This window comes from Protopterus annectens, chromosome 1.part1 (genome assembly GCF_019279795.1).
Source record: "Protopterus annectens isolate FY-2018-M chromosome 1.part1, PAN1.0, whole genome shotgun sequence".
NCBI classification, from domain to species: Eukaryota; Metazoa; Chordata; order Ceratodontiformes; family Protopteridae; genus Protopterus; species Protopterus annectens.
This window is the reverse complement of record NC_056726.1, coordinates 91,534,422-91,606,510: the sequence shown is the minus strand read 5'-3', so window position 1 is coordinate 91,606,510 and position 72,089 is coordinate 91,534,422.

Here is a 72,089-nt window from a genome sequence, read left to right as displayed (position 1 = left end):
ACTTTAAGCAAGTATGCACATGAGTGCGCTTAGCTAAGTATTGCTAAGTGTCGTGCAAACCCGCTTACAACTGCTTAAAAGTGCCTTAGTCACTCTGCATATGAGGGGCCTTGTACTGCTCAACAGCAAAATAAAACACCACTGTCAGTCTCGAACCCCGGACCTTGGACACACTAGACTGCAAGAAGTAACACTTGGCCACAGTAGATATACAGCAGGATGTTGCTGAAATATATATATCATGCATCAGAATGTGTGAATGTAAAGGAAAGATAGGAATGCCATAACACAAAACCTGTTCTGTGGAACTTTACCAGCAGCTGTAGTGGAATTGCATTACATGACTGTGATAACAGAACCAGACATTCTAGCAGTAAATAATGTTACAGCAGCACTTCACAACCCCCACACAGTATCATAGCAGGACAATCCCCATCCAAATGTACAAAATACCAGTGTGTTCAAGGTACAGCAAGGATGTAGGTAGGCATACTCAGTACTGGAATTGTCCAGTTTCATGAGCATCCTGTGATAATGTAAACAAAATAAAAAGCACAAACAGTGCAGAAGTGAGTACATTAATATCCACAGTATAGCTGTTCCCAAACAGTTCATGTGCCAAATGAAAACATCTCAATAACTACATATGTATGGCAGCTAATTGTAGAAGTTGTAAAGAAACTCCATACTCCCACGTAACTTGTGTTAGAATTTCTAGGGGTGAGTACAATTCTACACTGTCAACTGTGTACTGGAAGTGGCAACATTCAGGTCTGAGTACAACATACAAATAACTGGCTACACCCTTAGCAACAGTTAGAAGAAGTATACCAACCTTCTGACTTACACAACGGTGTCCACAGCAAGAAGAATGGTCCCCACTTTGGAATTCTGAAAGGGTTACGCCTACCTGACCTAGCAATTTATAGCACTGGGTTGCTATGACAGTGAGTACTGCAAGTACCACACAGCAGGCTGCATGTAATTGTCAAATAGTGGCCACCAATTGGTACAGAGGCCATCACATGCACTGTCCACACATGCAATCATTCCATTGCAGGTAAAGAGAGAGAGAGAGAGGGAGGGAGGGAGAAATAGAAGAAGTGATGTAATGTAAAGAAATATAACAAAAATAATATACTGAAAACAAATTAATATACTGACAAAAGAAATTATATTGAAAAAAATATTGAAAAAAAAGTTATATTGAAAAAAAATATATTGAAAAGAAATTTATTGTGAAATAAAAATCTATTGAAAAAGAAATATCTTGAACAGCAAAAGATATATTGCAAGGAAAACGTATATCACAAAACTAATATACCAGGATATATGACAACAAATACAAACACATACAAATGAAAGGTATGTAACAGCTATGTATTTACTGGAATGTAGTAGATGTTTATGAAGAGTACTGTACAGAGTTTAAATCATCCATATGTGGCAGCAGTACATATCGATGCACAGATGCCCTGCATAACTACTGGCATGGGGAAATGAGTGTGTAACTGTGTGCAGTGGGATGTGATGGTGAAATATGTAGTTCAGCATTAAATGTCAAACATCTGATCCATGTTATCTGTGTTCTGTACAGTAGTGTGTACAATGTCTGTTTGGGGTAGTAGCCCATACGGTTATGCAAACATGGATGTGACAGAGTAACAAATGCATGATAGTCATATTAACGTGTAGCTTACCATTGGCAACAGCTGTACCAGGCTAGTATGCAAATTCAGCATTAGCAGCTATGTATACACCCTCTAATATAACTCACATGTGACACCTGTTCATGTTGCAGCAAGGCCGAACAGGTCAGCCTTGAGGTACATGTACTTACAACAGAGTGGTCCTTGTGTGTGTATGGCACACACATACGGAGAGATCTGTCCGTGTCAGATATATTAGCATCTGTACATGTGCATTGAGCAAGGGGCATACTGCAACTGCTTGTGAAAGGTGGATATATATATATATATATATATATATATATATATATATATATATATATATATATATACTGTTGAAGGGTGTTATGTGCATATTTCTATGTAGGTTGTAGTGTGTAGTAGACCAGGCAGCATACAGTGCTGGTATATGACGTGGTGGTTAAACGCTGTAGATATGATTCTTCAGGTTTGCAGTGTTGCAGCCAGTGAGGCCTGCTAAAGCTACATGGGCTGAGAACACCTTCAGTGCATTCCGCACTACACCGTGCAATGTTATGACATAACTGTATACCTCACAACCTTCCCATACTTTATATTCCCACCATGACAGGTGGACTGTACATGTGCCTATATGTATATCTATATGTACACCAATGGATGTTCATATGTATGTGTGTGTGTGTGTGTGTGTGTGTGTGTATATATATATATATATATATATATATATATATATAGAGAGAGAGAGAGAGAGAGAGGGTCATAATTACTGCAAGGGATGCCTGGTGACAAAGCCATGGACTCAAGCTCACTGTTGACACTGCATTGGCATCCCTCCTTGCAAAGACTCAGTACCCATGAACTACAACATGGGTGGTAGTCTACTTAACACCGAAGGTGTGATAAGAGACCATGGGACACAGGTGGACAGTAGTCTCCCCTTCGATAGTCACAGTGCCACAATAGTCATGTAATCCATCTACGTGGCACATGTCATCAGAAAAGGTGTGTCATCCAGGGAAAAATAGGTCAGTGTTCCCCTCTACTCCAAACACATAAAACCCAGTATAGAGTACAATGCCCCATGTGGTATGTACCTCACAAGACATCTACAGCAAGTGGAAAGGACACAGACATACCTCACAAAGAGTAATAACGGCATCAAACAGATGCCCTATGCAGACCGTCCCACAAAACCACAACTAGACTGTGTCGCATACCGCCTACCCAGAATGACCTCTGACTGACATACTAAGCTATGTCAAACCCAGATCTGTTGGACATGCTCCACGTAAACAGATCACAATCTATACGAGCTACACGCTCTAGGGACCCAAACACTTTGACCACAATAAACAACACATGCTGGAGGGATAGATTCCTATCTCAGAGACATCCCATACTCTGGAACAAACCAACTCTCCATAGCAAACAAAGCTCCTAATTATCAGTCATCATAAATAATCCTGGAGATTGTATGGGAGATAGTGAATACACCCAGGCAATCACCTTAGTGTCTCTGCTTGAAAGGGCCACGTAAAATGTAATTACCTGTGTGTCAGAGGCCAGGGTAGCGTATGGCTAGCGTCCTATAGGCCCTAGGGCCAATAGCCTCTTACCTACCTATGAAGTGATCCACACCCACATGTACTTGTTGCAATAATCGATATGTGCGGTTGACCGAGTGCGATGGTGAATGTGTTGGTGAATGTGTCAGAGTTCGGTATATGTGTGATAGCTTAGTGGGAAACTGTTTCTGTCATGGTATTATGTGTCCTAGTTGTGATCCCAGCAAAAGATGTGTATGCAATTGCTAGGCAGAAAAAGCAGTATGCCATATGGTCTGACGTAGTCCCTTGTTGCCGACTGGGGTGTCCCATTGTAGGCTAAAAGCAGTACATGTATGCTTACTGGGTGTTACTGCTGGTGAATCCAACTCCTGTATGAACTGTAGTACTACCTGAAGCTGTATGCCTAAACAGCACAGTATGGTGTACATGCACATTTATTGGGACCACTGTTATGTGTGTTCCCTGTAGTCCTCACAGATTACATACCTCAGGCATAAGGTCTCGTAACTACTGACACACAGTACTATACGGTACACAGGTAAAGGTCACCTGGGTTGCCATACCTTTGTGTCTGTTATGTATGTCTGCTGTGTGTGTGGGTATGCCTGTACCATAGCTTCAGTCATGTGTGTGTTACAGGATATAACTGCATATCTAGCAACATGTATAGTCTAGTACAGCAGTATGCCACCTATATTAACGAATCTGCACATATGTTAGGCAGGGGTCTGCCATCAACGACTAGTGTGGTATACTGGTAATACTGTCAGTGGACTTTACAATCATTGCAATGGATTACATATTTCATGATGCATTAGCATGATATATACCTCCTGTGGCTAGGTGATGCATTGTGTCACATACAGTGTGCCATGTACCGTTGTATAGTCTTACATACTGTTTTGTTGCTGTGCAAAACATGGTTTGATATATAGAGAGTGCCAGGCACTGTCAGGCATTTGTGGGTTGAGAACTGATATGTGGTATTGAAAGTGTGTATCTTCTGACAGCCAGTAGGTTGCTATATATGGCAGTTACTTGATATCTGTACTTTAGAATGTTACGTGTGCCACATGACTTGCTCACACATTTTGTTTCATTGTCTTCCAGGGTAATGTCCCACCATCATAACCCTGCATATAGCATGGCTGAGGAGGAAGCCATCACAGCGAGCCTGGTGCAGCACTATGTGCTGCTGTTCTCCAGAACCAGCCAGGACCAGCATGAGAGGTCTGCACTGTGGCAAGATTTTGTCCGTAGGGTAAATGACATAGGCATGTATAACTGGACATATGAGCAGGTACACCATCACTGCAGTGATTTAATTAGACATGTCCAGCAGCGTGCATCTGATATCCACAGACAACAGCTTGCCACAGGTGGGGGGGTAGCCATCCATCTCCCCCTCACCAGAGTGGAGGAGCTGGTCCTGAGCCAGGTGGCTCCTGGCCAACAACAACCACAACAAGAAACATGTATCGTTATGGAGACCGGAGCCACCCAGCAAGTTGACATGGAGCGTGCAGGTAACATGGCATAGCTGTAGAATACTGTTACCTCTATTGGTAGAGCATGCTTATGTGAGATGTGTACTGTGTAGTTAGATGATGTGGTGCCTAGTGCTGTGCAATACTAATAATTAGGAATATAATCTGTAGGCCTGTGACTGTCAACCATTGTACTACTGTAAGATTGCAAACACACAGTAGCAATGCCACAGTTGTTGCCATTGACAAAGTGTCTGATATCCTTGTAGGTCCCTCTGGTGTGACAGCAAGGCAGCAGAGCCATGCTGGTGAGTGTGTTATACCTTTAATATTGCTAACTAAATGTGCATGTCATAGGTGAGGTGTAGGCCATGTACACATAACACACCTACTCATAATGCATGCTGTGCATGTTTGCTGTGAGACTATGCACATCCTAGTAATGTGGGTAGCTGCCTAAAGCACATACAATATACAGAGCATTCCACACAATTGTGGCAACACTGCAGTGGACATTGGATAGGCAGAGTCGATATACATGCACACAACATACACACCTTTGTCATACGCAGTACCCATTAACATGCTACACATGGTGTATTCAGACACCTGCTGTAAGGTCACACTACAGTATCCCAAACCTCATCCACACAGCATACATAATATACCTGAGGGGGTAGATGCCTCACATGTGGCTGTGCAACACTCTTCAACACATAACACATTTATGTTAGGCAATGCCCCCTATTGGGCACCTCACAAACCCATGTAACAACTGGCCGTGAAATGGTGAATGTAGCCATGGTACTGTAGTTAAGGTACAGCATGCTATGTGCCAGTCTGGCAAACATTAGTCACCTTGAGTGACCACATGATGCTGCATGATGATGGCTCATGGTACTACACCCCATCCAGTTACAGTGGCCACAGTACTACACATATCATGAATTACTATGCACCTCAATGTTGTGTGTGCAGATATATGCACCTATACACAATATGCATAGCGATCACCATTTGTAGAATGTGACACACATATGTCTTGTAATGCTATGGGGTGTATAGGTCACATGGCACACATTGTGTATGTGTGATGTTTCATGTTGCAGTTGTGTGGTAGCATGCCATGTCATAGCTGGCACTGGCATGTCCACAATATGTCCTACACTCACCATGACCACTGTACAATGGCTATGTTGAGCAATGGTATTCCATCAGGTATACATGCACCACTCATCTTGTGTATAAATAGCATGCATGTGCTACACCTGTGTCCACAATTATCTGCTAAAGACACAGATGCTCTAATCAGACATGGATATCTATGTGACACACTGATACACATGCAGCCATGGTATGTATACCTGTGACTGATGGTACACAGGACATTGCAGGGCTTTTAATACCTGCACAGCAATGTTGTGTCCATGTACACATTGCGTTCCAGGATGAGGACATTCTCTGAACAAAACACACATGCATCAAGGCCATGTATACTCTTATTAGGAAGGGCTGTCTACACTCACACTGCATGCTGTTGAGCAACACATGTCCTGCATGCTGTCATGTTTAATATAAATGTTTTCTTGTGATACTGTACCCCGACATCACACACTATTGAGTATGTTCGTGATTGCTGGTGGTGTGTGTGTGTGTGTGTGTGTGTGTGTGTGTGTGTGTGTGTGTGTGTGTGTGTGTGTGTGTGTGTGTGTGTGTGTGTGTGTGTGTGTGTGTGTCTGTTCTAGTAAGGAGTGTATTTGTGTGCATGTGTGCATGTGTGCTGACATCATGTACAGGTCGTAAAGTGGGTTTCCTGTCTCCCTCTCACAGGTGCTGATACTGGGCTGGTTCAATGCAGCAGGGAAACTGATGTCACTGAGCATGATAGTGACAATGATGATAGGTGTGTTGAGGCACAGGCATATTTGCCAGGGTCTATTGTTAGGCCACCAATCAACACTACACAAGTGTCCACCTCATCCATGCACACGGTCATACTGCCAATACATCCGTCACCAATGCCCTTACCAGAGGGACAGCGTACAGGCGGCATTGGTCAGGACAGTGTGGTATCCATGGCACATGCATCCCGACACAGCAGCCATACCCAGATGGGGAGAGACATTAGATGTCATCTGCAATGTCATGTCCATGGGTTAGGACAGTGTGTATTGGTTGAGTCATCGACGTGGATGTATGCCAGCAACATCAACAGCTGGAAGTTGCCGTGGACGTCCCTCAAGCAACAGCCTTTCTCGTAGTGCCAGTACCAGCCCCAGCAATGTTGGGGCTGGGCTGTCCATAGAACGTCCTAGAAGACCACATGCATGTGGCTTTGGACAGTCCCAGCAGGGACCTGGGTCCAGTGTACATCCATCTACCTCTGGGGATAGTACCCAGTCTGGCTTGGTACCTGATAGTGTCAGTAGCACCCCTGCCAGGCACAGGTACCGTATCCGTGGCCAGAGACGGTGATCTGTAAAGCCTCGCAGGTACAGCCTGTGGCTGTCCCACAAGTACCCATATGTGGCAGCCACATGGTGGAACTGTGTGCATGCAGACACACACACACACACACACACACACATAATCCAGACACCTAGGGCTAACAGATACCCACACATATTACATCAACATTGGCCCAATACCATTATTCTTACCCCTCACACACACACACACACACACACACACACACACACACACACACACATACACACACACGCATGTCAATTGGATGGCTCACTGTAGGCCTCTGGCAGACCAACAACACACCCTGTGCATATGATGAAACCTGTGCCACCTCCTGTCATCTGTAACATCGATGCAGGAAAAGGCTACCATGGTGCTGATGCACAGGGTGTCTTTATAGCAGTATAGCAATGTTAGCATAGCTGAACAGGCATGATGCATTAAAGCTATGATTGTCATTGTAGTGTTGTTTACACCAGTGTTAGTTCCAGTTGTATATTGTCCGCCCATGTGCCACTTGGCTGATGTGTGCAGTATTGGCAGCATGTGTTAGAGAGTGGATAGTATGTGTGGGATGTGTGTAGCACATATTTGCAGATGTACAGTTGTGGAAATGGTGGAGGTGCACTGTCTGCATGTACGTGCATAGTGGACACATGGGCAGGGTGACATGCTCTGTATTACACAGTAACACTCCATAGTTTCTATTGGTGGCCAGTATGCATTGTATTACACACATTTTGGAACCTGACTACACGTGTGTATGACATGGTTTGACACTGTGCTGTGGGTGATACTGTTACTATTTGTCATTGTTTTGCATTCTGGTAGTATACATGACTTCAACAGCCTGACCATAACCAGTCATTAGCTGATGTCCTGACAACTGACACACAGATGTTGGACACACAGCAACATGTGGATCCTTCAGGTACTATACTATGCCAGTAACCAGTGGTATTCAACTGCACCCATTACTGAGACCACTCCTGTTCGGCATATGGCTCTCTTAGGTACAAGCAATCACAGTAGGGATATGTCTGTACATGTGTGCTAATGCATACTGTGGCCTATACTGCATTCTCCAGGTGACACACACATCCTCCACAAGGGTATCATACAGACAGATACCTGTTGTCAAACCCATGCTGTAAAGGTATAGGCGAAACTAAGTGTAGTCATCCACCTTTACGGAACATAGTATCCCCACAGTACCACATAGGTAGTAGCCACCAACATCATGAACAGGTACTGATGTGTACATGCAACCTTGTGTTATGTCATCTCTCCTTTGATAATCATTCCCTAAGGTATTTTGGAATCCCTCGGTGGATCACATAAGCAATAAGGGGTCTGCATGCATGTCCACAAAGGTTGTTGTACATCTATAATGCACAGTCATCATTGACAGACTCTGCTGCATTTGAGCAGGTCTGACAAATACCTCGGCCATAAACCCTCACACACACAATTCAATAGAAACCGTAATGAGTGTGTGTGACACAGATGACCTAGGCCAGGCATCACTGCAGTGGCTGGCCTTGTCACAAGCATACAGATGTGACCTAAGGTCTGTGAAGCAGCAGCACAGTTTGGCAAAGATGCCAACTGTGTACCTGGATAAAGCAGGGTTCCCACACATGCAATACTTGAGGTAACATGTACGTATATGTATTTGCCTCATAGCTACCTCACATGTGCAATGCCTACTGATATGTCATACGGTAGTAAAAGCAAAACCCCCAACACAGTCACACACATAGAGCATACACACTCACTAAGTGCAGGATTCAAACCCCTACTTAATTACTTCATGAGACTAGAGGAGTACGGATCAACACATCGTGCTATACACATTACTGGGAAGTATTTTTTCCATAGGTATATTTGTAGGATGGTGACATAATCAGACTTGACAAAGAATAGTTTACCAATTTTTAGGTGTTTTGCTACTCTCCTAAAAGGTTGCTCCTTCCCGAGGAGACCACACACACACACGCACACAGTTGTCAAGTGCAGGATTCAAACCCCTACCTAACTATTTTATGATACAAGAGGAGTACGCATTAACACGACGAGCTATACACATTACTGGGGGTGTGCTTTTCCACAGGTATATTTGTAGGATGGTGACATCGTCAGACTTGACAGAGATTTGTTTACCACTTTTAAGGTGTTTTACTACTCTCCAAAATGTTTGCTCCTTCCCAAGGAAACCACACACAAACACACATACTTGTCAAGTGCAGGATTCAAACCACTACCTAACTACTTTATGATATTACAGAGTTATGCATTTACACGCCGCGCTATACACATTATTCTTTTCACAGGTTTATTTGTAGGATGGTGATATCATCAGACTATACAAAGTGGGTTACATTAGGTGACATTAGGTGGGCTACATTGAAGGAATGTCTAAACACTTTGGCCATGTCATCATCAAAGGGGTGTTTACTATCTACCTGTGTCCCCAGGGCCATGATGACTTTCTCCGTACATACTGGATTACCACCTATGTGGTAATTTGTGTGCACTTTGTTGTACCCAAAAGGGATGACTATGCATTCTTTGGCATTCAGCTTGAGGGCATTGTTTTGACACCAGATATCTGTCTTTGTAAGACACTTCTGGAGGATGTCTGTGTTAGCCGTGCAGTCGATTATGGACCACAGTTACCATTCATCTGCAGACCTGTTCAGCCATACACCTCCTGTGCTTGCCTGTACCTCTGAGCAGTATCTACTGAACAGGTGGGTTCCCAGGACCAAGACCTGTGGGATGCCATTTGTGACTGGCTTAGAGTTGGATGTGGCACCAGCAACTCTGAACATGTGTGTTTGATCTGTGAGCCACCTGGCCACACATCCTGTGACATAGTTGTTAATGTTCCAGCTGGTACACTTGTCCATGATGACAGAGTGGGGAATGGTGGGGAAAGTCCTTTGTGAGGTCCGGGTGGGCTGTGTGGACTACTTTCTCCTCCATCTATGTCCTTGGTAACTGTTTGAAATAAGTCAACTAGGTTTAGGAGCCAGGATCTGACATTAACAAGGTGAAGTTGTGGAGAGTCCAGCGTCTGGAGGTCTCCAATGTCTCTGTTTATGGGTTCCATGACAATTTGCTCAATAGCTCTGTAGACCAGGCTGAGTAGACATATTGGGCAATGGTGTTCATGTTCTGTTGTGGCACCCCCTTTCTGGAGCTGGATGACTGTTTGTGTATGCCATTCTTTGGGTACATAGCCTGTGGTACACTTGTGTCTGGACAGTGAATGTGAGTGAGGGTCCAGTTCCTCATAGGCCTAGTGTATGATGCAGCCTGGGACACCATCCAGTCACATTGATGCTGTGTTCTCAGCTTTGGTGAGGGCTGTCTTTATCTGCATGTCCATGATGTCTGGGGCTCTGCATCCTTCTGTGATGGACACAGGCCCTTTTGGGGGTGATGGGGGTGTTTACACTGAACTTGTCCCCCTGGATGTGGGCAATGAAAGTTGGTTTGGTGTATTTCTTTCCTTTTTTCAGTAGCTGACAGCATATTTGGAGGTTGACACCTACATGTCTGGTATAGCTACCATAGGCTTTGTGGTTGTCCTTCTTACATTCCTTGGCTATTTGTCTTTAGAAACTGTCCTTGGATTATTTTATGAGCGATCATTGTTTCATCCTGATAATGATCAGTGATGCGTTTTCTTTAGTGAAGTTGGGTCTATCATGTGTTCGTTTCCTCCTTCTGTTGTCTAACTTATTTATGGGCAACAACCATCTGATTGTTGTCCTATTTTTGGAGGTGTGCATCTTGGTTTTATTTGTGATGCCACATTCCATGCATCCCTGTAGATGCTCATAGGATGCACTTGTAAATGATTCTGCGGATTGTATACCATTATCCTATAGCAAGAGGGCTTTGGAACGCTCCACTTTGGTCTTGGGAAGTGTACAGTTTGCTTTTGCAAATGTCTTCACAGTGGTTTCATTGACTGGGTGGGGGGGGCGTATGTGGATGTCCAGTGTGATTACTTCATGATCTGATATTACCAGTGAGGGGTTTATCTCTGTAGTGGAACACTGGTACCCCATGTTGGTGATGATCATGTCCAGTATGTTGTCACCTCTAGTGGGCATGGGTGACCAGCTGTTCCAGAGTGTTAGGGTTTTTAAACTCTAGGAAACATTGGGTGAACGACGTTGTACACGAGTAATTCCACCACTCACTGTTTGGGTAGTTGTAATCTCCTCATATAATGGTGTTTGATAGGACCTTTATACTTTCCACTGTTCTCCGGAATACTGAGTGGGGTTCCTGAGACAAGGTACATGACCTGTAGCAGGCTATAATCTGATGGGCAGCTTTGGCCAATGTTAGCTGCACTTGCATGGTCTCCAAGGCCTCATGCTGTGCCACTAACCTGAAGGTGTGGGTATCCATAGGGTAAATGGGTACACCCCTTCCTTTTGTATTTCACTCGTGGTTTTGGGTCCAAAGGTCAGAGGGATTGTGTGTGTTTTACGTGGACCATATCCAACAGCTCTGTGTTTGACATAGTTTTGTATGTTAGGCAGTGAACACCTCTGAGTAGCCGATATGCAAGAGAGTACGTATGGAGCATTTTGAGATGGTCTGTGTATGGCATGTATTTCAGGCTGCTAATGCTCTTTGTGTGGTATTGCTGCTGGCTTTCCAGTTGTAGTTGTCTTGTGAGGTACATAGCAACAGTGGCGTTGTACTTTATTATAGTTATAGTGAGTGATGAGTGGAGGGGAACATTGTCCTCTTCTATTCTGCACGAGACACATTTTGTGATGAGGTGTGCCACATAGGAGGGTTTCCTGACTACTGTGGGAATGTGATTATCACAGTTGTACCAACTGTCTGCCTGTGACCCAAGGTCTCTTGTCACACTTATAGTGTGAAGTATACTACCACCTCTGTTGTAGTTCTTGGCTACATAGTTTTTAACTTAGGGGGTGACAATGCACCTTTTGGCATTGAGCTAGAGGCCATTGCTTTGACAACAGCCATCTGCCCCGGTGAGGCCCTTTTATAGGATGTCCACATCTCTTGTGTTTACCATTATGGCTCCTGATTTGTAGTCCTCTGCAAAATTCAGCAGCCACAGACTTGCCATGTTAATGTTTACTTCAGGGAAGTAGATACTACACAGCCTGGGAAGTTATCTGGTCCCATGGCTGCTGTGATACTGGCTTTGGAGAGTGTTTATTACCTGTGCAGCCATGATGACAGCAACTTTGCAGTCTTCCATTATAGAAATGTGCTCTTTCATGGGTGAGAGGGGAGTACAGTTAACAGTGATCCTATCTGCCAGGATGTTGGCAATATCAGTTGGCTCTGTACATTTACTGCCATTGAGCTGTAACTCGGAACAGATCTGAGTGTAACCATGACATGAACCTGTCTGTTGGGCAGAGATCTCCTGAGTAGACAGTATGCCACAGAGTACAGATTGGGTTACATTCAGTCTTGTTGCATGGGGTGACTATTTGAGGCCAGTAATCCTCTTGTTAAGGTACTTCATTGGTCTTTCTAGCTGCTGAACGTGCCTAGTCAGATTAATCGCAAGTGTGTTGTGGTACTCTCTGACAGGTCTGATGACTGCTGAGTAGTGGGAACCTCCTTTGACCTACATGCAAAGACCTTGGCAGTTTGTGTGAACACATAACATGATTTTCCAATCACTTTTTGTGAATGTGTTTCTGGAAGTAGAGATGACTATCCACATTTGTACATAGATCCCTAATTATCACATCCTTATTTAGCCTAAGTGTGTGAGCATGCCCAGTATGACCTTTCAGTGTGATGCTGAATGGAATCCACTACATTTGTTGGAGTGTATGAGCACGCCCAATATAGACATTTATACTATATGTGTATGGAAAATCAAGTTGTATTTTTACAGCAGGGCTCAACTTTGTGTCATAGATCAACAGGGATCATGCTGTGCCTGCAGGGCTTCCATGCGACACTTTGCATAGACTTATCAACATTTCTACATACAGGGGGAACTGCTATTCTTTGTACCTTTCTACCCAGGGGCACACCTGATTGTTACTGTGGGTATACATAGGATGTGGGTTTCACCTGACACTTATACACATTTGCTATGCCTGCACTGCTATGTACAGGACACCATTTCAGTCTGTACTGTTGCCTATCATAGTGGCTTGAGGCATACTACTGTACTACAGATGTTGGCATCCAATGTCACGTATACTACACTGTGACTTCATAGCCTACACAACCCACATCACACCGCCTAGCCTGATGTTCTCGGTCTGCATAGGCGTGTGGGGGAGGTTACCCATTTGCTTCTTTAGGGGCATGATACTGCATTTCTTTGTGTTTGCATTAGTGTACAATTGTCCTGCTGTGTCTGTGCCACTGAAATTCTATCATGGCTTAGTGTTTCAGTACTGTGACTATAGTGCATAGTATCCTGGGTTCGAGCCCTGTCATTGCTTTTTATTTCCATGCTGGGCAGACCAGACCGCTTAAGAAACAATAAAGCAGATATGAGCATGTTTAACTGACTTTGATCAACTTCGCCCGACCTTGCTAAATGTTGCCCGACATTGCACTAGTTGGCATGAGCAATTTTGTTTACATATACTAGATATTGGTAAAGGCTGCTTAGCACTGCTTTATATTACTTAAAACATGGCAATCATGCCTCAGGTGGTGCTGCAGGGCTGCCTATGTCAGATGCACGTACTACACTCCCTATACATGTTTGGAAACAGGTAGTGTTAAGTTAGGCATCCCTATTATTTTATGTGTGAGTCAGAGGGAGGCATCATTTCCAGGGTTTCTACTGAGCCAGTGTATGTGCTATGCATTGCCTCTTTGCCAAGGCCAAGGCATACTGGGCAGGCTTCCTACTGCCTACTGGGGCAGGCTCAGGTTGTTCCTCCTCTGAGTCATGCTGTGCCTGTGCAGGCCTTGGCAATGGTGAGGGGCTGTTTGGCCCTGCCCCATGCTGTTCCTGCTGCAGCTGTTTTTGCAGGATCATATTGTGTAGCATGGCACATAGCATGACAATTTGGGTACATGTAGTTGGTGAGGACTGCAAGACTCCACCAGATGTGTAAAGGCAATGGAACCATGACTTGAGCATCCCAAACATACGCTCTATTACATTTTGTGTTTGTGCGTGTGCCTCATTATGGTGTTCTTGTTCAGGTATGTGTGCATTTTTGATAGGTGTCATCAGCCACGGCTCCAGTGCGTATCCAGCATCCCCCACTAAGTGACCGTCAGGGATATCCCCATTGGCAAATGGCTGGTACAGCTGTGACAGATGCCAGATATGGGAATCGTGGTAGCTTCCAGGGCAGCCAGCACCCACAATCAGTATTATGCCCTGGGCATCACAAACAACCTGGCAGTTGATGGAGTGGAAGCCATTGCAGTTGATGTAGGCTATACCCCGCTCACCGGCTGGTGCTTTGATGTGTATTTGCGTGCAGTCAATTGTACCCACTACCTCAGGGTATTCTGCTATTTGATGGAAGAGATGCATGTTGCTGGCCAATACCTCATGGGAATTGGGTAAATATACATGATCACTGACATGTGCTGACATGGCATTTAGGAACTGGTGCAGTACCCTGGATGCTGATGCCTGTGAAATCCCCATCATATCACCAGTTGGTCTCTGGAAGGTACCTGTTGCTAGTATTCTTAGGCCAACACATACCTTGGTTTCTACTGGGATAGGTTTCCCCTCTGTTAGTTCTTTGTGTGAGGCGTGGCCTGCACAGCTCAACAATTTGCTGCAGGAGCTCTCTGTCCACTCTATAGCACTCCACTATCTCCAGCTCATGTAGCCCCTGGTAGGTTACCCTGGGTCTGTACACTCTTCTCGGTCTCCTCACTGTGGGTTGCTCAGCAGCATTCGCAATGGCAGCACCCTCAGCATCTTGCACATGTCACCTTATAATAGCAATGGCAGCCCCTAACATTTTTTTGTCTCAGTTAAGCTTTTTAAGTTTTCACTTCACTTTGTAGACTGCAGTGTTGCAGTGTTTCAGAAAAAAAACATGGGGGCATGTTGTTTGTAGAGTTTTAAGTGCTGGGCTGGGCTAGGCTCATGTACTGCCTGTGTAATTGGCTGATTATGATTGATTTCACCTTGCAGCTTTGCTAGTTCTCCTTGGTTAACTTCCTACTACTTCCTTTCCTTCCTTTTCCCATTTCTGTTTCCACAGGGGCAGTGCCACACAAACAAGTGCAAACACACGCACATGAGTGCACACACGTGCACGCAGCCTTACACAGGCTTACACAGGCTTAGGTGGGTGCACAATCATGCATACATGCTTTGACAGCCTTACACAGGCTTACACGTGTGCACACACGCGGTCACAGGCTTAGACCAGTTTACAGGTGCACACACACATGCACACAGTGTAAGCAGCTTTGCAAGAAACTTCAGTGATAGCCACAGTGTACACCTTCAGTTTCTGGGTTTCAGTTTAGACAACTGTAGAAACGCCTCTTCCAGTCCTGAGTACCTCATAGCAAACACATGCCACTCTGCTCCAATAAGCTTACAGTCTTTTTGATACATACCCCCTCATGATGTCACCTATCTTCTACTCTGTTACTCCCCTTATCCTACTCTTACAGTCTAGGGACATGGTTCACATGGCAGGGAAAATTGGGATTCACTATCCTTATACTCATTTGCATAGGATTGCCTACTAATGCTTGGTTACATCTCTCAGGCTGAGCTTCCCCCCTTAGCAACCACTACTCAGTCGCCATGTTGTCTTCAGCCTGCCATTCACCTGCATGGCAGATTAATATTTTGAATAAAATAACTATTTGTGGCTTTTATTTTTTGTTTTTAAGGTTTTTAGAGTGCCACATGTTTGTGCTGCACTGCGTTACGCTTAAACATCGGAGATCCAGGAAAAAAAAACATTTTTTTTTATTATTTTGCAACGGATAAAAATGCCAATGGCCGTATATTTGGCCATTGGCATGCTTCCTCAACTGGAAGCATCCTTTATTTGGAGCTGTCATAGCTCCGTTTTGCTATTTGCACGTCAGTTGCCAACCGAGTACATTTCTGCAAATAACACTACTCTTACTAGGACAGGTTAGTGTTTCCTGGATCGCAAATTTACTTCATTTGCATAGCTTTCAGCAGCAAATGAGGTAATTTGCATAAATTAACCCTGTCCGTGCAAGAGTCGTTTTAGGAGCTCTCTTGCACGCCCCTGTCGGCTGTTCCTGGATCGCTCGGCAGACATGTTGGCTTGCTAGAGTCTTACTCTACTCTTAGACTCCGTGCAAGCCTTCGTGAATCTGGCCCATTGCTAGACATTAATTTCATTTGTACTGAATTAATTTGTATTTGTACATATAGAGACTGTAAAGTACATTTAGTCTAATCTTACAAATATAGTAACATTAACATCAAGCAAAATCTTGGAAAATTCTTATGTCTCTTTAGAAGTATCTAGTGGAATTGCCACCAGAGGCAACTACATACCCAGCAATTAGAAACATTTATGCTTTTGCATACCAATACTGTCTTGCCAAAAACATATTATAAGTTCATAGGTAGGTACTAGGCTATCTGCCCGAGGGCATTTATAAGCCTAGCTAGAGTGTGTCAGCTTTCTCCATCCCATTGATTAATTAACTGAGCCTCTGTCAGGAAGAGCCAATGAAGTGATCCCAGGGGTGTATTTTCTGTTACCCATCCACTCGTCAAGGTTTCTCTTGAAGAGTGTTAGTGAGGGGCTCTACCTAATGTATTTCTCTTGAAGAGTGTTAGTGAGGGGCTCTACCTAATGTAGTTAGGAATTTTGTTCCAAAGCATAGGGAGTCTCTGTGACAGGAATCTATCCCTCCAGCATGTTCTATTTATTGTTGTGGTGAGGTTTATCTCACTAGAGTGAGTGGTTCACAGTGACTTGGATTTCTTTAGGTGGAGCATGTCCATCAATTCTGAGTTGGACATGGCTTTGTAAGTCAGGCAGAGATCACCTCTGAGTAAGCGATATGCCACTGAGTACAGCTAGAGTTTTTCTAGTCGGGCTGCATAGGACATATGTTTGAGAAAAGTAGTCCTCTTGGAGAGGTACTTTTGTGGTCTTTCCAAATGTTGAAAGTGTCTTGTGAGGTACATCCCAAACGGGGCATTGTACTCTATGATGGGTCTGATGAGTAGAGGGGCACTATAACCTCTTTATTTCTAGATGCAAACCCCTTAGTAATTAGATGGGCTACATAGAAGGATTTCCTAACTACTTTGGCAATATGATTGTCAAAGGAGAGATTATTATCTACCTGGGTCCCCAGATCTCTTATTACCTCTTCTGTATTAAGGGGGCTGCCACCAGTGTGGTAATTCATTGGGGTTTTGTTTTTCCCAAACGGGATGACTATGCATTTTTTGGCATTTAGCTTGAGACCATTACTTTGACACCAGGTGTGCATGACGCGTCTCAGTAAGGCCCTTTTTGAGAATGTCCATGTCAGCCGGAGAGTCAATTGACTAAACCTTGTCATCACAATAAACAAAACATGCTGGAGGGATAGGTTCCTGACCCAGAGACTCCCCAGACTCTGGAATAGATTGCCCATACATGTCAAGCAGAGTGCCTCTTTGGACCTCTTCAAGAGGAACCTTGACGATTGGATGGGAGAAAGGAAATTCACCCCAGGGATCACGTCAGTCACCCTGCTAGACAGGGGTCCAGGAAAGTAAATAATGTGGGAAGAAATAGCCAGGGAATTGTTATGGCTAGGCTTGTATAGGCCCAAGGGCTGATAGCCTAGTACCAACCTATGAACCTATGAACCTATGAATTATGGTTCCCAGTTTGCAGTCATCAGCGAACTTGGTTAGCCATAGTTCTGTGTTTGCCTGTACTTCTGCGAAGTATATGCTGAACAGTAGGGGTCTCAGGACTGAGCCTTGTGGCACACCACTTGTGACTGGTTTAGAGTTGGATCTGGAGCCCGCTATTCTTACCATGTAAGTTCTGTCTGTAAGCCAGTTGGCACCCCATCTCGTGACGTAGGGGTTTATGTTCAGGCTGGTGAGTTTTTCTATAATTCCCGAGTGGGGAATGGTGTCAAAAGCCTTGGTGAGGTCAAGGTAGTCTGTGTGAACTACCTTCCCCTCATCTATGGCTTGGTGACTGTCTCGAAGAAGTCAACCGGGTTTTGTAGGCATGCTCTGCCCTTAACAAAGCCGAACTGGGTCAGGTCAAGTGTTTGGAGGTTCTCAATGTCTTTGTTAATGAGTTCCATGATGATGCACTCCATAGCCTTGCAGACCAGGCTAGTCAGGCTTATGGGGCGATAGTTACCAGGGTCAGTTGTGGCCCCTCCTTTGTGGAGCTGAATAACCATTGCTGTGTTTCATTCTATGGGCATGTAGCCTCTGGAGAGGCTGTGGTTGAACTGTGTGTTTAGGTAGGGGGTTAGTTTGTTCTGTAGTTCATGCAAGATGCAGCCTGGGACACCATCTGGCCCCATTGATGCTGTGCTTTTAGCTTTTGAAAGGGTTCTTTTCACCTGTGCGCCTGTGATTTCCGGGACACTACACTTTTCCGGTATTGTTGTGGGCCCTTTTGGGGGTGAGAGGGGGGTAAAGTTTGCACTGAATCTATCTGCCAGGATGTTGGCAATATCAGTGGGTTCAGTATATTTTGTGCTATTTTGCACTAGCTCAGAGCATATCTGTGCATTCCCAAAAATACTGACCATTCTTGCTCAATTTTTACATATCTTTACTCCCTCTTGTATAGCTTTAATAAAACAATTTTAAGTCATCTCTTGTATAGCTTTACAGTTTAACAGGTTGCAAATACAATTTAATACTAAACAATACAATAATAACTATTATGATAGCTATTAGCAACTTGTAAACTATCTTATCCTGTCAGGTTTAATCCAGTATTTCTAATGCACTAATACTTCCCCCCCCCCCCCAAAAAAAAAGAGCACTGTCAAGAAGGAATGAGATATTATTTCTTCCTGTAGCTTTATTTTAGACCATTTTGCAATACTGCTCACATAGTCAGTGTAAAACTGAGAAAGTACCCCTCCCCCTGTAGTACTGCAGTATTGTTTATTTGCTTTATAATGTATGTCAGTCCAACACTTTGGTTATACATTTGCTTTATTAGGTTATTAAACTATGAACCTTTGTCTGATTTGATAATTTTTGCTGTTTTCCATGATAGAATATATGTTTCTGTTGCCTTTGCTGTCTACTAGTACTAGTAGTTATTTGTACCCTCCTGCATACTTTATTTGAACTGTATGTATACTATAGCCCATCTACTGGCTGTACTTGATGTAACTGAGGTTTTTGTCTTTTAACATTTACTTGCAAACAGATTATCAGTGACATATATGCACAATTGTGATGTTTTATTATAATTACCAAATAGTGTTGCATGTGAACATTTAACAATTATGTTTTAATAACAATGATGCTTTAGAAAAACTCAAGCCACTTTTCTGGCAATCAGTTTGTTTTTTATCTTATCTTTCCAATATTTCCTGTAACTATTCATCCTGTCTTAGAAGGTCTAAGCTCACATTTTAGATTATGTAGACCATAGTTAATTTTTTTAGCATTTTTCTTTAAATCATTTGTTAATACACATACAGTTTGATATTAGAATGTAGTTGTCCCGGTCCCCTACAATAAACACATTATAATGAATGATATTTGATGACCTTTATTAAAACTTCCATAACATAGCGTTGTTCACCAACTTTATTATTTACAACTGAACATAATATCATTGATTCTAAACCCAACATAAACCTCCTTATAATGTTAATCAGGGCAGCGTACCTACTCATTCTGACCCAGTAAGCAGCGTCTATACCTCTGCTCGTTTACCTTACTTACAAAGTGCCATCCTTATAATGCTAATCAGGGCAGCGTACCTACTCACCCTGCACAGCATAAACCTCCTTGTAACATTAATTAGGGCAGCGTACCTACACACCCTGACCCAGTAAGCAGCGTTCATACCTCTGCTCGCTTACTTTACTTATGAAGTGGCATCCTTGTAATGCTAATCAGGGCAGCGTACCTACTCACCTTGCTCAATAATCAGGGTCCATACCTCTGCTCGCTTACTTTACTTATGAAGCAGCGTCCCAGTCTCACTTCATATACCATTCATTGAATTACCTTTCACCAAATAAGCAACATTCTTACCTCAGCATACACCAGAGGGGGAACAGAAGAGGGCAAGCCTCTCCCTCTTCTCTCCAACCAGCCTGACCAGGCTGTTCCCTCTCCCTCTCCCTTCTACCCAAAATTGTTCAACCACTACCTCTCATAACAGGAAGGGTTAAGCCAAAATCATTCGGTGTACCCATCACCTGTAAAGCCCTTAGAATCCTGCATACCATCCCTGAAAGCACGCTCTAATAAAACTAAGTAGGATTACCCATGACTCCACCGTGCCACCAGGACCTCCACTCCAAGAGAATACATTTGTTTTAGACCACTTCCTTCCAGCCACTAATCATGGCTCAACCTGAATGGAATGACAAACTATAGCTGCAATCCTGTCAGCTGTAGCATATCACCATAGCCCACCAAATTACCCAGTTCTGGCTGTGCATTAACCAGATTGCTGTAGGGAATATTCTAACTCCAAAACTTTTAATGCCCTAACTCTAAATGGCAGAAAGCCAGCACCCCTTGACCTAGGTCCTGAAAACTCAACTATGCTCGACAATGAAGTACTCTATGTGCCCAACCATAAACACCCCCAGTTCATTCATTACCAAATGACCATCCAGACTAGAACTCTCAAACCTCCTAGCAACCATCCAAACCTGAACACTCAAACTACTAACCATCCTTAATCACTGCCTTTCCCTGACCTTTCCCCTTGAAGGCTCCCTCCCCCTAAATTGAACGCAGAGCTCTAATATGCCTTAATAATATGATCACTCAGCCCCACACTGTGCCCCATTCTGGTGGCAAGAACATCCATCCTATCAAAAACGTCACCTTTCAGATCCCCTTTTTAAGCCACCGCATGATGCCTTCTGGCCTTCAGCAATCTGCAAAGAAAGAAAACAATACATTCTATGTGCACACCTACCAATAATTACTTAACATGGAGGCACTGATAAGGACCCCTGCCACCCCATCAAGTATTTGCCAAACTCTGCAGTAAAGTATGGAACCAGCCCCCCCCCCTTTTTTTTGTGTGCTACCACTCATATCCCCAGAAATAAGAGCCGACTTGTCTAGCTTGTAATCATACCCGAGCCAGCAGCCTAATAACTTCCTATGATACTAAGAGTGCTGTGATCCATGCCACCTACTTGGAAACCACCCACCTTAATGTGCCTTAATGAGCACTAACTAAAATGCATTACCTGTAACATCATCTAGCCCCCTACAGGAATCCCAAACTCTTACCTATGGCCAATGTCTGTTGCTCCCTTTTAATATTGAATGCAAACAACCAAAATCAGGGACAACTTTCAAACATTGATCTAACCTACTGAATGGTAATTAACCCTGAAATCACAAACTCAAATGCCTATCCTTCCCTGGCTACCAGTATAAATCCTCTACCAAAATCAACTTTGAAATCTACTTACTTCAGTCAGTAACTGTTGACACCTTGCGCTCCCCCCTCCTCACTCGCCACTGCTTCCATCACCTGCAAATTCCCTGTGCATCACCACAGCTGGTACTCAGCACACCACTGTCTACAAATAAAAGGACAAAATGAAATCCTCTAATATGTAAAGAGAAGGCTCTACCTAATATCTACCTATTCCAAATTATAGCAGCAGCATTCCAAAGCCCCCATTTCCGTCAGTAACTATTGCCCAATTGTGCTCCCCATGTGTAACCTCCTCATCAGCGAATTCACCGTGTATTGCCACAACTGGTACTCAGCACACCACCATCTACAAGGAAAAGGACAAAATTAAACTCTCTAATATGTAAAGTGAAGGCTCCGCCTTATACCAACCTATTCCAAATTACAGCCGCAGCGTTCCAAGACCCCAGTCTGAGTTTAATGTAGCTAACAACAATGACAACCTTATTTGATTACCTAACCTTATACATCTTCCATAACGCCTGTAGTTCTATAACTATTGCAACCGACAGGTATGCTGCAGACTGCTTAGGCACCACCTAACCATAGCAGCAACCCGAACCAGCACCTTCATCATCAGAACAACTCCTTCCTAACTGCCAAAATTACCAGATAACTCTCCCCTATCTCTCAACCCATCCAGGAAAAATCTCCCAATCTGGAAACCTGTGCCAACTCAACTTGTCCCAGGTTTTCTGACCCCCCTCCTTCAAGCCTTATTGGCCCACCCTCATCCTCCTCTGTGGTACTAGTGAATAAAGGGGGCAAACAGGGAGCATTTTAAACACTGCTCTTAGAAGGTTGCCCCAATAACAAGACCTGCAATCACGCATCCCATAAAGGAAAATGTCTGAAACGCAAATGTATGTCATAACAAGAGGGAACGAAGGCCCAAAATAAGAACAGTCCTAAATATTGCTCTTCTGAACTCAGAAATTGATAAAACAGGCATTTGTTTGCATGAATTTAAGGGTGTAAAGTCTGAACTAAAATATCTGTCATTACTTCTGACTTCACCCATCTATGATTAGCCATAAAATCACCATTGTATAGTAAATGGGCCCCGAATATGAGGCAAACATTTGGACATTCTGCAAAAGCTGTACAGTTGAGAGGAAGTATTCCTACCCCTGAAAATCTGCTTCAGAGTCACCACCATTAGTGGGGAATTTAAGATATAAAACGAAGGTGGGCATACTAATTCTGATTCTAAACATTTAACTGTACATCTATACCCTGCAATCTGCCTGTTCTGCTGATCAATAAAAGAAAAGCCTTCCCACAGAAGTTCACTAGCCCATGCACAAAGCCCTTCCCTCAAGAAAACAAGCTTGAAATGCATATGTCTGTCTCCATCTCCCACTGCATTCGATACATTTGTCCAAAATCCACCAGCAAAGCACCCTCTTTTGAAAAGTGAACCAAGACCTAGGAAAAGAAAAAATCACACACACCCAACCTGTCAGAAAAGCCTACACCATTTCCTCTCATCGTGCCCATCCAGATCACCAACAGCTGTCACGCACTAAACTCGCTTGTCGACAAACTCGCTTGTCCAGTTGAAACTCATATCCCACCAAAGAAGCCATACAATTACATTGCCAACAAGTCACATCACTCAGAGAAAACCCTAATGAGCAATTCATTACCTTGCCAGCTAACCAGCAATTTTGGACATTTAAACACCATTAAAAAGGGTTCATCTTAATGCATAGCAAGTCATGGGGATGCACCTTAAATCCTGGTGTACCAACTCTGCTGTCTAACAACCCAATGTTAAGAGGTATAAAGTACCTTTGACATTCTAAGAAAACATACCCATTTTTTTTTTTTGAGGAGAAGAGCCCTGTTCTGATGTGAAGCCTGGCTGTGCTAATGATTAACGGTCAACCCTTCCACTGAAACCAGCTGCGCATGCGTGGCAACAAATGCCTAATCCCTAGTCCGTGAACGAGATATCGTTATACAAGAATATAGGTTAAATCCTTCAAAGTCCCCTGAACTAACCAGTGACCCTGACAACCAGCCCATGGTGATTCTCCACTGCACTCCCACCCAAAACTGCTTGATCTGCATCTTTACTCCCTGCATCATGTGTTTTTTTTTTATTATTATATATCAGATGACCCACTACAGATCCCTATTTTTTCTGCATCAGATGGCCGAACGTCTCGCTCTATTCTTCACTTACCAGCCAATTCCTTATCAGCCAAATTCCTTCCCAGGGACAAGAATGACAGCAAGTAAACCTTATTTCCCCAGCAAACATGCAGTACCACTCCACACGTATACGCGGTGAGCAGATGTGACTCACCAGTGCTTCATTGCTGCCTGAAAACATCTTAATCGTCATGCAGAAACGGAGTGGCTGCCTACCATCAGCACTAATGAATTGAGGAGAAAATCAAGCGAGGCTGCATGCTATCACCACTAGAGAGCTGAGGAGAACCACCCTAAAGTGACCACGACTTTATATATTAACTGCAGGAGCCGGCACCACCGCTTACTCCCACCAATGACTGCACCGTGAGGGAAGCCCTCTCAACTCCCTATCTAATCCTGAACAAAACTGCCTAAAACAACCCAGGCAGGACACTGTGCCATTAAAACTTAAATGACCACAACCTCACACCTAACTGCAGGAGCTTTAACTGCAAGACCCTACCACCAATGGTCAAACCTTGAGGGGAGCCAGTTCCCCTCCCCCCAACACTAATGTAATACTAAGAAAACTTAAACATTAACCAGCCAATCAGGACAATCCTCACATGCTGTGAGTCAGCGTACCTCTCCTACCAATCTAACCTGCACCAAGCCTGAAATCCCTAACCCCACCATTTACCAGGGAAGCAAGAGAGAGAGAAAAAAAACTTATTATACAACCATCACCTACTTCCTCTGTATCTACTACATTAACCAAAAGCCTACCTGTCCACCAAAGTACCTACTGGTAGTCATGGACGTAAACCTGCCATGTAGCAGGTTCATGCGAAAATGTGATTGTTTACCCAGCTAAACATGTCTAAAACCTCTTAAGCCCCTCCCTACCCTTATCTCATTTCCTCCCAATCCTCCCTGCCACCACTTAACCCTTTCATTTCTCCAACCCACTTAACATCCACTAATATCCAGCTAACCCCTCATGAAGATGTCCCGGGACAACTTGGTTTGTTGCCAAACTTCATTTGTAAAACATTTAGAAATATAATAAGTATTTGTGATTTGCATAAGTATGCATTTATACTACATAAATAGATATTATTTTATAATTAGCTTACATGGATTTCAATATTTTTTTATTTATTTAACTGCCATTCATTTTACAAAGACTGTTTGACTAATACCATCTGTGATTATATTTCTTTATAAAATTCAAAACTTTAACTGTTTGGTGTGGTATTACTATACAATTATAAAAAAAAAATTAAAAAAAAAACAAAATAGATAGCTTAACTAGCACATGTTTATATTATTTATATTTGATGTTGTCTGACTGTTATTCTTGTGCATTGTAACAGATGTATTTTAGATGAAAATAAAATACATGCATGTCAATCTTGTGACTTTAAATCTTTATACAAGCATGTCAGTCTTGTGACTTTAAATATTTATTGTTATTAACTTTTTTATTTGAGTTTTATATACTAGAACTGTTTTGTGTACCTTTTCACTATGCTATTATGTTATGAGAATGGCAGTCACACACTCTACTTTACTGTAATACTGATCAATATCTTGCATTAATTGAATGAAAGTAAAACATTTGGGAATGATTTATTTATACATCAGATCCTGCTATGTATGCTTAACCATTTTCAAAACACAAACATATTATCAAATATATCTTTTTTATACAGATTAGGTGTAGTTTCCTGCTCTTCTGCAATGTTTTCTTATGCTCAGCTGTTATATGCAGGAAGTCAGTCTCTGTCAGTTCAGCTAATTTATTTTTCTTTATCCTGCAACTGCTGTTTAAGAGTTTCCTCATGGTCTCCCTGATACGTCTCAGGAACCTGTTCTGCTGAATCTGAAACTCCAATGCACTTTTGAAAAAATGTTTGTATAACTTGTCTAAACTTCCTGAACTCATTGTGTCTGTCTTTTAGAAGTTTATTACATTGTTTTGTTTTGTAACAAAATATACTAGAGGTTCTGTCAGTAAGTGATTTGACTCCTGTTCTAACTCTAAAATAAGCATTTCACATGTGGTGACAGGACATAACTGTTCAACATCTGAATATAATGGAAACACTTTACCCTTAGTTAATTTTTTATCATGAAAATGTCTGTCTTCACAGTCTATTTTTTAGCAATATCATGCAATACTTTTTATTGCATGGCACACAAAATGCAGTTTCTGTTGAATCACACAATAAACATTTGTCATACCCCACATGGTTTTCTTTCAGATACCAGTCAAATATTGTAATACATTTGCATAATGCCTTACTATCAACTTGCCCTGATAAGATTTTACATTTACTAATGTGCTGTGTATACCAACATTGCAATTTAAAGCTTGTCTTACACTTGCTGGAATTCTGTTGAATAGCATCCATACTAAAAATGTGACATAGAAAAAAGTCTTACCAGTTAGCAAAAAAACAGGTGATCAGGCTGTTGTTGCTGATGGCTGGAAATTTTTCAGAATCACTCGAGAAGCTGGTGAAACACAACAGGAAGCGAGATGCTGTGAAAGTAGATGTCCACCATTTTTTGAAGAATTAATGGCACTGCAACTTTCTTGTACTGCAGGCTCAATCTGGATTCAGACTGCTGAAAAACTTTATTACTGCAAGCTGCATAAACTGGAATACTTCTGTTTAGAATTTACACGTATGTACAAATGTTAGTTACTGCAATTTGACTGAAGTGACCCTCTACAGGGCTTACCTCTCCCTCTGTGTACGAATGCAGGCTAGCTTGCTATTGAAAAATTAATTTTTAGGTGCTAAACCATGGTGCTGTTACTGTGATGGCTCCAAAGTCTTCTTAAGACACTCAGTCTTGCTGGCTGGGTTTTGCTGAAATCAAACTCTGGTTATAGTTGCATTCACAGTCTGTTGAATACAGAAATTTGCAGAATATACACTGATGAGAGAATATACTTTGCAGCACCAAACTCAGAGCAGTAATAAATAACTTTTTATAAAAAAACACACATATACTACTATGGCAGCTTTAGGTACTGTTCTATTTACTTCTCAAATAGCACAGATGATGTGACAGATACAATATTACCTTGGAACAAGTGTGTGTTCCTACACAGATATCTCTAACATAACTGAATTAATAAATTTCTTATATGCAGTTCTAGTCACACACACACACATAGATTTCCTCTTGGTATTCTATTTTGGAGAATTGCTCATCCTGTTGCAGATGCTGACTTGATGATATTATTTTTAAGCTTTCTTGCTTAACAATGTCACATTTTTGCTCTTTTATGAGAACATTTGTTCTTGTGCAAATGCTTACTTCAAACTTTCTTACTTAACAATGTCATATGATGCAGATTGTTTTCCTACTGTCCAGCCTTTAAAGAACCAGATTAGCTTTTTTTCTGACAATGTATAAACATATATCCTGTTTTTACATTTTTGCTTTTACTGACAATGTAATGCATACATAAGAGGTCAGCTTTTACATTTTTGCTGATTCTGTATGAAAGCATGTGCATTAAGCAAGTTTCTTATTTTTCAAGCCACAGTCATTTAGTACGGATGCTAATCACATATGACTAAACTCTATTTCTACATTTAAGCAAGCTTTATTTTATATGTTATTTATGTTACATATTTGTAACAGAATTACTTTCAACCTTAATATTTTGTTGAGCATATTTTTACACAGTCCAAAATTGACCTTAGAATTTATAATGTTTATGCATGCTGATTTGATGACCTTTAAATGATGTCAAGTTAATTTTGGAATAGGATTATCAGGGAGCCAATGAAGTTTATGATGAGTTTTTACAGATTCTTGTAGTGATTATTGTTGATATCATTTAATTCATTTAAAATAGATGTCTATTTTTACATGTCAGGGTGTAAATGTACAGAAAGTGAAATCAATAGGTACTTGCATTTAAGTACTACTTTGTGGGCTATATGGGTGGAAGGAGGCCAGGGAGGGGCCCCTCACCAGTCTAGCTCATTCCCTCCAATGGAGCTCTTTAGAGTTTGTATTGTAAGGATAGTAGTCATAGTCATTAGGCAAACTTCTTAAGCAATCAGCACTGTCCACACATGAGCACTGCTTTGCCTCTATTCATAGAGGCCATTTATGCTTACATGTGAGGGCCTCAAATAAAAGTATACAAATGAAGGAGTAATGAGATGATAATGAGAATGATGGAAAAGTTCTTATAAGCCTTCTTTCTGCCTGTTTGCAATTCATGAACATTTTTGACACACTTCTGCACAGTCTGCAAATATGTTATGAAAGGGTAAATCACTCCTTTTCTATCGACTTTGCAGTTGGTGAAGATGCTCTCCCACTTGCTGCTAAATTAGCAATTTCTCCATGTGTGCTGCTTGTCTTGGCCAAGACTGCTTGCAACATGTGGTCCTCACCAGCCAAACAGGTGAAGCTACAAGCAGAGAATTACTCATTGCAATTTTGATAATCAGGAAATTCTTGATAGATTTTGAGTGGGCAGGGATATTGTAAGGGCTTTAGTGTGTATGTATGGCCCACAGACGGGAACTGGGGGGATGCATGACCTTTCTGTACCTGTGCAAATCAAGGTATGTATAGCCTTCACTATACTTGCCCAGCGGCCTTCCATAGACACACTCGGGACACTTTGGATATTTCTTAGGCTTCTGACTCAGGGAAACTTCAGTAGATGCCTGATATAGCCTTAACATCTGTGGATCAGTACATCTTTTACCCAGTGCCACCTCCAGACTGATCCATTCTGTGGGTGCCTTTTGTGGGATAACACAATTCCCTTAGGTGCTTGATATGATAGATTGCACCCATGTTGCTGTTAGGGCCCTATCAGGTCCAGTGAGGGAAGCATCACCAGAAAAGGAAAGGCTACTATTCTGTCAACTGCCTGGTAGTGTGTGATGCATGGAAGTGCATCACCTTGTTGGCCCAGCATCTTGACAGTTCCCATAATTCCAGTTTCTGGCAAACCAGCTGATTCTACCATCTGTGCCTGCATGGTAGGATGCCTGATGTTCACCTGGTTGATAAGAAGAAAGTTTAATTATAGTTATCTAATTACTTTATTATTTGGAAAATGTATTGCTTAGTACTAAACTATCCTTCCTTTTTTGGGGGCCCCCTTCCTCTTTTTTTCTTTTCTGTTTTTCAGGAGATGCAGGCTAACCATTGGAGTCATGGCTTATGACTTCTGTGAGGGAGGCTAAGGGAACTGCAGAAGAGAATTTTAATACAATCTTGTTCCAGACATGTATTGTCATTGAGAGAATTTTTGGCCTTTAAAAAGCCTATTTTCTTTGCCTGAATGAGTCTGTGGGTGCCCTTCAATATGATACAGCTACTGTATGTAGGATGTTTACCACATGTTGCATTCTGCAGAGAATTGTGTTAAACATTGCAGTTTGCATGTTATGAATCCTTCTTTCTAGAGTATTTTCTTTTACCGTATGCATTACCATTACTCAAATGAAATTCATGAACATGGAAAGCCTTTTAGTACTGGGTTACATTGAACATAGACATAGTCATTCACTTCCCATATTCTACAGCTCGATACATTTTTTAAATTTTCTACACTGCTTTTGAAGTTAAACAGGGACATCAGTGTAGTGAAAAAGCATGGTAGTGAAGTGAAACATTTCATATTTTAAGTATCTGAAATGTCAAGCCTGAGTCACAGTAGGTCATGGTCAAATATGTCACAGACAAGGTCCCCTAAAGATATGGTGAGTAAAGGTGCACATGATCTCAAGGAGTGGTTGTCTTGTAAGCCTGATGCTGGCTTGCTTCTCAGACATAGGCAACTTGGATGGCCTGTGGTTGACCATGATCACTGACAATTGCAAATTGGGAACAACCATTGAGTCCCCCAGTGATGTTAATATACTGCAGACAGGGTTAACACAGACAAATGATCAGTGCCAAAGCCACAGATTAAAGCTAAATGCAAAAAATGCATTATTATTCCATTTGGGAAAGCCGACATCCCTGCTAACTACATTATAGACAACACCAGCCTAAGTGTATACCCAGTGGTATGTCATCTGTTTACTCAGGTTGATAGCAATCTGAACTTTGACCACCGCATATCCACAGTAGTAAGGAAATCCTTCTATGTGTCATATCTTATAAGTAAAAGCATTGCAACTAGATCTAAGGTGTTATAATTTCATTATATTTGGCTCTCATGAGACCAGTAATTAAGCAATAACCCACACCTGAGTGTGGGTAATGCTAAATTTACCCACGGTTGGTGTGGTTTGGTCACAAGCGCGAAGCCCAAGTGGCCAAACAGAGACAACCATGAGTAAATCCAGCATTACCCACACCCAGAAGTGGGTTATTGCTATTATACAATGACATTATTTAAGAAAAAAAATACTTACTTTTCTTAAATAATGGCATTGTATAATGCCTCCATGCTGCCCTTCCACAGCTGTCTGGTATTCTGCGGCAGGGATGATGTACTGCGCATGCGTATGCTTGCGTAGTACATCAGAGCTGTGTGTGGAAGCAACGGAGAAAGGAAGATCTCCATTGGTTTTTAAATGTGTCTTGCTATGTTAAGAGTTTAACATAGTGAGATAGCTTTAAAAAGAGCAACGGAGAAAGGAAGATCTCTGTTCCCTTTTTTAAAGCTGTCTCTCTATGTTAAATGAGTTTAACATAGCGAGATATCTTTAAAAAAAGCAACGGAGAAAGGAAGATCTCTGTTGCTTTTTTTTAAGATCTCTCGCTATGTTAAATTCATTTAACATAGTGAGATTACAGCAACGGAGCTCTTCCGTTCTCTGTTGCTACCAAAACAACAAAAAAATGAAGACTTATACTAATGGAAAAAGTCTGGGTGATCAGACCTTTTTCCATTAGTATAAGTCTGATTTACAATGGGCACACTGACCAATCAGCATGCACGTTTTGGAATATTGATGGGGGGGTCATTGTATAATTGAGTATAATGCTCCCTTTTGCTTGTACCTCACCAGATATTTGTAACAACTGGAAAAAACACATAGGTTTCTCACCAAGAAATTACAAGGTACACAAAAGAAGTCTGACATGGAATGACTGAAAGCCCTGTCACTGTAGTCTGTCTTCTACAGGTTGCTAAGGGTGACCTGTACCTGGCTTACAGGGCAGTCTCTGAACTGGCCCTGATGGAAATTCTGCACATTTGCAAATCAAACTGCATGATGGGAACTCACTCCAGTGATCTTAACCTAGCCTCTGACATGAACAGGTCATGCTGGATTGCATCTCCCAGAGATTGTCACTTCTATGGAACAAGCTTCCATTTTACATGAAACAGAGCTCCTTCCTGACCCTCTTCAAATGCACCCTACATCAATGGATAGGTGACTGTAAATTCACTCTTGGGATGGTGCCCATGTCCCTACTGGACAAAGGAAGTCAGTATTCTGTGAACTTTACTCAGCTAATCACCAACAATTGGGGCAAATTTGGATAAATATGGCTAGGCTTGCAAGAGTTCAAGGGCTGTTAACCTAGTAACTTATGAACCTATGATGTGACCTACTTGAGGCTAGGTGATCCTACAGGCATTGATCTCACAATACTATGTACAGGTGAATGCTGATAAGGCCTGTATGAATTCTGTTGTGTTTGGTCCCCCCTATTATTCATTAATAATGACACACACTTTGGCCAGACACACAGTAGTAAACTTTAATAAATACAAACGAACAAATGCTTCAACTGAAAGCCTTTTACTGGTTATAAAAATATTTTGAATATACCAATACTTAAATACAGCTCGTTACTCATTATTCCTAAACAATTACTCAATTAACCAATTCTAAACATTCTATTAAACCCCTCCCACTAGTATTTACATAAAAAAATATTTCATGTTTAACTCATTAAACCATTATATAAAATATACAAAGCCTCTCTTTGCAATAAGACATCAGAAATAGTTATTAATAAATCAGCAAATTTACATACTTATAAACAAAAATTAAATTCAAATCAGAATTATGTACATTCTGAAAGTGTAGTGCTATATATAGGGCATTTCTATGGTTTATTGTGTATAATCCTTATATGTTCCAAAACAAGCTCTCAGTGATTGCTTAGTTTGCCCTACATATTACTGATTATAAGAACATTTTAAACAATAGAACACAGCTTTCATAAAATATTTTGTGCTACCTGCTGAAACACAATGTTGCCCATTTTCCCCATATTATTCGCACTACTTTCATGAGATGCTGCTAATACAGGTAATCAGCAATGTTCATAGTACCTCTAATTATGTCTGTGCCATTCTTATCTGCTTCACTGAATGGAGAGGAGGTGCTCCTCATCACGTGTTAAAGGAATAAGTGTATGAGGTCCTTCTGCTGTGCTGGCAATTGCATTCTACCTTGCCTTTGCTCTGGCCTGTCCTATCACATTATTGGCCCTTTTCTTGTACTGTGTCAATATGGGGTTCCTTCTACCAACAACATTTATATCCATGACCACTTGGTTCCAGGCCTTTGCTCTCTCAGCTAGTCTGGATCCCCCTTATCCAAAAAGGCATGTGTCCTACAGTCTGCCATGAGGATGTGGTTCTCCTCATGGCTGAACATTTTCTAATCCTTGTCTAGATTCCTGTTGCTGCATCCTGCATTCACCTAAAACAGCATAAAAAGTAATGTACTAAAGCTTGATTTAACATAATGAAATCCACACATCAGCCAAGCAACAAAGCAATGAAAACATGTATTTTCAGATTATACTATACAGGATATTAGTACACAGTTTTAAGTAAGTAAACTATTTTCAGTAGCACAAGATCTGAGTACAGTGACATTTATCCTGACACAAAATTCAATATATGTACTACAAATGAAACTGTGGTCAGTTAAAATTGTGTAGCATTAACACTACCATCTTATGTCATTGGTAACAGATGTGAAATCCTTCTGCTATCCTTGTCAGTATTTATACTGCCATGACTTTTCATTCATTAGTGACAGTCACAAATCCTGTACCACAGTACAGCAACATTTATCCTGACACCACAACACATCAATGCAAATGCAGTAAAAAAGGCTTTATTCACTTAAAAGTGTGTACTAATATCCTGTATAGCGTAATCTACAAATGCAAAAAAATCACAAACATTTATAATTCACATTGCCACCAGTGGTCCCCATGCATTCCCAGTAGTACTGGTGTGAATTACCATTTATAAATGATACTCCTGTCATTAACATTAACATGTATCAGCTGCATCTGACAGTTACATCAATAGAAAACACATTTCTCCTGGTACTAATTAACCTGCATACTGAATATGCATTGCTTGCCAATGATTTCAAACTATATTGATATTTTTATCTTGTATGTCGCGGTGGTGCGGCAGTAGCATTGTTGCCTCACATCAAGAGGTTCTCCCATTCGATTTTCAGCTGGAGTGTGGGGTGTGCCTTCTGTGTGGTCTGCATGTCCTCCCCGTGGTTGGGTGGTGTTCGAAATACATGCGTAAATGGGCGTGCCTTCAATGAAGGTTGGACATCGAGCTGGCACCTCGACATTCATGAAAATCTACTGCCAATCATTAGCGAACCGGAGTTCCACTGTGGCGACCCCTAACAGGGAAAAGCCGAAAGACAAACAACAACAACATTGATATTTTTATATTACTTGAAAAATGTTGAACTTTTCCTAAAACATATGCACCCTAATTTAATCGATCACATCTTAAGTATGATATTAAATCAGGCTTACTTACCTTTCTGTATGTAAGTTAAGCTGAGCTATGCTTATCTTTATTAATCACAGTAGTACATGAATAAGTATATACAGAGATTCATGGAAACAGACCTCTGGTACCTGTGAATGCATTGAGCTGAGCCAAGCTGACCTTGGGAACATGATGAAATAAACTGCTTGAAACCACCACGATGTAATCCAAAAATCATTTAATATAAGAGTGGAACAGGAACGAGCGCTTTCACACAAACAAGTTGTGCTTCATCAGGTTACAATCATTCACAAAATCCCATTTTCTTTTATAGAAACCCCTTTGTCATAATTAACCAATTAGTTACATCAATTAAATAATTAAAATCAATTGACAAGCTTTAAGCTTGTTTATAATAATAAAATTCCAACAAACAAAACAAAACAAAACAAAACAGTAGTACTAATTTTACCTGTCTAACATTATATTTAAGACCAACATAGAGATCTATTTAATATTTCACTTAGCTCATTTAAAGCTCATCATTATAAATCTCATGCAAATAAATACTGCATTATTTACGGAGATATATAAAACCATTCAGACATCAGCATTATGTTTAAGTAAATCAGATCAGGAAGCGATGCCCATATTTAGTTAAAAAGCAGACCAGAGTATATTACATTAATTAATGAAATAGTGAAATAGATAAGGCTACTCAAGCTGCTCAAGCATTTTTATTTAACCTCCGTAAATTAAACCAGGAAGCCATGCCCATATTTAGAAGGGGTAATGTATAGTGTAGCTTCCACTAAAGTTCTTGTTAAACTAACAATCCTAACTCGTCTCTAAGTGTATGTGTTCCCACTAAATAATGTTGCATCTCATAAACGTACTTGTTTCAAGACAATTAGTTTATATATATCTATGCAGTCATAAGAATTATTATGAAGACTACATCGTCTCAGCATGTTCGCCAAAAGACCTTATGCAGATATTATATGTTTTTGAAGCAGAACCACAATCAAATATGACAGTATTTATGTCGTAATGAATTAATAATTACATAAAAGAAAACTGTCGTGTTGTGGCAGCTGGCTAAGCTTAGCACAGTAGAAACGCTGCCATATTAACCACGGCAGAGATGGTATGATCACAAAATATAATTATGGTAAAAGATTAGTTCTATTGTCAAAAATTCAGTAAGCCCAATATTCAAAGTATATATATATCCTATAAAATACCTCAGATCTTATGAGTGATGTATTCTTTTAAGAATAGAATCATAAACAAATACCACAAACAAAACCAAATAAGTAAATAAGATAAGCAGTGTAGGGCACCACTATAGAAATAAACATAACAGTAATGTTAAAGCTCAGCTAAAATATAGTCTTCAAAAATTGATATTAGAAGCTAGACTATAAAATGTCATGTTTATAATTTACAAATTCAACGTACATCAGTGCTGCAGATAAAGACTTCATCACAGGAAATTCATGAACTCCGTAGAGTCCAGTATGAATATTTGATCATATTTATCAAAATTAATATATACAAATAAAAATTAGAAACAACAAAATATAAAATATGAAAATATATTTATAGTGACAATATAAAGTAAAACTATCAATCAATTATATATATAACAGAAAATACTTATAACTTATGAATTTTTGATGAAAATGACTCAATATAAGAAGCTTACTTAGGTGCTTACATATTAACTTGGACCTATCAGAGCTGGTCGAAGATTAACTACAGAATTGAGACCTGGCAATATATGTGCTCTAAGTCTCAATATCCATCTTAGCTCAAAGCCCTCCAGAGTATTTAGGTTATCACCTTCCCTTCTGTTAGAATCCACCACCTGTAGGACCTGAAACACAAAACTGTGTTGAGGGTACGTACTACAATGTAAAGCTAAAGCATTATTAAGATTATTCTTTCTGATGTTATACACATGTTCATAGATTCGATCTTTTAATCTCCGTGATGTTAAACCAACGTAGTAGGCATCACAAAGGACGCAGGTGGCCAAATAAATTATGTTTCTAGTATTGCAGTTTGCATAATGCATAGGTATTATGTTCCTTATCATACCTGGAGGCATGAAGCCATTATCTTTACTTATATAATGGCAATAGGAACATTTAGTACATGGGAAGGTGCCAGTTTTAATCAAGGATCTGATGTCAGTAGATCTATTAATTAATTTCTCCTTACATAATAGTCTCTTTATGTTCATACAATTCATATATCTAAAAGTTGGTTTTTTATTTATAACTTCTGAAATGGATGTATCTGACAATAGAATTTTCCAATTGCCCTTTATTATATTGGTTAAATGCTGTACATCATTGGTGTATTTAATATCATAAGACATGGTATTAAATGTCTTCCTATTGGAATTATAATAAACATTAGGCTTTTTAACATAGGACCCAGTATCATTAATTAATGGCTCTGTTATTTCATTAATCAATTTAATCGGATATCCCCTTTCCACAAAAAATCTAGTTTGAGTTTCCATCAAGCTTAGAGAGTCAAGTCTATCACTACAAATTCTATCTATCCTTCCCATTTGATTCTTTACTATATTTGGAAAGATGTGCCGTGGATGTAAACTATCATAGTGGAGGATCCCATTCCTCCAACAGGTTTTCCTATAAAGTGTTGTAGCTAGTCCATTTTCATTGTCCTTTTTAATGGTAATATCTAAGAAATTTATATGGTGGTAGGAAAAATCATAGCTAAACTTAAAGAACGGAGTGACACTATTCATATAATCAATAAATGAAGTGAGGCTATCTGCATCACCATTCCATATGATTAATACATCGTCTACAAAACGTCTGTACAATACGACGTTTGCAAACCTTGAATCACTAAATATAAATTCCTTTTCCCATTCCAAAACGACAAGGTTGGCATATGCATTAGCACAGGGGGTCCCCATGGCAACCCCCCATGTTTGTGCATATGCCACATTGTCGTAGAGGAAGACATTGTTGTTCAGGACTAGATCTAAAAGGCAACATATATTCATGACCTCATTATTTGAAACCTTGAGTTGAGTCAAATGGCTTCTTATTGCTTCTAGGCCATAATCATGGGGAATCCTCGTAAATAAGCTTTCAATATCTAGAGTCACAAAAATAGTACTATTCATTATTTCCTTAGTTATGATATCTGACTTCAAGTCATCTAGAAGCCTATAAGAGTCCAGAAGAATTGTAGGAATCTGTTTTACAAAGACACCTAGTTTATCCTGTATATAGAGTGATGCATTATAAGTGACCCAATGATCACCAGAGACTATAGGTCTCAATGGTGGTGGATATGTCTTTTTGTGTAATTTCGGCAAGCCTTTGATAATAGGAATGAGGGGGAGCTCTACTAATAAAAAGTCATAAAGAGATTTTTCAATGGACCTAGTCATGAGCATATCGTAAAGAGTATCATGAACATATTGTATTAGTATAGTTACATGTGACTTCTCAATCCTTTTATAAGCAGTGTCACTATCTAGCATGCGAAGCATTTGATCATTATAAAAAGTCGCATCCATAGCCACTATCCCCCCTCCTTTATCTGCTGGCTTAAATATGATATCAGGATCATTGCACATCATGTTCAATTCAGACATTTCCTCCATATTAAGGTTAACAAAAATATTCTTTTTCAGTTGGCTCTCATAATAAGCATATAAATCACGTTCGCATATTCTCAAGAAACAGTCCACTATAGGTATCATAGGTGGTGTAAAAACACTTTTCTTTCTGCAGGCGAATTTAGAATTGTTACCAGGAGTGTTAGCAGAGTCAGATATATTACTATTTTTAAACATTAACCTCAATGATAATTTTCTACAGAATTTACGTAGACCTATGAGAGTGTCAGTGATATTACTATGCTGAGAGGGTATGAAGGATAAGCCCTTGTTTAGAACATTCAAGGCATAATTTGAAAATATTCTAGATGATAAATTAAAAAATAAACAGTTTAAGTCAGTATTCTCCAGTTTTTCTATAATACACCTTCCATGATTTGATGAGAAGCTCAGATCTTCACTCTTCTTCGTTGCTCCTTTCTTTCTCCTGATAGTTTCCTTTTCCCCCTCCCCCGACTGTGAGATCGGGCTCGCACTACCTCTTTGTAAGGGAGGGGAAAATTCAAAGGCACGGGTGCTGTCGATTTAAAGGTGGAAACTGTAGCTTTGGGTTTCGTACCTGTATTTAACATCTGTGCCAAACCTTGCTGATTACAGGGTATTGACAAAACTGGAGTATCTGATAGTACAGATGCTTCATTAAGTACAGTCTCTGTATGCGATCCTGTGTTGATCGTGTTGCTGTGTGCACTAGCAGGAACATCATTGTCCAAGCCAGAAGTAGTGTCTCCTGTGTTATTAGGTAGATTGGTAAAGTTGGAGGATACTCTCGGCCAAACGAAAATTCGGCCGAGCTGAAAATCCTCACAGTCACGCTTTAATTTTTTCATTTTGATCTGCTCCAGTTTGTTACTATATAGGGACAATTGCTTATTCATGGCTTGTATTTTAGCTTTGCAAAATTCAGATTCATAGGTGGTAGTGAGTAAATTGTATTGCTCTTCAACCTTAACTAATAACTCAGCTTCCTGTGGTGAAAAGTAATCTAAAAGGAGCTGAATATATTTAAAGCCAAAGTCAATGTTCATTTTCTGCCATTGCCGAAGTAGGTCTGGTTGAGAATCCCCATAAGTCGGCATGCACAAAACGCGCATGCCGCGGGGAATCACTTTAAAATGCTGACATGCTTGCAGATGTCGTCTCTGCCACACAAGTCTATGCAGACGATAAAGATCATTCTCTAATGTTCTCATATTCCTAAAAAATTCATGCATATTGTCAGCATTAGTAGATGGGCTTTTACATGTCTCACCATTTAAATCCATGAGTAGCAGCGGGTTTTCACGTTGATAAAAAAGGCAATTCCAATTGTCATGAGAAGAGTTGTTCACGGGATTGTAATCTAGTTCAATATTCTGCACTTCCATCGCGTGATGACTGGATAGGTAGAAGAACCAAAGAAATAACTGCAGAAAAACGAATCCAATCACCCAGAGGTTTCTTGCATCAAGTAGAAAAAGCAATGATGAAATAAACTGCTTGAAACCACCACGATGTAATCCAAAAATCATTTAATATAAGAGTGGAACAGGAACGAGCGCTTTCACACAAACAAGTTGTGCTTCATCAGGTTACAATCATTCACAAAATCCCATTTTCTTTTATAGAAACCCCTTTGTCATAATTAACCAATTAGTTACATCAATTAAATAATTAAAATCAATTGACAAGCTTTAAGCTTGTTTATAATAATAAAATTCCAACAAACAAAACAAAACAAAACAAAACAGTAGTACTAATTTTACCTGTCTAACATTATATTTAAGACCAACATAGAGATCTATTTAATATTTCACTTAGCTCATTTAAAGCTCATCATTATAAATCTCATGCAAATAAATACTGCATTATTTACGGAGATATATAAAACCATTCAGACATCAGCATTATGTTTAAGTAAATCAGATCAGGAAGCGATGCCCATATTTAGTTAAAAAGCAGACCAGAGTATATTACATTAATTAATGAAATAGTGAAATAGATAAGGCTACTCAAGCTGCTCAAGCATTTTTATTTAACCTCCGTAATTAAACCAGGAAGCCATGCCCATATTTAGAAGGGGTAATGTATAGTGTAGCTTCCACTAAAGTTCTTGTTAAACTAACAATCCTAACTCGTCTCTAAGTGTATGTGTTCCCACTAAATAATGTTGCATCTCATAAACGTACTTGTTTCAAGACAATTAGTTTATATATATCTATGCAGTCATAAGAATTATTATGAAGACTACATCGTCTCAGCATGTTCGCCAAAAGACCTTATGCAGATATTATATGTTTTTGAAGCAGAACCACAATCAAATATGACAGTATTTATGTCGTAATGAATTAATAATTACATAAAAGAAAACTGTCGTGTTGTGGCAGCTGGCTAAGCTTAGCACAGTAGAAACGCTGCCATATTAACCACGGCAGAGATGGTATGATCACAAAAATATAATTATGGTAAAAGATTAGTTCTATTGTCAAAAATTCAGTAAGCGCCCAATATTCAAAGTATATATATATCCTATAAAATACCTCAGATCTTATGAGTGATGTATTCTTTTAAGAATAGAATCATAAACAAATACCACAAACAAAACCAAATAAGTAAATAAGATAAGCAGTGTAGGGCACCACTATAGAAATAAACATAACAGTAATGTTAAAGCTCAGCTAAAATATAGTCTTCAAAAATTGATATTAGAAGCTAGACTATAAAATGTCATGTTTATAATTTACAAATTCAACGTACATCAGTGCTGCAGATAAAGACTTCATCACAGGAAATTCATGAACTCCGTAGAGTCCAGTATGAATATTTGATCATATTTATCAAAATTAATATATACAAATAAAAATTAGAAACAACAAAATATAAAATATGAAAATATATTTATAGTGACAATATAAAGTAAAACTATCAATCAATTATATATATAACAGAAAATACTTATAACTTATGAATTTTTGATGAAAATGACTCAATATAAGAAGCTTACTTAGGTGCTTACATATTAACTTGGACCTATCAGAGCTGGTCGAAGATTAACTACAGAATTGAGACCTGGCAATATATGTGCTCTAAGTCTCAATATCCATCTTAGCTCAAAGCCCTCCAGAGTATTTAGGTTATCACCTTCCCTTCTGTTAGAATCCACCACCTGTAGGACCTGAAACACAAAACTGTGTTGAGGGTACGTACTACAATGTAAAGCTAAAGCATTATTAAGATTATTCTTTCTGATGTTATACACATGTTCATAGATTCGATCTTTTAATCTCCGTGATGTTAAACCAACGTAGTAGGCATCACAAAGGACGCAGGTGGCCAAATAAATTATGTTTCTAGTATTGCAGTTTGCATAATGCATAGGTATTATGTTCCTTATCATACCTGGAGGCATGAAGCCATTATCTTTACTTATATAATGGCAATAGGAACATTCCTCCCCGTGGTTGGGTGGTGTTCGAAATACATGCGTAAATGGGCGTGCCTTCAATGAAGGTTGGACATCGAGCTGGCACCTCGACATTCATGAAAATCTACTGCCAATCATTAGCGAACCAGAGTTCCACTGTGGCGACCCCTAACAGGGAAAAGCCGAAAGACAAACAACAACAACATTGATATTTTTATATTACTTGAAAAATGTTGAACTTTTCCTAAAACATATGCACCCTAATTTAATCGATCACATCTTAAGTATGATATTAAATCAGGCTTACTTACCTTTCTGTATGTAAGTTAAGCTGAGCTATGCTTATCTTTATTAATCACAGTAGTACATGAATAAGTATATACAGAGATTCATGGAAACAGACCTCTGGTACCTGTGAATGCATTGAGCTGAGCCAAGCTGACCTTGGGAACATGTAAAAGTGCCTACTATATCTCAAATACTCCTATGCATATAAAAGGAAAAATGGTGTCAACAACATTTAGCTTACAGAAGTGTGACACTTTATCCATGCCCATCTTGTGTACTCTGACACACCTAATCACCTCAACTCAAATATTTTGATTAAAGCAAATTGACACCAAGTCTGTCATTTATAAACTGAAGTGAAAAATTAATACAAATATTACCTGAAGTATTGCTTAAAAAGGCATGATTCCATAACTGAGATATGCATAATTTAAATATAAATTCTACATAAAAACATTGTTGCATAGAAGAAATTACACATATAAGCAAATGAAAGGTAAAGCATTAATCACTAACTTTATTTGTCATAACACCATCATGTATAAATATTCCATTAAAAAATTACCATATCTATGTGACAATGTAGTTTGGTAAACAAAACTTGCCAGCAATAGCAGTTCCACCCCTATTTACTCTATATGTTAGTTGACTTTGGCTGTGGTGATGTCACACCTCAGAGGGTGTGGTTTCCACCTTCTAAACCACCGCCCTGCAGTTACATTCCTCCATTTGGCTATGGTACTTTAACTGATGGCAGCACCTGTGGAGGCATGAGGATGACCTCCAAGCTGGTCAGATAAGGAGACAAAGATGTTCTACCTCTTGCAGGAGTCATACCTGGAGAAATTTGCTATTAGCACTGAAAGGTAAAAGGTTGATATCTGTCAGGAGTTGGGTGAGCATCTGTCTTTCCTATGAGGATTGCCCACTCTGGCCCCCTTAATGGCACAGGTATGGTGACCTGCAGAGGTGCAGGCCTGATCAGATAGTTGAGTAGAAAGACCAGGTTAGTGCAAGAAGGTCAGAGTTTTACAGTATTTTTTTTTTCATCTTGCAAGTAAATTATAAAAATGCTAGAGAAACATTGCATAATTGCAATTAAATACAGGATGAAATCTGTGTAAATGCAAATATGTATATGCAATCAAAAAGGTATAAATAGACATAAGCATATCTGTAAACAGAAATGCATCTGTAAACAAATATGTTAATGGTATGTACAGATATACGTGTGTATAAATACACATCTATATGCATTCATGAATAAACAGCTATATGTATGTATACAAATATAAAATAGTAAATTTGCAGAAGTATGTCGATAGATAAATGGATAGATAGATCTGTATAGATATATGGGTTAACCACTTATTAGTGAAAACACCTGTTTACTGTTTGTAGTCATTTAAAGCAGTTTTAAGTGTATTTTTTACTGTCTTTGCCTTATCTTTTCAAAAAAAATGTTCCTTGTTTCTCACCTTTCTAAGCTAGTATAGTCCAGTTTTCATGCTAGTGCTGAATTCAGGGATGTGTTACAAGTTTCTAAGTTGCCCATACCTTAGTTGGATAGAAAGAGGCTTCTCTGTTCACCTGTGAGAGAGGGAGCTTTGAGCAGCCATCTGTCCCTGGAGGAGTGGTTCCAGCCCAGAAGTTAATAATTTATAGGCCATTTTGGGCTAATTTCTCTCTCTTTCATTTCTGCTCTGTAAAAACTGTGTTTGCATGGTTTTGTACGTCCGGGCAGCGCCAGTTAGCTAGGGCTAAACCATTCCCTGCTCTACCAAGTCTCTTCTTCAGTTTTTCACTTGAAAGTAGTCTAACTCTCAACCTAAGCACTTAAAAAGCATCCTACATTCCAGCACTTGCTCAGACCTAATAGCAAGCACTAATGTGCCCTGACATTTGATTGCCCAGCAGGGCAAGGCTCATTATTCATCCCTCACCAAAGAAGCAACTAAGCAGCTCACCCTACTATTCAGGCATGACCAAAGGGCAATTTCAGGTATACTCTCCAGTCCAGGAAGTGAACCTGGGTATCCTGAGGCAATGTTACAACTGCCTCATGTACACAGACAACCCTCCCCTCCTACCACAAAACATTAACATATGCGAGAGATGCAATTATATAGCTAAATTGGAGGCTAAGCTCTCCACCCAAGACTGGAACAGGCACTCATGAGGAGAACAAAGATAAAAGCAGTAGCGCACCAAGCCAACGGAGCTCAGACCCTGCTGTCACGATATATATAACAGTTAGAATAAAACACAAAATCATACGCAGGGTCAAATGGCTGTTGTTCACCAAACTGTCCAAACTCTCCAAAGTGCAGGCTGAAAGGTATCACCAAGGAAATCACATCCGAAAGACACTTCACAACTGATATTTTAAAACAAAGCTATTTATTGTACAAAATGTAATGTTAGCGCTTTCACCCGAAGGCTTCCTCAGACATTTAAACACTGGCAAGCAGTTAACATTTAAATAGTCATTGAATCAATCCCATTGGTTAAAACTCATCAAACATATTAAACATATTAAACATGAGTAAAAAGTTCAAAACCACTATTAAAGATTACAAAAACATATTGCACGTACAATAGTATCCCTACATAAAATAAATTACTATGACCTGTTTGTGAAAAGACAGAAATGCAAAAATATATCGCACAAAAATCAAAACAAGTCCACTGATGGACTATCATCATGTATTACTGTGCAGAAACCATGCTACTGCATATACTATATCTATAGTTATGCATACAGCACCTACTAACAAAATACATACATTAAAAAATACATACTAAAAAATATATACATAAATATATGTGTAATATGCAGACCTAAGCATAAAATGCTAGATTCCAGTATACCCTATATTGACTATTTCTTCGGTCTAAAACATCTCTTTTTCCTTCAATACAGGTCTAATATGTACTCTGTCATTAAGGCCAGGAAATTTATCCGCCCTGCACCTAATGATCCACCTCATCTCATTGTGTTTTAGACCGAAGAAGAGGAGACGTTGAGGAGAACTGTGAATGAACTTTATGATAACATTAAACTGAAGTATTTAAATGATACTGTGGATTTAATGCTTGACAAGGTGCTTGATAATGTTTCTTTATTTGAGAAGTGCTTGTTGGAGCAAAAGAAAAGTAAGATTTTAAGGGATGCAATAGATTTTAAAAGTAATCATGTTTTTACCTGGCCTAGGCCACATAATAATGTACATGTTGCTAATGCTAGAAATACTGCTAATAATACTGTGTCTGATATGACTCCAGTAATGGATGTGGCTAACAATCTCAATAATAATGATATTAATTCTAATAAGAGAATGGTTGACAATGCGTCTAATAACATCACAGCGCAATCAATCTGTGTAGACACTCCTTCTACAGTTGTTGGTAATTATCCTGAGATTGCACGTAGTCCAGTGAGTACCGGCTCTAAGGGGCCTATAGATCACATTAATAGTGGAGTAGGACAGGTGGCAGCTGTTGAAGCTGTGGTCAGGAGAAAGACACCTATCCAGAACAATGCCACCACTACCTCTAACTCGCATACACACTTTGCTCCTTTCCCTATAGCACAACCCCAGCGCATAGGGAGAGAGAGGTCTATGAGCAGGGGTCGTCACAAGAGGAAGGGGTCAGGGAGCGAGATATCAGGACCAACATTGAAAAAAATGTGGGAGAGAACAGTGACTCGTTAATTGTTAACTTAACGCAGAGGGTTTTGAGTGTGTATGAGGAGCAAGTATTAAACAAAGGTTTGAGCTTCAATCCCACAAGTAATGGGGATTTAGTAGATTCCATTATTGATGTGAAGATGTTTGTTAGAAATCTACAGTTGAAGCTAGACTATAGGGTGAGTGATAGAAATACTAATGATGTAAGATTTCACATGAATAGTTTGTATATACTTCATTTACATCCGCTTTTGGACACCTTTTCCAGATTGGTTGAAAATGACATATATGAGTATTTTGGTGGTAAAAGGAAGCCTAATTATAGACAGAATCTGAATTACAACCAGCGACAAGCCTTGAACACACTGAAAACCGACTCCAGTATTACTATTAGGCCAGCAGACAAGGGAGGACCAATAGTGTTGATGGATTCATCTAGTTATATAGCTAGTATGAAGGAACTTTTGGGGGAGAGCTCTTTTTACCATGAGATTAACATGGAAATAGTTACTGATAAAGTGTTTATGGTTTTCAACATGTTGGGTGACTTGTTGTTAAGTGAGGATATATCCTTGGATTTATATAACTATTTGAAAGTTAATAACCCACGGCTACTGGTTATACAGGGCCTCCCTAAAGTGCATAAATCGTTACGGAATCCTCCAATGAGACCCATTGTTGCAGGGCAGGGTTGGCTTACGGAACCGATGTCCATATACACTGAATATTTTGTCCGACCCTTGGTTGATGCTAATCCGTATATATTAAAAGACAGTAAACAGTTTTTGCTCCAATTATATGGCTATATGAAAGGTTTGGATACACTCAGGGATTATTTACTGGTCACGTTTGATGTAGTGAGTCTGTTTACGGTTATACCCAATGACGTAGGTATTTTATATTTTCAACGTTATTTGCACTCCAAATCTACATATACTGATAAGAGAATAGATTTGATCAGTTTGTTTCTGGAGACAATATTGAATAACAATGTTTTCATGTTTGGTGATGTGATATATTTGCAGAATGATGGTGTGGCTATGGGCACTTCTTGTGCCAATAGCTACGCTAACATAGTTATGGCCAGTTGGGAAGAGGACTTCCTTTTTTTAAGACAAATTGTTTTAAAGAAAAGGTGGGTTTCTTAAACAGGTTTGTGGATGACCTCTTTTTGGTTTGGCTTGGAGGCATTGATGAACTGCTGGAATTTTCAGATGAGATTAATAATTCCACAAATTTTTTAAGGTTTACAATGAGCTATTCCAGGGATGACATTTCATTTCTGGATGTGGATCTAACTAGACTTCCCAGTGGGTTGTTGAATACATCTATACATCGTAAGTTATGTTACAGGAATGCGTTGCTACATAGACATAGTATGCATCCCACATATGTATTCAACAATGTCATGAAGGGGCAGATTATGAGGGCCTCTAGATTAAACCCCAGTGAGGAAGGATATGAGGAAGAGACAAATAAATTAAGAAATATGTTCCTTAAGAGGGGCTATGATGAGAAGATTTTTGATAAGTTGTCTGTAGATGTTAGTGGTCTTAGGTCCAGTCAAGCGAGACCTTTTTCAGATAATTCTAATATGGTTGATACAGTTGGTTTGGACACCTCCACATCAACTCAGGCAGTTAGAGCACCCTTATTTTTTACTAAGGATGCAGGGGTTATTGAAGGTTTTTTGACTAAACGCTGGGAGGTACTTACTTTAGATTCCACCGTTAGGGATGTCATGGGTCCTGAACCTCTGTTTTCTTATAAAAACAAACCTAACATTAGGAGTATGTTATGTTATAAGAAGGTGTGTATGGATGGGAGTAAGCGCTGTGATTTTGAATATAACACACGACCCTGAGGAGGTTGCAACCAATGTTGTTGTATAGATATTAGGATCAATTTTGTATTTAAATTTAGGACAGGGACAAACTGTCTGAGTAAGAATGTGGTGTATTTGGCTAGGTGCACAGCATGTACCTCCTTCTATATAGGGAAAACCAATAGGGCTCTTAAAGAGAGAATTAGGGAGCATCTCTACCATATTAGATTAGGTACTGACTCTAATGTGCTGGCCAAACACATTAAGTCATCAGGTCCACAACATGCCTTTATTTTTAGTGTGATACAGGAAGTATTCATGAATGACAGAGGGGGGGACCTCATAAACCTTACTCTGGAAAATGAGATGAGGTGGATCATTAGGTGCAGGGCAGATACATTTCCTGGCCTTAATGACAGAGTACATATTAGACCTGTATTGAAGAAAAAGAGAGGTTTTAGACCGAAGAAATAGTCAATATAGGGTATACTGGAATCTAGCATTTTATGCTTAGGTCTGCATATTACACATATATTTATGCATATATTTTTTAATATGTATTTTTTAATGTATGTATTTTGTTAGTAGTTGCTGTATGCATAACTATAGATATAGTATATGCAGTAGCATGGTTTCTGCACAGTAATACATGATGATAGTCCATCAGTGGACTTGTTTTGATTTTTGTTCGATATATTTATGCATTTCTGTCTTTTCACAAACAGGTCATAGTAATTTATTTTATGTAGGGATACTATTGTACGTGCAATATGTTTTTGTAATCTTTAATAGTGGTTTTGAACTTTTTACTCATGTTTAATATGTTTGATGAGTTTTAACCAATGGGATTGATTCAATGACTATTTAAATGTTAACTGCTTGCCAGTGTTTAAATGTCTGAGGAAGCCTTCGGGTGAAAGCGCTAACATTACATTTTGTACAATAAATAGCTTTGTTTTAAAATATCAGTTGTGAAGTGTCTTTCGGATGTGATTTCCTTGGTGATACCTTTCAGCCTGCACTTTGGAGAGTTTGGACAGTTTGGTGAACAACAGCCATTTGACCCTGCGTATGATTTTGTGTTTTACTCATGAGGAGAAGGTTAACACTTGCACCACACCTCCAGCCTCACATAGACATACTAAATCAGCAATGGCAAGAAATACACATAAATACACAAAATCATATTCGGAGGCTCTAAATAAAAACCTGCAAAAGCATCAGAGACCTCCAAAGCAGACACCCAAAAAACCTGCACCTCCTGTTACAGACCAGACAATACATAAAACACAAAATCAGTGTGCTGCACAATCACAGCCCTTAAGGTGAAATAACATACCTAACACACTAGTAAAAGGTTACTCTATAGTCAGGCACACTGACATCCCACTCACTTGGCTAGACAAGGAGACGGTTACTGTTAGCTGCCTGTTGGGAGCCGGAATCCACCACATAACACAAGCACTCAGGTCACTCCAGAACAAGTACAAATATGACTTTGTCATTGTTCATGTTGGTGTGAATGACCTGAGATGCACCTCCCTGGACTACATGAAAAGAGACATGGAAGAGCTCTCTGATCATGTAGCCCATGCGGGTATGACCCTGACCCTGAGTAGTATCCTGCCCTCACCAAGAACGATACTGCAGTATAAAGAAAAAATTATCAATTTCAACAATTGGCTAAGCTTCTGGTGTTATGCAAAGGGGATCCAGCGTCTGTCATAATGGGACAACAGGCTCGACAAGCCTCATTGCTTCACAAGAGATGGCTTGCACCTGTCACCCTTAAGCTTTCAAATACTGGCCAAGGCTCTTGCAGCCCCCATAGTGCCTTTTTTTAGGCAAGGCTCAAAAATCAAACCCACTTCCATAAACAGCACAAATAAAATGCCAAGAGTTTAAATCTCAGAATGCACCAGCTCGAAGCACTTCTCAGTATGGAGAACGTCGACATCTGTGCAGTAACTGAAACCTGGTTCAAGGCTCCAGTGATCACCCCAGCACTATCGGGCTACAACTCATTCCACACATTTTGGCCACAGAACATGGAATGAAACACAAAAGGGGGGGGTATCCATATTCATCAAGGAGACCTACACCTCCAGGTTAGTGGCGCAGCATGATACCACTGAGATCATCCATGTGCAACTAACATTGGGCAAATCTGCAATGCAAATTCTGGCCTGCTACAGATCACCCTCCATGACCCAGGACCACCACTCCACCTTTTTGGAGACACTGGAAAACATGAAGGTCCTACTGAACACCGTGATATTGGGTGATTTCAATTAACCTACCGTTAACTGGGACAACTACTCAAGTACAAACTCCCAAGTCCAGCGCTTCCTCAAATTTATTAACTCAAATGCCCTGGATCAGCTGGTAAACTCCCCTACCAGAGTTGAAAACATATTGGACCTGGTCATCACCAACATGGGCGACAGGTGTTTTGCACCAGAGGTCAACCCATCACTGGTAAGATCAGACCATAAACTAATCACTCTGGATGTCCACACCACACCACACCACCACCCCCAACCAAGGAAACTACAGTGAAAAACTTTTCTATAGCAAACTTAACCTTACTTAAGACAGAGGTGGTAAGTTTTACAGCTCCCACGCTAAAGGATAACAGTGTCCAAGATGCAGGAACCTTTACAAATGTACTCTATGAACACCTACAAGGATGCATGGATCATGCCATCCCTAGCAAAACCAAGACTCACTCCCCTAAGAGAAGAAAACCAGTCTGGTGTACCCCTGCCATAAACAGGCTATAAAATAGAAGGAGGAAACTACTTCAGAAAAAAAAGCAAATCCCAGGAAGGAAAGACATCCCTGATCAGTGTCAGAAAGAAACTAAGGTCCCTCATAAAATCATCCAAGGCTAACTTTGAAAGAAAAATAGCCAAGGATTCAAAAGATAACCACAAAGCCTTCTTCAGCTATGTCAAGACTCTAAGTGGCAATTCACAGATATGCTCTGAGCTAGTGCAAAATAGCATAAAATATACTGAACCCACTGATATTGCCAACATCCTGGCAGATAGATTCAGTGCAAATTTCACCCCCTCTCACCCCCAATAGGGCCCACAACAATACCGGAAAAGTGTAGTGTCCCAGAAATCACAGATGCACAGGTGAAAACAGCCCTTTCAAAAGCCAAAAGCACAGCGTCAATGGGGCCAGATGGTGTCCCAGGCTGTGTCTTGCATGAACTACAGAATGAACTTACGCCTCACCTAAACACACTGTTCAACCTCAGCCTCTCCACAGGCTACATGCCCATATATTGGCACACAGCAATGGTTATTCCACTCCACAAAGGAGGGGCCACAACTGACCCTGGTAACTATCACCCCATAAGCCTGGTCTGTAAGACTATGGAGCGCATCATGGAACTCATTAACAAAGACATTGGGAACCTGCAAACACTTGACCTGACCCAGTTCGGCTTTGTTAAGGGCAGATCATGCCTACTAAACCACCTGGTTGACTTCTTTGAGACAGTCACCAAGGCCATAGATGAGGGGAAGGTGGTTAACACAGCCTACCTTGACCTCAGCAAGGCTTTTAACACCATTCCCCACTCAGAAATTATAGAAAAACTCACCAGTCTGAACATAAATCCCTACGTCACGAGATGGATTGCCTACTGGCTTACAGACAGAACTCACATGGTAGGAAAAGTGGGCTCCAGGTCCGACTCTAAACCAGTCACAAGTGGTGTCCCACAAGGCTCGGTCCTGGGACCCCTACTGTTCAGCATATACTTCTCAGAAGTACAGGCAAACACAGGAGGACTGTGACTAACCAAGTTCGCCGATGACTGCAAACTGGGAGCCATAATTGACTCTCTGGCTGACATGAACATTCTCCAAAAGGGCCTTACTGAGATGGGCACCTGGTGTCAAAGTCATGATCTCAATCTAAATGCCAAAAAATACATAGTCATCCCATTTGGGAAAAACAAAACACCCATGATTTACCACATAGGTGGCAGCCCCCTTAATACAGAAGAGGTAATAAGAGATCTGGGGACCCAGTTAGATTGTATTCTCTCCTTTGACAATCATATTGCCAAAGTAGTTAGGAAATCCTTCTATGTAGCCCATCTAATTACTAAAGAGTTCGCATTTAGAAATAAAGAGGTTATAGTGCCCTCTGCTTGTCACTCATCAGACCAATCATAGAGTACAATGCCCTATTTGGGATGTACCTCGCAAGACACTTGCAACAACTGGAAAGACCACAAAAGTACCTCACCAAGAGGATTACTGGCCTCAAACATATGTCCTATGCAGCCCGACTGGAAAAACTCTGGCTGTACTCAGTGGCATATCGCTTACTCAGAGGTGAGCTCTGCCTGATTTACAAAGCCATGTCCAATTCAGAATTGATGGACATGATCCACCCAAAGAAATCCAAGTCATTGCAAGCCACTCGCTCTAGTGAGATAAACCTCGCCACAACAATAAATAGAACTTGCTGGAGGGCAAGATTCCTGTCACAGAGACTCCCTATGCTTTGGAACAAAATTCCTAACTACATTAGGCAGAGTCCCTCACTAACAGTCTTCAAGAGAAACCTTGATGAGTGGATGGGTAACAGAAAATACATCTCTGGGATCACTTCTTTGGCTCTTCTTGACAAAGGCTCAGTTAATTATTCAATGGGGCGGCAAAAGCTGACACACTCTGGCTAGGCTTATAAATGCCCTCGGGCAGATAGCCTAGTACCTACCTATGAACCTAAAGTCAGCTAACAAAATATTGACTACATATGGTTGAAAACATACAAGTTGACATATAATTATGCATGCAATTTCTTACTTTTAAAAAATGTAGCAAAACACTGTATATATATATATATATATATATATATATATATATATATATATATATATATATATATACACAGAAACAGATATAAACATAGTTGCATTAGCACACACATACAGCACCTTAAATATACTATATTATTAGTGTAGTAATGGTAGTACTGATTTGTAAAACAAAGTCCCAGATCACCCGTAGAGACAATAATTCCAATAGTTCCAGTGGTATGAAAGATAAAAAACGAGTCTTTATTCACAAAAGCTAAACAACTCTTGGGCAGAGATTAAGACAAGCGCTGACTTGATAAAGTCAATCAGTCTGACTTGATAAAGCCTGGAATGGTCCAGGCGAAAGCGCTTGTCTTAATCTCTGCTCAAGAGTTGTTTAGCTTTTGTGAATAAAGACTCGTTTTTTATCTTTCATACCACTGGAACTATTGGAATTATTGTCTCTACGGGTGATCTGGGACTTTGTTTTACCGTTGCTCTATTTTTTACGTAGTACTGATTTGTATTATAGGCAGACAGCTTTTAAAAGTAGATTGCTGTGTGTAGGCCACAAACTATTAATATGCCAATTGTATAATACAGACATTTTTTTCCAAAATACTAACTGCATATACATGATGACTAACCTCAGTTTGTCACCTCACCCTAAGCAGTGTAGGGTAGAAGTAGCAACTGCATGATTAGCTCAGAGGTTGCTGAAGAATGCACTGTTCAATGTTATTACTTTCAGAACATAAAAAGTGTGTTGCTTACAGCAGCTTTACATATTACTTAAAATGCAGGTAAAGTATGAAATCAGACAGTTAAATGGAAATATTTGCAAAGCTTGAATAAAGTACACATCTCCCAAAAACAGACAAGTTGTTGCCAGACAACAAAATATAACAATATGAAGGAACCCATTATATCTTTCTGCTTTAACTTACAGCAAGAAACATTTCCTAATACTGATAGATTCAGTGCAACCATATAAGAAAATTAGGTACTCTGCTTAATAATAAATTAAGCAAATAAGGGATATGTGAACACATATTCAGTAAAACTACATAAAGAAATGATGTGCTTTGCTGATTAATAAATGTAAGCATATGAGGGAGGCATGAACACAGATAGGCACCCATGCCTAATTTTTTTTGCCTTTTTATGTAGCTGATGATGAGATACAATATAATTCCTTCCAGCTCCATAGATGCCTGGCCAGACTGACTGAAGTTGCTTATGAGTATTCATGCATAATTTTGAAACAAAACAGTATCATTCATCAAAGCAATCTGTTGAATAAAAAAAAAATATTTTGTAAGTGCAACCACATGAAGTAATCCATACACAAAACAGAAGAATAATGCCCTTTCAATGTGTAACTCCAGCATAATGCATTTCAGCAAGATATTTCAGAATAAAATATCATTGTAAAATGTATTAACCATTTTACATGTTACACAAGCGTATATCCTTAATAGCAGTATACTTCAAATTTAAAAAAAAATCCTTTTCTTTTCCTTCTTCAGATTGTTAACAGCTTTCCAGTACAATTGCTCAGAACACTTTTCCTGAATAAAGATTTAATAAAATTAAGTAAGCACTATGAATAAAGTATATACCAATGCAGAAACAAATTATGAGTCAATGTATTGTCTCTTTCTTGTCTCTCTACCCTGCTTCTTTTTCTTATTTTAATTATTCATTACTTTGTTTTTCTTTTTTCCTTTCTCTCCAAATTATATTCCTTTATGCACATGCCCAAAAATCTCAGGAGCATCCCTACCATGTCCTTCCCAGGTCAGGGACATGTGTACACACACACACACACACATACATACATACACACACACACAGACACGCTAGGAGTCATCAAGGTAACAATATAAACTGCTGTCAAATTACTAATGATTAAGGCCTTGTCTTTTGCTTAATAATTTATAAATGAGTAATAATGGAACAGGAGCTTCAGTTCTTATGAAGACATAACTAGAAGAAGCAGGGTCTAGAAGAGGTGATAGTTTGATGCCAGCTGCAACATAATCTTCAGCTTTCCATTGACCAGTGCAGGATTTTAAATATAATTTTGATATCTCAATTATGTGAGGGACTGGTGGAAGAAAGACAATTTGTCCATGATTAAAAAAGAAAGCAAAAATAAAACTCAACACAGGTGCAACCAAATGCATAATGCATAATGAAAATCACAATTAATTAGAATAAAAGATATATGGATAGAGAAAGTGTAATATCTTACAGAATATGGGCACCATATTTGTTAATTTTATTTTACTTATTTTGCTTTTTTTACTGTGTTTGACTGACTGGGTTTAGTCAAAAACATCTTTTCACTGGAGGCCCTGGGAGAAAAGCTCCAACATATTACAAACATTTTTAAATAGATATGCAGTAATATACACTAGCAGACATTAAATAATATACATTAACAATTACACATACATATGTCAATTATATTACATTCATACAAAATAAAGGAAACTATTACAGAATACAGGATACTCATACATTAGAAGATATTGGACATTGAGCATTTCAAGAGTTGTATTAAGTGGGTTTGTCAAATAGATAATAGGCCGTGTTTAGTGCTTAGAAATTCAAAGAAATGAAGGTGAAGGAAGGAACTAGGTGAGGCAGAAAATGTTAATATTGTATTTAAGAGGTGAGGTTATAATGTCGAAAGTCATTAACAATATTGCTGTGGCAGAACATAACCCTGTATGCTTTTCAAAAAAATAATAACCTGGATTCTTTAACTCAAAGTCCTATTTTATTGGACATAGTACATGTAATGATACAGAGGTTAGGTAAATTATTTCTAAGGAAGATAAATAAGCCTTATTGAATATAAGTAATGCTATTCTTACCACATTTTAAGTTTTTATATCTTGACCAAATGCTTTAGCTAAAGGCATGCATTTGCTGTAACTGGATCACTTAGTAAAGATTTTAAGCCATCTTTGAGTAATTTTACAGTAGTGAAGTCATCACACCTAAGTAGCTCTGCTCTCTGTATGCTAGTATGTCATCCAGCATAACATCTAAAGTTTAAATTATTAAAAACAAGTACTATTCTTCCATTATAATCATTGGTGCCTGGAGACTGCAGCTTATCTCCTTTCCCATATCAACCATAGACACATGCCAGAAACATTAATCATTATATTCTCAAGCATGCTTTTTGGTATCAGAACATTGCATTGCTACAGAAGCCTACAGACATGCTGTCTCTTTTTCATTCTCTCTCTCTGTCTTGCGCGCGCGTACACATACATACACACACACACACACACACACACACACACACACACACACACATGCATGCATGCAACATACATCTATATCTATATCTATATCTAATTCACATCTACACATATTTACACTTGTACCATGCACATCCAAATATATAGAGACATTCTATATTTAGAGATATTGCTGATTTTTATGTTCCTTCTTGTTTATTATTTTCTACTGTCTAATTTCCAACATGACTCAAGATAACCTGACGGAGTTCTAAATAATATAACTGCTACAGATGTGCAGACAAATCACAGTATTTCATAGCAATGGGAATCATGCAACAGAAGTATGCGTGCAAAGGATAAAACACAACAATGACTACAAAGCGAAGATAAAAAAAGAAAGAATGAAAATAATAAATCTCATGTCATTGCTGATGCTTAGAGTCCTGCTTTGTCCTTATTGCCTCCAGAAACATAATTGTCAGCTTGGAAAGATAAGGGTCGGGAAATGAAAAGGAAGGCAGGATATTACTTTATGCAGAATGTGTATCAAGGCAGCAGAATCACAGAGTGCTGATGGGAGATTGGAGGGAGACCAGTTATCATCTGCTACTCACACTGGGATTACTTGCAGCTTTCTTTAAGAAGGAATAAATAAAAAGCACAATTACTGAATGCCACTAGATGAAGAAATGTAGATGCTACTAGAGGTAGTCATTTGTCAGGCATGTTGTTTATCGCAACCTCTTAGCAATCACAATGACAATTTTCTTTTCTCTCTAGTAGGAGTGCTTTGCATACATACAAGTGATGAGATTACTTTTCTAGGGGGGGGACTCTGGTCCTGCCCAACAGAAAAAGACTGTTGTAATTCTCAAGGTCAGATGCAATGTGGGGATTAATGTACCCCGTATAGTGTTACGCAGCATAAAAAAGTCAATGAAGTGATTCAAATTCTTATGAGACATGTATTCTGATTGTTGATAAATCCTTCATTTTTGTTTAAATTCTTAACAGGCTTTTTGTCAAAAGTACATTTGCTGACACTGTACAAAAACTTTAACAGTCTCATAAGGCAACTCTAAATAAATAATTATAACTGCATGTTACCTTGTATAATAACACGTGAAAGAATATAAAATAATTTATTGCAAAACAAATAAATAGTACAATGGCGATGAGCTTTTGGATCAGAAGTCCTTAATCAGTTGACAGTATCAAAAACATTCAACAACATTTACTCATCTTTCTGACACTAAAATCATATTTGTTAAATACATAACATTCAAAAAAGAAGTGCATTTCTTGTCAAACAAATTAGTCTGCAGTATAACATAAATAAATTCACCTCTGACAGAGTAGCTGAAATAATCAAACAGTACCTGTAAAGTTTTCTAGTTGGCAGGGTAATTCTCTGTCTGCCTTCCAGCAACAGGAAACAACAAAAGAGCTGTGCCAGGCATTAGTAAATCTAGCTGGCATCTTCTCTCCAGGATTAGGCACCATCCCTTACATAGATACCCTCAAGATGGCCTTCTGTCATCCTTCTGATCTATATAACTCCAGCTAGTGTCTTCCAGTGACCTTCTTCAGAGTTAACAGTCATAAATCTGATGTGAATGAGGCCATTGTGCTTTAAATACACCTATGTGTAGGTGTCTGTCATTACCTTTCACATCCTTGCTTGTTTCTTATTTAAACACATCATCCTTCAGTATTCTATCTGTGACCCTTCTATGCGAACATATTTAAACTGCCACCGCTATGCTACAGTATATACAACATAAGTGTATATTTTAACTCCATGGAATCAATGAAGATAGCAGTTTATATAAAGCACGGGTTTATTTAATAATTTACAAAGTAAGTCAAAATTATACCTATTTGTCCTGTAGTTTAAAACAAAAATTATATAACACCTTTTGTTACTTTCTTCAAACTATTTAAAGTCCCATACAGCATCTCAAGTAAACAGGCCTTTTTTATTAATTTCCAGGCTGTAGGCCATAATTAGGATCCAATTTCAGCTCTGTAGTCCAGGTGAGTCTTCCTAGTATACTTAACATGTTAACCCTGACTGAGCTGTCACACACTATATGTCCACTGTACCTGATGTAAACTATTGCTCACTATTTCTGCACCTATTGATTAACAACGCATTTCCTGTTTGCTGGTTCAGGCTATCTTTTTGTGGGATATCAAATTATTGAAGAATATCTGCAGACTTGTGTTTACTGCCCAATGAGAAGTGAGGAGAGCAAGTCATCATTTCCTTACTAGAAGAATAAGTCCTTAATAAAGCAATTTAAGAAAAAAAAAGAGAACTTACAAAACATTCAGGAAATTTCAAACTGACATCAATAGGAAGATACTTAACTAGAAAAGCAGGATTTTAAAAAAACAAAATTAAGGATGTCAAGGATTGTTATGAAAGTAAGTTGATTTGCAATTGTAAGAACAACAAAGAATTTTATAAATGTATAAATAATTCAGGCAAGAGCAACAGATCAATATTTACACTGTTAATTGATAAGAACGTCACTAGAAATGTTGTAGGATAGCTAAGGAATTTAATCTTTTTATACCAGCAATGTCTTGACTATTGTGTGTGATTGGCAATGCAATTTAGTAACATTTTTTTCCAAATATATCTGAATCAGTCATACTAGCTGCCTTTTCAAAGTTAAAAGATATGACATCCATGTGCCTGGACCTGATTCTGGCCAATCTGTTACTTACTACAAAGAATATACTTACACCTAGATTAACTTTAATATTTAATAAGCTATTTGGAAAAGGGTAAGGCTCCTGAATCTTGGAAACTATCATATGTATCTCCTATTTATAGGAAAGGAAAGCGAGATCACTTGTATCAGGGATGTTGTGCAAAATTCTGGGCAGCTGAGCACTATGTATAGGAGGGTTTAAACATGCAGCCACAGTTTGTATTTCCAGGACAACAAGCAGGGCTATAAACAGTAATCATTATGTGGACAGGATGTGTAAGTGCAGTACCCATGGGAATGTGGTGTTGGCTCATTGATGGCCATGTGTACTCATACCTTAGGCAAGACACAATATGCCCAAAAGCTAGACCACGCCTTTCTCTGTTTACTTTCTGTTGTGATGCATATTCCTGCACATATGTAGTTTCTCCTCCCAATAAGAAGGATGAATGAATCTATTTTGCAAAATAATGTGTTTGTAAGAGTTAAATGAATTGAGTAAAGATGTGAAAACGTTTTGATGACAGTTTTTGTGGAGTTGAGACCATGGATCATAGACAACAAGAATAATCTTTATACAACTTTTCAGATTCCTCTCACCAATGACACATTATACTGTGCAATATCATTGTCATGCCACTGTTAAAATAGAGCTGATATATTTATTTACTTGAATTAGTTAACAGAAGTAGAGCACTGATCACAACTGACCAATTTCAGTCTTTGCCCAAGGGGAGTATGGACAGAAACATTTTTCATTTCAAATACATAGGAATATACGTAATGCAAGTCACAAAAAGACAATGTAAACAAAAAAAGTAAAAGTATAATCTTATGTGCATACGCATATAATAATGCAGTAATTGATGTTATGATTTACTGTTGCAGTGGCAAGATTATATCACCCCAGATGGGGCTCAAACCTACAATTCCTGGCTTAAGAAGATAATGTTGCATCCATTAGGCAATGAATAACATAAGAAGGTGAAGAGAGGATAAAGATGCATTAGAAGGGTTATTAGTCATTGTCGATATGCCACCTCAGCATAATAACAGGTAAAAATGTAGTCAATGGTGATGTGGTAAATCAGTACTTTAGAATGCAAGAATGTAAAGACTGAAACTAGGTACAAGACATAGAGTGAGTTAGGTTGTGTACTCAGCTGAAGGAAGTTATATTTTCCCTGCATGAAAAGATGTACATTTAGCTAGGATCAGAATTTGTATATGAAGTATTGTCTTTGAACTGATGCGGGTGTGATTCCCAAAGCTTGGGCCCAATAATAGAGAAGCTGTTGATAGTACAGGGAAGTTATGTTTTAAGAGTGAGAAGTAGTGGACCAGAGTGGTATAGAACTCTAAGCTAGTAAGATGGTATTCTAAGACTCCATAACACCAGTTTGGTGCATGAAGCTGTACAGTATGCTTAGGAATGACTACTAATTTAGCAATGATAGGTCATCTAGAGTGACAGCTAGTTAAACAATCAAAACATGGCTGACAATGACAACATAAAATCCCTGCAATCAACAGCAGTGCAAAAGCTGTAGGAACTTCAAGAAGAGAGTAGAGGCTTAGTGTGGGTGTGGGAGTGTGTGTGTGCAGGGGGGGGTCTTTTAGTGAGAATAGTTTAATTTCTGCTTGTTCTGGGTAGCTGAGCACTATGGGCTCAGATTTATAGCTGTTTCCAATTGGTTCTCTTTCTTTTCTGGACGCTTTGTATAGCAACCATTTGTAAGTTCTTACTGACATTCTGGTAGGACTGCAGAGACCTGTATTTGTGTGCATTCACTGAGGAACTGATTATGCATTTTTTTCTGGATTTTATGGACTTATATCAGACAACTCTTAAATGTTCGTGTTTTGTATTGTTATACCTGTTTTACTTCACTTAACTGCTGTTTAAAATTCACCTTGGTGACAACTTGTCCTAGCCTGGTGTGAGGGCCGTCTTAGGGAGAGTCTGGTGAGAGTAGTTTACTTGTTGCTATTTTCAAGTAGCTCTGTGCTACTGAATCAAATTTACAGCTGTTTCTTATTGGTTATCTTGCTCTTTTGCATGCTTCATACTGGGCTTAGCTGCATTTTTTCTTAATATTGATAGAACATATTCTTTCATTTCCTTCATATTCTTCACCTCCTTTGAAAACCCACTAGGCCCATACCTAAACTACCCCAATAAGGAAGCCAACTCTCCAACCTCTTCTCTCCTTTTTTATTCATGCTAATATACCATCCTCATCTAACTACATACTTCCTAAGTACCATAGAACACCACACATAAAATACAACAATCAAAATCCCAGGAAAGTCCTACCTCTATACAGCAGATTCCCCAACCGAAACTATCTAAGTCCACTACTCTCTTTAAAGGATGGTGACATCCGCCCTAACCCAGGCCCAACAACAACTCCTATCTCTCTCCTCAACCACAAAGAATCACCTACTCATGCCCTCTCTAAACTATCAAACTCCCTTTTAATTGCTCATCTTAATATTCGTAGCATAAACAATAAAGTAACTCAACTCCAAGCTCTAACTGAAATCTACTCCTTTGATATTCTCTGCTTAATAGAAACTTGGTTAAAACCTGTAACCAAAGACAATTAAATCATCCCACCTGGATATAATATCCTGAGACTAGACCGAGTATCCAAGAAAGGTGGTGGGGTTGCTATTCTATATAAATCTAGCTTACAATTAACCACTCACGACTGTAAACCACCCATAGACTCCAATGCAGAAATTCTTATCTCCAAACTTTATCTTAACAATGCCAAATCCATCTATATTATCTGTATATATATACCACCTGGTAACAACACTGCCACCATGGAAAATATACTTTGCTGGCTTTCCCAATACCTGCTCCAAGAAACCATAATCCTAGGTGACACAAACATTGACTGGAGCTGCTACTGCAGCAGCCTCCCCACAAACCATATTAACCTATATGGCTATTCACAAACCATTACCGCCCCCCCCCCCCACCAGGATAAATAAATCTAACAAGAAATCAAGCTTATTAGACTGGATTCTCATAAACCATCATCCTCACATTTAGGATTCAGGAACCCTCCCTGATGATTTAAGTGACCACTTTCTTACCTATATCATCAGACATAAAATCAACTCTCCCATTCCAACATCTGCCAAAAACATCAGATCTAAAAAGTACTTTAATCCTGAACTATTCCAAATGGAACTAAGAGCTTGCAACTGGTCTCCCTTACAAAACCTCCCTTTAGATGAAGCTGTTAGTTACTTTAACTCCAGCTTCCTTGCCATTCTCAACCACCATGCTCCAACCAGATTAATTAGAATTAAAACCAAATCTGCTCCATGGCTGTCAAAAGAAACCAAACACAAAATAAATCTTAGAAACAAATTTTGGGCAAAATGGAGAGACTAAAAACCCTGTTGACCAAGTAACATTTAGACAGCTAAGAAATGAAACCGAGAAAGCTATAATATCTGATAAAATAAGGCCAATTTTGAGAGAAAAATTGCCATGGATTCAAAGGACAATCATAAGGCCTTTTTCAGCTATGTTAGGAACCTGGGTGGAAACTCCCAGATATGCTCAGAATTAGTCCAAAATGATACAAAAATCACTGAACCCACAGACATTGCCAACATACTGGCAGACAGGTTCAGTGCAAACTTCACCCCCCTCTCCCCGCCTAAAGGAGAGATAACTATCCCAGCCGAGTGTAGCCTCCCGGACATCTCAAATGCGCAGGTGAAAGCTGCTCTCTATAAAGCTAAAAACACAGCATCAATGGGACCGGATGGTGTCCCCAGCTGTGTGCTACACGAGCTAAATGAGGAATTAAACCCGCACATAAGGCAGCTGTTTAATCTCAGCCTTACCACAGGATATGTGCCCAAGGAGTGGCGTACGGCAACTGTTGTCCCACTCCACAAAGGCGGCGCCTCTACGGACCCTGGTAATTACCGCCCCATAAGCTTAACAAGTCTAGTCTGCAAAGCTATGGAGAGGATCATAATGGAGCTCATAAACAAAGATATAGGGGACTCGCAGACATTGGACCCGACCCAGTTTGGCTTTGTCAAGGGAAGATCATGCCTTTTGAACTTGGTCGACTTCTTCGAAACAGTCACCAAGGCCATTGATGAGGGAAAGGCAGTCCATACAGCCTACCTTGACCTTGCAAAGGCTTTCGACACAATACCCCACTCGGGTATTGTAGAAAAACTTACCAGCTTAAATGTAAACCCATATGTCACAAGATGGGTTGCAAACTGGCTTAAGGACAGAACCCACAGGGTTAGAGTTGCTGGCGCTGTGTCAGACTCCAAGCCGGTCACAAGTGGTGTCCCACAGGGCTCAGTTCTTGGCCCCCTATTGTTTGGCATCTACTTCTCAGAAGTACAGGCCAACATAAGAGGACTTTGGCTGACAAAGTTTGCAGACGACTGCAAACTGGGCGCCATAGTGGAAAGTGCATCAGACACGGATATCCTTCAGAAGGGACTCACGGAAACAGATAGCTGGTGCCAGAGCCATGGCCTGAAGTTAAACGCCAAAAAATGTATAGTCATACCCTTCGGGAAAAACAAGGTAACCCCAAGCTACCATATAGGTGGCAATCCACTAAGCACAGAAGAGGTTATCAGGGACCTGGGGACCCAGGTTGACAGTGGCCTTTCTTTTGACACTCACATTGCTAAAGTGGTTAGAAAGACCTTCTACATTGCCCACCTGATCACGAAGGGATTCACATCCAGATCTAGTGAGGTCATTGTTCCCCTGTACTCTTCACTTATTAGACCAATGATCGAGTACAATGCCCCATTCGGGATGTATCTCACCCGACATCTGCAGCAATTGGAGAGACCCCAAAAGTTCCTCACCAAAAAGATAAAGGGACTCCAAAATCTGTCATATGCTGCCAGATTGAAGAAACTCCAGCTCTATTCAGTTGCATACCGTCTGCTCAGAGGTGACATGTGCCTGACATACAAGGCCATGTCCAACCGGAATTAATGGACATGCTCCACCTCAAAAAATCCAAATCCACCAAAACCACTAGAGCAAGCGACTTAAACCTTAGCACAGATATAAATAGGATGTGCTGGAGGGATAGATTTATCACTCAGAGACTCCCTATGCTGTGAAATAAAATCCCGGTCCATGTGAGGCAGAGCACCTCGCTGACTCTGTTCAAGAGAAATCTAGACCTGTGGATGGGAGATCGTAGGTTTACCCCGGGAATCATCTCTGTGTCACTGCTGGACAGAGGCACAACAAACTAATGGGCACAGTATTTTTTCATATAAGGGGTGGCGTAAGCCACAAAAATTTGGGCTAGGCTTATAAATGCCTTAGGGCAGATAGCCTAGTATAAACCTATGAACCTAAACTACTACCTACAATCCCAACAAGCTAATCAAAACAACCCACAAAAGTTCTGGGCTAGCATTAACCAACTACTCCATCCAGGTCAATCCACTACTACAAACCCTCAAAATACTGACCACAAAAATCCAATGAATACAGCCAATGCTTTCAATACCTTCTTTACTAATGCTATACAAACACTAGCTAGTCAAATATCACCTAATAACTTCACTCTACCTTCCTATAAATCAACCTTACCCCCTACTTTTCATATTCAACCTGTCCCAACAGCATATATTCTAACCCTTCTACAGAAACTAAAACCATGCTCACCCTCAGCAGACCAGCTACCTGCTGAATTCCTACAACAATCAGCCAAAGCTATTGCTTATCCCATTTCTATTCTGATCACTAGAACTTTTACCGAAAGTCATATCCCCAGTTTATGGAAAATTTCCCATATTATCCCCCTCCATAAAGGTGGACACTCCACTGAACTCTCCAACTACCGCCCCATTGCCCTTCTCTCACCTTTGGCAAAGATCATGGAGAAAATCATTCACAGACAATTACTTGACCATCTAACACAAAATAATTTACTTTCCAACTGTCAACATGGATTTAGACCTTCACATAGCACTACCACTGCCCTTCTATCCTTCACAGATTGTATCAATAAAAACCGCAACCTTAACAAGCTTTCCTCAGCACTATTTATTGACCTGTCCAAAGCTTTTGACATGGTAAATCACCAAATTCTCATCAAAATACTTAAATCCCTGTCACTAGATACATCTTCTATAAAGTGGTTCCAGTCCTACCTTGATAAAAGACAACAGGCTGTACTATGGCACAAGACTCTCTCCACTCACCTGCCCGTCAGCCTTGGTGTCCCTCAAGGATCCATCCTAGGACCTCTACTTTTTTCCATATTTATTAATGACCTTCACCTTGCCATCCCCCAAGCCACATGCATACAATATGCTGACGACTCCACACTGATATGCTCAGCCACTTCCTCTTCTGAACTTCAATCTCTTACCCAACAAGTATTTAACACAGTTGAGCAATGGTTCACACATAGATGCCTTCTTCTAAACCCCATAAAGACTAAACTCCTTCTCTTCTCTCCCACTAATAAGTCCTCTCCTCTTGATTTCTCTGTTATCTCTAACAATAAAACTATTATATCCCCTGAACCAACCACTAAACTATTGGGTATCACCATTGACAACAATCTGAACTTTAACATCCATATTAACAATACCATAAAAACTGTCAACAAAAAACTTGGCTCTCTCTATAGGATAAAATCCTTCCTCTTAGCTACAGCTAAAACCACTTTAGCACACACTCATCTAATCTCTTCACTTCTTTATGCCTCACCCATTTTTACTATTCTATCTAAAAACAATCTTAGGAAAATGGAAATGTCCTACAATAACATTGCCAGATTTGCTACAGGCAACCCATTTAGAACCCACCATTGCATTAATTTAAAGCAGCTGGGATGGCTTGAACTACAAAATCTGATTAAATTCCATCAACTATCTATAGCCCACAGCACTCTTTACAAACCTTCCAAAACTCCCATTCTATCCACACTCATCACTCCCCATAAAAACCTGAAATCCTTAAGATCTTCTCAGAGACTTCTAGTACATACCACTAAACCAAACAACAATGCTGGTGACTCCCTCTTCTCTAATATTGTTGGAAAAGCCTGGAATCTCCTCCACAGTGAACTCTCCTCACTTCCCTCACTATCATGCTTCAAAAACAAATTGAAAGTGTTCCTCAGAACACACTGGTTATGCCCCTGTACTAAGCCTGACTAGTTATGTGTCTCTTAATACTTTGCTCTTCCTACCCTTTCTACTCATTAACTGTAATTCCTTCCTTATTAACCATAATACTAGAACATCTTGATTGTACTAGCATGTTATGTTATGCCTGTATTCTGCACTGCTGAATTTACTGTAATAACCTGTAATATGCATTGTAAATATGATTTTTTGTTTAATGTTTCCTTATTTGTTATCTTGTTAATTTCATTGTTCTATCATGGAGCTTATCTCCCCGGGCCTCTACTGAAAATGGACAAGTATCCAGCTAGACTAGCCCGGTCGACAAGTGTAAAATAAATAGTAAATAATTTGATCTTACTATAAGTTCAAGGTTTTTACTAGGATAACTACCACAGTGGCCTTTTTAAGCTTGGCCATGCATCCCAAATCTCTGACAAGTTTTGGTACCCTTGATATGTGTAAGCAAGGGCTTAGGACGTGAAACATTTACAAGCGGGCGCCTGGGAAAGAAACCATTTTAGGCTGCCTGTGTCCATTGGAGACAATGGTACCAAACAATGACATTTTTACTTTGCAGAATTGAGCACTGATCTCCATGGACCGTTATTACACTCGGTGTGGGAGCTGTATCTGGGTAAGTGACTTGCTCAGAGTCACGCAGTTAGGCAACAGAGGCTGACGGAATCAAACCTTGCACCTCTGACCAGAGGAAACAACTTAACACCTACTTAATCCTCTAAGCCAACTGCCAAGTACCATCATAAATAGGGCATAAATCTCATTGTACTTGTGCAAATCTGCACCCAGCTGCACTAGTTTGTAAAATGGCACAGCTTTTAGCGTTCTTTTATTGTTCATGTACTAGCATCCACTGTGTAAAAGAAAATGCAACAATATTAAAATAACCAGTCACATATCGAATAAAATTATCACTTTGATATAATTAAAAAAAAAAATTCCTACGCTCCAGCTTGCAGAAATCTTGTACTCTGCTAAAACTAAGGTAAAACGATGCATCTAGATTCTATGGAGGCAGGAAATTACACCCGACAGAACATCTGTCCTTTTCATTCAGCCAGAAAGGTAGTTTCTGCCAGTGAAGGTCAAAATTGATTCAAAATATGAGTCATCTCACAAGCTGTTAAGGTAGTAATATACAGCACTCACTAGTCAGCAAAGTAGACAGATGTCTATTATATATGATACCTGGAGACTATGTATGTATGCCTGGACCTCCCAAAACAAAGGGAGGGCACAAACATTTATAGTACAGCTTACTTTATATAGCCAAATGTAATGTCACTTGACCGTAAAAATAACTATTAAAGAAACATCCATAATAATAGATATACTGCTCCAGGCATGCTAACAAACCATTTATCACACCCTGAGCTATATGAAGAAGCTTCAGTTGGTAAGTGCTAAGCAAAGAATGACTAAAAAAAGTGCTAAGTGAACTTAGAGAATCAGTACACAATAAAGGCAATGAGCTTAGAGAAACAGTACATAATAAAGCCATATGTGGCAAATTCCATTTTAAATCCATCTTGATTCCAGTTTGACTCCAGTTTAAATCATAAATGCTTTTTCCCTCAACATTAACATTCTGATGGAGTATCAGTACCCACATCATCATGCCTATGTCAGTTAGAATTTCTGGCCCTTGTTTACTTTCTTTTGTAGAAACTAATCTAGAAGGAAGAAAAAGTTTATGCTACTCCTGCTAAACATATACTGCTAGCCCTCCTTGAGCAAAATCCTGTAATAAAAGGAAAGGATTAACTCAAACCATATATAAGACAATTATCACTCTTGAGTATTCTAATCAGCAAAGCTCTTCGTGTTTAACAAGATATGTATATATATATATATATATATATATATATATATATATATATATATATATATATATATATATATATATATATATATATATATATATATATATATATAAATAGCTGTGTGTATGTGTGTGTGTAATTATAGCTATAAATGTATGAATGTATGAATGTATACATGTATGTATGGATCACTCAGATGAGCAAACAGCCTGAATACTGAGTCAAAAAGCTGAACATCTAATATATCAAATGGAATACAACATATTTTGTGTGGTATTGTGGCAGAGCAATGATTGGGGAGGTGTTCCTTTCACTACTGTGGTAATACCTCAGAGTTGGTATTTATAGTTAGTATGGGGTATGGGGGTGCAGGGGTCCTATCTCATTAAAAAAAGTATTTTGTGACTAGTGGTCCTTTTCAGTACTTTGGGTGTTGATCTTTTGGGATAATTATTCCACACTCACTCATCTAAGAGTTCAAAAAAAAAAAATATATATATATATATATATATATATATATATATACACATGTATGTATACATATAAATATATATATATATATATATATATATATATATATATATATATATACACACACACACACACACACATATATATATATATATATATATATATATATATATATATATATATATATATATATATATATATATATATCTATATATATATATATATATATATAGGTTCCCTTCAGAATCTCGAACTACTGAAATCCCGAATTTCAGTAGCCCGAGACCAGAAGGGCGAAAGTGCAGAATACCAAAACCCCAGAAGCGTGAAATTCAAAATCCCGAAGTTCAGCGATATTGAATTAGTGGTTCTGGTGTTGTGGTGTATGAGTGGGAGGTTGGAGGTGTAGGTAAGTGTTTGTGTTTTATGGGTTTTGAGTAGGGTTTTAACGTGTGTCTGTGTGTTTTGTTAGTGTGAGGTGTGTGTGTGTGTGTGTGTGTGTGTGTGTGTGTGTGTGTGTGTGTGCGAGAGGAATGTAGCTTGTGTGGTGGTGTTTTTGTGTGTATGTCTGTGTAGTGTGACTTCAGAGTTAGTATATTAAAGTAGGGGGGGTGTGGGGGGAGCAGCCCCCCACACGGGGGGTGCAGGGGGAGCAGCCCCCTATTTGTATGTAGGGTAGGCATTTGTGTATGTGAGGAAGGTGTATGTTTGTGTTTGTATTTGCGGTATGTTTAGTGTACTAGTCGCGATTTAAAATTTCTCGCTTCTGGGCTTTCGGGTTTATGGATTTTCGGCTTCATGATCTCGAGGTACTGAAATTCGGGATTTCAGTATTTCGAGATTATGAAGTGAATCCATATAGATGTATATATATACACACACACACACACACACACACACACACACACACACATGTCTATATATATGGATTACGTTCTAAACCATGAAGCACAGAACACAGATGTTCAAAATGTCGAGACAACAATACTGAAGACTGGCAATCATGAATGGCTGATGTTTCCCAAAGCAAGTAAATACTTGTCCAACACCTAGCATAAACACACCGGTTTAAATAACAACCACCTAGGTGAGGGGCTATGCCCCTACACCCCCCACACCCCCCAACTATATATATATATATATATATATATATATATATATATACATATATCAAGTCCGGGATCACACTACAATGGTAAAAAGGACATACTTTCACATACTGGGCAAGTGTTTACTTGCCCTGGGAAACATTGTCCATTTGCGATTGTCATTCATAAGTTTCTGTTATCTTGACTTTTTGAACATCCGTGTTCTGGGCTTCATGATTTTGAAGGGTATCTACATATATATATATATATATATATATATATATATATATATATATACACACACACACACACACATATATATATATATATATATATATATATATATATATATATATATATACACACACACACACACACACACACACACACACACACACATATATATATATATATATATATATATATATATATATATATATATATATATATATATATATATATATATATGATATATAGGTATATAAGTTCATAGGCTATCTGCCCGAAGGCATTTATAAGCCTAGCTGGAATGTGTTGGCTTTCACCGCCCCTTAGATTAGTTCCCTGTGCCTCTGTCCAGCAGAGCCATTGAAGTGATCCTGGGGTAAACTTTCTGTTTCACATTCAGTCATCAAGGTTTCCCTTGAAGAGTGTTAGCGAGGAGCTCTACCTAATGTAGATTGGAATCTTGTTCCAGAGCATGGGAAGTCTCTGGAACTGGAATCTATCCCTCCAGCACGTCCTATTTATTGTTGTGGTGAGGTTTAGATCCCTAGAGCATGTGGCTCGAGGGGATATGGTTTTCTTTAGGTGGAGCATGCCCATCAATTCTGGGTTGAACATGGCCTTGTATTTCAGGCATAGATCACCTTTGAGTACGCATTATGCAACTGAGTAGAGCTGGAGTTTCTTCAGTCGAGCTGCATAGGGCATCTGTTTTAAGCCAGTGATCTTCTTGGTGAGGTACTTCTGTGGTCTTTCCAGCTGTTGCAGGTGTCTTGTAAGGTACATCCCAAATGGGGCGTTGTACTCTCTGGTGGGTCTGATGAGTGATGCATAGAGGGGCACAATGACCTCTTTCAATTTGGATGCAAACACTTTTGTGATTAGGTGGGCCACATAGAAGGATTTCTAACCACTTTGCCAATGTGATTATCAAAGGAGAGATTACTATCTTCTTGGGTCCCCAGATCCCTTATTACGTCTTCCGTATTTAGGGGGCTACCACATATGTGGTAGTTTGTGGGTACTTTCTTTTTTCCAAAGGGGATGACTATGCACTTTTTGGCATTTAGCTTGAGGCCATAGTTTTGACAACAGATATCTGTCTCAGTGAGACCCTTTTGGAGGATGTCTGTGTCAGCCAGAGAGTCAATTATAGCCCCTAGTTTGCAGTTGTCTGTGAGCTTGGTCAGCCATAGACCTCCTGTGCATGCCTGTACCTCTGAGAAGTATATGTCGAACAGGAGGGGTCCAAGGACTGAGCCCTGGGGAACGCCACTTGTAACCGGATTAGAGCTAGACCTAGCTCCTGCAACTCTTACGATGTGGGTTCTGTTCGTGAGCCAGTTGGCAGCCCATCTCATGATGTAGGGGTTTATGTTCAGGCTGGTCAGCTTGTTTCTAATATCAGAATGGGGAATGGTGTCAAAGGCTTATGCGAGGTCTAGGTAGGTTGTGTGGACCACCTGTCCCTCGTCTATAGCCTAGGTAACTGTCTCAAAGAAGTCCACCAGGTTTAGGAGGCATGATCTGCCCTTAACAAAGCCAAACTGGGTAGGGTTCAGTGTTTGCAGGAGACCAAGTGGCTCAGTAGTGAAAGTGCTACCTTCCATCTCGAAGGTGCAAGGTTTGATTCTCACCACTGGAAAGAGCTTCACTGATTGAAGATGAATATTTAGGGTTGGGAGGGTGGCCTAATGGTTAAGGTGTTTGCTTTACAAACACAAGGTGCAGGGTTTGAGTCTCACAAGGGATAATTGGATAGGCTTAAAATGGCTCGCAATGGCAGTTAGCTTAGTACTAACCTATGAACCAATGTCTCTGTTAATGAGATCCATGATGATGTGCTTCATAGCCTTGCAGACCAAGCTAGTCAGGCTTATAGGGCGATAGTTCCCAGGGTCTGTTGTGGCTCCACCTTTGTGTAGCAGGATAACCGTTGCTGTGCGCCACTCTATGGGCACATAGCCTGTGAAGAGGCTGAGTTTGAACAGTGTGTTCTAGGTGAGGGGTTAGTTCATCTTTGAACTCACATAGGATGCAGCCTGGGACACTGTCCAGTCCCATTGATGCTGTGTTTTTGGCTTTGGAGAGGGCTGTTTTAACCTGAGTGTCTGTGATTTCAGGGGCACTACATTATTCTGGTATGGTTATGGACCCTTTTGGGGGTGAGAGGGGGGTGAAGTTTGCACTGAACCTGTCTGCCAGGATGTTGGCAATATCGGTCAGTTCAGTGTATTTTCTGAAATTCTGCACTAACTCCGAGCAGATCTGAGAATTGCCACTTAGATTCTTGACATAGCTAAAGAATGCCTTGTGGTTATCTTTGGAGTGTTTGGCAATTTTTATTTTGAAGCTAGCCTTGGATGATTTTATGAGGTATCGTAGTTTCTTGCTGATACTGATCAGGGATGTCTTACCTTCTTGGGATTTTACTCTTTTCTGCACTAGTTTCCTCCTTCTATTGTATAGCTTGTTTATGGCAGGGGTCCACCAGACTGGTTTCCTTTTCTTGGAGTAGTGAGTCTTGGTTTTGCTTGGGATAGCATGATCCACGCATTCTTGTAGGCGCCCGTAGAGTGCATTAGTAAAGGATTTTGCAGCTTGGGCAGCATTATCCTTTAGCATGGAGGCTTTGAAACTTTCCTCCTCGGTCTTAAGTAATGTGAAATTTGCTTTTGAAAAGTTTTTCACGGTGGTTTCTTTGAGCGGGGGTAGAGGTGGAATGTGGATATCCAGAGTGATTAGTTTATGATCAGATCTAACTAGCGAGGTGTTGACCTCCAGTGTGGAACACCGGTCACCCATGTTGGTGATGAGCAGGTCCAATATGTTGTCACCTCTTGTGGGGGTGTTGACCAGTTGATCCAGGGCATTTGAGTTTATAAATTCTAGGAAATGTTAGCCAAGGGAGTTAGTACTTGAGTAGTTTTCCCAGTTAATGTTTGGGTAATTAAAATCGCCCAATATCAGGGTATTTGGTAGGACCTTTATGTTTTCCATTGTTTCCAGAAATGTGGAATGGGGGTCCTGGGACATGGTGGGTGATCTGTAGCAAGCTACACTTTGAACTGCAGTTCTGCCCATTGTTAGTTGCAACTGAATGATCTCTGAAGCATCGTGCTGTGCAACTAACCTGGAGGTGTGGGTATCCTTGATGAATATGGATACACCCCCCCTTTTGTATTTTAGTCTGGGTTTTGTGGCCAAAATGTATGGTAAAGGCTGTAGCCTGGTAGTGCTGGGGTGCTGTCTGGAGCCTTAAACCAGGCTTCTGTTACTGCACTTATATTGATTTTCTCCATACTGAGGAGTGCCTCGAGTGCGTGCATTTTGAGGTTTAGACTTCTGGCATTGAGTAGCATTACCCTCAGTTTTTTGTTCCTTGTGCTATTTACAGCGGTGGGTTTGTCTTTTGAGCCTTGCCTAAAAAAAGGCACTATGGGGGTGGCAAGAGCCTTGGCCAGTATTCAAAAGCCTAAGGATTAGAGGTACAAGCCATCTCTAGTGAAGCAGCGTGGCTTGTCAATCATGTCACCCCAGGCTGACAGACACTGGATCCCCTTTGAATGACCCCAGAAGCTTAGCCAATTGTTGAAATTGATAGTTTTTCTTTATACCGTGGTATCATTCTTGGTGAGGGCAGGATGCTACTCAAGGTCAGGGTAATACCGGCCTGGGCTATGTGATCAGAGAGCTCTTCCATATCTCTTTTCATGTAGTCCAGGGAGGTACAGCTCAGGTCAATTACACCAACATGGACAATAACAGAGTCATATTTGTACTTGTTCTGGAATGATCTGAGTGCTTGTGTTATGTGGCGGATCCTGGCATCTGATGGGCAGCTAACAGTAACCTTCTCCTTGTTCAGTGTAGTGAGTGGGACGTCAGTGT